The sequence below is a fragment of the Bidens hawaiensis genome, unplaced genomic scaffold (genome assembly GCF_021521415.1).
Source record: "Bidens hawaiensis isolate Kalapana, Puna unplaced genomic scaffold, B.hawaiensis_p1.1 tig00023813_1, whole genome shotgun sequence".
NCBI classification, from domain to species: domain Eukaryota; kingdom Viridiplantae; phylum Streptophyta; class Magnoliopsida; order Asterales; family Asteraceae; genus Bidens; species Bidens hawaiensis.
Genome location: NW_027493743.1, coordinates 3,265 through 75,353, shown reverse-complemented (window position 1 = coordinate 75,353; position 72,089 = coordinate 3,265). Strand labels below are relative to the sequence as shown.

The following is a 72,089-nucleotide window of genomic DNA, read 5'->3' as shown; positions in this document are numbered from 1 at the left end:
AAGTGAGAGAATAGATTGATGATGTAATACCAAAACAAAAGAGATTTATTTTTCTTATTTAACAAAAGTTAATTTGTTGTAATACAAATTTCAATCAAATCAATCAATCAATCAATCATGCCCAGTAAAATCCCACCGACAGCAAAGCTATAAGTAGGGTCTGGGGAGGGTGGGATGTAGGCACACCGTACCTCTATCCAAAGGAATAAAGAGGTGGCTTCCAGAGAGACCATCGGCTCTAAGAACATGCGTATGAAGCAAAATAAAGGAAAATAAAGCAAAATAAAGGAAATCAAATTTTAACAGTTATATAAAAACTACTACTAATTATAATAATATTAATATTAATATTAATATTATTATATAATATTAATAATAAGATCACAGTTTAACAGCTATATAAAAGCTAATAATAATAATAATAATAATATATGCAAGGGAAATACCATTATGGTTGTAATACAAATTTATATAAAAAAAATTAAAAAGAAAGAAAAATTAAATTAAATTAAAATATATAAAATTTAAAATTTTGCATTTTATATAAAAGTAGATAAAAAAATATTATAAGTGGTTTCCCTAATAGTGATCCATATTGATCAATCAACAACCATAAGTGAACATCAATATTTTTAATGGACTATCAACGACTCTAAGTGACCATGAACAACCTTTATTGGCCATCAACGCCCTTTGTTGACCATAAACAACCCTTGTTAACCATCAACAACCCTAATTGACCATCAACGACCCTTATTATCCATATTGGCATCAACGACCCTTATTGACTATTAATGACCCTAACTAAACAATGACCATAATTGACTCAATTTGACCATCAATATATGTTATTAACTGTAAAAAAACGCTAATGATCATCAAGTACTTTAATTGATTATCATTGACCTTAATAGGCCATCAGTGAATCTAACTTACCCTCATGGCCTTAATTGACCATTAGCAGCTAATTGATTATTAACGACCCTAATTAACCATAACAACTTTAGTTGACCATCAATAACCCTCATTACCAATTACTATCCCTGAAGAATCATCATTTACCCTAAAGATCTATCATGGACCAAAAATATGATTAAGTAGCCTAATTGACCATCATAATTGGTCATAACTGAATAATTCAAATGATAACACTCACCTTGACAAAGAGTGGCCTTAACTGAACATCGACAATGGTAATTAAATAACACTAACCCTAATTGACCATGTATGACCCTAATTGCCCATCGTTGACACTTATTGACTATCAGTTGCCATAACTGACTTTACTTGGCCATCGACCTCTTAAAATTATTTACCTTGACCAAAATCCTTTTTGACACAAAATATCGGTCCATGAACTTTTCATTCTTTTAGTTTTACTCATTTTAACTCATTATACGTTTGACCTAAACTCACAATAACCCTAATGGGTCACATTTACCAAATCTAGGTCTGCCAATAAGGTTTCTTTTTTCTAGTTTTACATATATTTCCTAAACATAGTAGAATATGTATCGGCTATTGGATACTAGTCTCTACTTAGATTATTAGCCAAAACTTTTAGAGATTGTCTCGTACAATGTTTTTGAGATTGGCATTCAGTCTCTAATACTTTCCTTAAAAGGCTAGAATTTGTGTTAAATATATTGGAGGCCGAAATTCAGTCCTTGATCCTTTCAAATACAAAAAAGTGTTCAAGACTAAATATTAGTCCCCCACTTGTGATTGAAATTTAGTCTCAAATAATGTTAGCAGCTGATTATCAGTCCCTAACATTATTTGCATGAAAGTAAGTTGTCAATATTTTTTGTAACTAACACATGAGTCCCAAATACTAAGTATTCAAGACTAATATTCAGTCCCTGAAAATGCAGTCTCTAATGGTGACTTTATTAAGAACGGATTGTCAGTCTCTAATATATGCCTTACATGTTGGAGACTGGATATTAGTCACTATGCGTTTGAGACATTTTTTTATCATCTATTTAGGACTGAAATTCAGTCGCCAATAAGTGTATCACCAAAACCTTATACTATTTGCACATATTTGTGACTAAAATTTAGTCTCAAATAATGTCAGTGACTGATTATCAGTCTCTAACATCAGTCGCATAAAAATCAGTCCTCAATATTAATAGTAACTGATATATCAATCTCTAATACTAGGTATTCGAGACTAATATATCAATCCCTAAATGTTTAGTCTCTAATGATGACTTTTTTTATAGTGACTTTTTTATTGAGTGGTATTTCTCATCTTCGGTATACACACAAAATCAAATAAGATCACAAGTTTGCGGTTCAATGAAAATAAATAAATTAACTTTTTAATGAAATCAAAGGGTTTAAATGGGTTACGGGCTAACTTGATACCTCTAATCTAAATATCACGTCAACGTCACGTTATAAGAGATTCATTAACTAACTAGTCATTTAACTGAACGTGAGACCAAAGATTAAATAAAAAGAAGAAAACAAAGAAAGAAAAGAAATTTTGATTGGTGCATTGACTCCACTTGATTTGGTATTGTTGGTAGGGCTATTCAAGAGTTAAGCCAGTTTGGTTTCAAGCTCGAGCTCAAGTTTAAATGAGCTAACTCAACTATGCGTGAACTCGATTTTGAAGTTAAACAGGCCGACGAGCCGAGCCATGGTTGATTTTTGGCTCGGTTACAAAGCCAACTCAGCTCAGGAGTTAGTTTTATTCGAGCGAGTCACGAGCCCGAGTTTCGAGACGCAAGATTTTTTAACAACCCTAATTGTCGGTCGTTAATGTGTTAACGGATTTGAAATAAAAACATCTCCCCCCCCCCCCCCCCTTCCCCCTCCTCTCTCCTCCCTATGTATGGACCCTTAACAAGCTCGGGGTGGTGTTTGGACCGGCATTAAAAGGCTTAGAAAGACAAAGGTTTAATGTCTCATGTGAGTCCACAACACAAAGTCTAAGTGTTAATTATAAGGCCGAAGATTAAATAAAACAAAGAAAACTAATAACAATTAAATATATATATATATATATATATATATATATATATATATATATATTTACACTAATTGTTATCATGAAAACACACAAATATGCGATTTTATGTAGCTATAGTGTTTATATATGCAAATATCATTTCCAATCACCCAATAACAATTAATTAAAAGTTTCTTAAATCCAAAAGCTTGGAAATGAGGGTGCTATAAACTAAATTTCTTTTCTCATTTTATTTTCCAAAAAAATGCACTAGCTAACAAATAAGTCGATGAATCAGAAGAAGCTACTGTTAAACAATTAGCTGTTCAGGATATTTTTCCAACATAGTTTAAAGTATGCAAGTGCCCGTGAAATGCTTCAACAAAGTAGCACGCACCGAACGAATCACAACACCCAATCCATAGCTATTTAAAAATAATAAAAATTACTTATTTAAAAACTAAAAGTAAAGATGCCTATGTACATTGCATCCCTCATAAAAGAAAATGAGATACATAGATCTTCGTGTATTTAAATGTATATATGCTACGTGTTCCACATATATTGAAGCTCATTCTCATGACGAGAAATCTGTTGGCTACCTATTGGTTATCATAGATGACTCATGCATATAAACATAATTGCACGTCAATAATGAATTAATTAATCCTCACACACCACCTTCACTTCCTATAAAAATATCACACCTTCACTCTTCTCTTCATTGCATCTAGCAAACACCACAACACTCCATAACTAACATAAACCATTACCAACATCAAATAAATCGTTACATCATGACTTCTATAAGCCGTGTCTGGATGCCTGCTGGTGTAGCCGTTATTAGTGGATATACAGATCAAGGTTACAAACTCAGATCACTCATCAACTCCATTCGCCATAGCGTTGATCTACGTCCATTTTCTAGCGTTTTACGATCCGAAAACAATGGAGTTGGAGACAGGAAGAGTACAACTACACATGTCCAGTCTGATGATTCTCTTAAGCAAGTCATGTATTTAAACTGCTGGGGTCAGAACTGAAGAGTACGTAGTTTGGTTTGGTTTTGTGGGAGGAAGTCGTGACTCGTGATATATATATGGGTTGGGAAGTAATATTATTAAGCTTCTTGAAAGAAGAGAGTTGCAAATTGTATATATGTTTCTCTTCGTGACAACGTACTTTAAATGTTTCTCCCAACAAATGTATGAATACCATTTATTTATAAAATGGGCGTGCTTCTAACCAGTTGAGTATACTTACATATATATATATATATGTTTTTGTTCTTCTCCATTTGACAAAGTAAATGTTATGTTTTGCAAAATATGGTCGTCTAAAGTTGTTGATGTTATTATCATTATCGTACTCAGTAAATTCCATTAATAACAAATCTATGGTAGAGTTTGAGGATCGTAGGAATAGAGAGACTGCTTCCAGTGAGACCCCTGGCTTGATAGTAGTTTTGCATCAAGCCTCGGACATAAGGCACATAACACTCAACCATTGGGACACCCACCGATTGGTGTATGTACGTATTTTTGTTTTTTGGCCATCAACGCCACCACATGATGCCTCATTAACTTTCCGCCACTTTTAACGTTATTTTTACAAATTAGTAAAATAACGTCAAAGTTATCAACGCCACCACATGATGCCTGATTAACTTTCCGCCACTTTTAACGTTATTTTCACAAATTAGTAAAATAACGTCAAAGTTAGTGCAATTTCACTTTTGCCGGTTAAAATGAAAGATGAAACAACATAGACTTAATTGAGTAATTCACTAACCTTTTAAAAACATACCTAAAATTTGTGTAAAACAAAAGGAGCATCCTAAGTGATAACTTTTTAAAAGAAGGAAACAAAGCTTAAATAATAAATTTGTAATTTACTTTTGACAAATGGAGTAAGTAGTAAGAATGAACTTGGTGTTTCATGTGATTCATGTCTTCTTTATTTATTTTTGGTGGCACCAGTTGATAATGTGAGACTAGGCGAATACTAGTTGGATCTTTAAATTAAATTGGGTTTATCTCACCGCATTGTCGTGCATTCGAGCAAGTATTCACGGACGTTGACCTTTGATGAGGGTGTTACCACGAATCGAAAAACAAACGTATTCCGATTTAATTAATTTAAATAGCCCATTTAAAGAATTTATTAGACCATCCTCTATGATGAGACACTTTGATGCCTCTCCACGGTGGCACGTCAGCCCCACGTGGGCACTGAGGGCATCAAATCGAAGCGCCTTTAAATTCTTTTTTATAAAATCAAAAACCAACAAATTTATTAAATACAATAATAATAAAAATCAAACTAAATTAAACTAAAAAACATAAAAATAAAAAACGAGTTTGGGTTGAGCTCGAGCTTATGTTCGGGTTTGGGTTTGAGCTCGAGCTTGTGTTCGGGTTTGGGTTCGGGTTCGGGTTTGAGCTCAAGCTTGTGTTCGGGTTTAGGTTTGAGAAAAGATCCATGGTAGAAACTTGAGAGAATTTTTAAAGTGAAATTTGAGAGTTATTTAAGTGAAATTTGATATTTGTTTGAGTAAAAATTGGAAATATGGTTTGTATTATATAGAAAATAATCATATATATATAATATATATATATAAACGAAAACATAAAAATCTTATGTGTCGCGATGTGGTCACTCCCCCTTTTTTTGGAGTCACCAAATTTGCTTGATTTTTAAATGGAGGATTCCCATGCATTTGACCCGAATTCATGGGTATGGGCCTTATCAAATCCAGATATTCCTTAAACGGGTTATAACATCTCATTAAATTAAAAAATATTCTTACCAAACTATTGATGTGAATAACCTATAAAATAGGATATACTAAGAATTATTATATTATTTTTTTATATAAAAATATTATTTATAATTAAGAAACAATCTTATAATAAAAAAACAATAAGCGGGTCTTGGGTCTTACCAAACACAGATAACTTTTAAACCGGGTTATCACATCTTAGTTATTTGTGAAATATTTTTATTATCAAACTTTAAGTATATTATAAATTTCATTACAATAAATAAAATTAAACCCAAAAAGGTATATAAATATTAAAAACGAGTAATGTAAAACAGCCCTCGTAATACGGGGGATAAAACTAATATATATATATATATATATATATATATATATAGGTTTAAGTTCAAGAAAAAAATTAAATTATTGCAAAAAATGAGAGAAATGAATATGAGCTACTAGTTTTATTTTATGTTTTAAATATTTAAAAAATAAATAAAAAATATGTAGATACAACAATAAATGCAATCTCTCCCTCCAATTATACAACTAATATAACCATAATAAATTTCTCTTTAATTAATATATATAACTAATTTAATATAATAATTAAAAAGATAAAAACACTACTTTAGTTTTATTTTTTATTTACATATTCTTCATTTTATTTAACATAAATACAATTTATTCATATAATACTATTCTTTATATTAAAAAAATAATTTCCACTCAATTTATTAGCATGCTTTTTAACACTAAATATCAAAACATAATATATATATATATTTCAGTTGGTATGCCTATAAAAATTATTGTCATAAATAATAATAAAAAAATATCATATAAATGTGTCCGTTAAATGTAAACAATGAATATACAACATACACAAAGTTATATAACCTACACTTGTTCTGAGCAATAAAAACGTACAACATACAAAAAGCATACAACTTACATATGTAATTCGACATCAACAATTATATAAACTACACAAAGATACCCATATCCTACACATGCATAGGTTATATGTTTTTCGTATGTAAGTTATATGTTTTTTTATTCTTAGAACAAGTGTAAGTTACATGTTTTTGTCTAGGTTGTATATTTTTTATTGACATTTAATGCAAACATGTATAAGATAATTTTTTGTATTATTCATCACAATGTAACTACGTATTGATGGATATTGATATGTTGAGTTTGAAAAATTGGTTTTGAATAAAAAGAAATTAATGTATGAATAAATTGCATTTGTTTAAGATAAAATTTTCATGTGTAGGCTATATGTTTTTCGTGTGTAGGTTATATGTTTTCGTGTGCGTGTGTATTTCATTGATGATAAATTTTGAGTGTAGGTTATATGTTTTTCGTGTGTAGGTTATATGTTGTCTTATTCTTAGAACAAGTGTAGATTATACGTTTTTGTGTAGGTTGTATGTTTTTTGTTGATTTTTAATGCAAACACATGTAAAATAGTTTTTTGGTATTATCATTATAATGTAAGTATGTTTTGATGAATATTAATATATTGAGTTGGAAGAAATTAGTTTTGGATAGAAATTTTTTTTAATGTATTAATAAATTATACTTGTGTAGGATAAAAATTCAAGACACAAAAAATAAGTTATAAAAATAAATGAGTTATTAATATTTTCCAATTATAATAATTTAATTAGTTGTATTAATTAAGTAGATAAGTATTATAGTTTATTAGTTATATTAATTGAAGAAAGAGATTGATTAATACCTTCTTTATTTAGCTTTAAGCATTTAAAACTTAAAACAAAACTATTGGTCCATATTCATTTCTTGCAACTCTTGCAATAATAGCATTTCTCTCTTGAACCATCCCCTATATATATATATGTGTGTGTGTGATTAGGTTCTTTTCAGAAGTGATTTTATAAAGAGAAGTGCGAGAAGTGATCTCAACCATTAGATTTTTAATCAATGGTTGAAACATTATTGTATTTATTGTAATTAATACAATTTGAAAGACATTAAAATAAATAAGAAAATGTTAGTTTAGGTAAACTAAAATAATTTATCATTTAATTTATTTCATCTATCCCTAAATAAAAGCTCAAAGCATAAATATCTAAAATTTATGATTTGTAAGTTACAATTTATTTATTTCTTACTTATTTAGTGTAAGATTTAATTTTGTTTTTATTTCACCAATAAAATGTTTATAGTTTATAACATTTAAGCAAAATATTATCTTCATCATCGATTGCTCTTTTGAAAAATAAATAAATAATTTGAAGATGTGTAAGACGGAAAAAAAATGTGTACGAAGAAATTGAAAATGTGTACAAAAAGATGTGTATGCGAAAATTAAAGATGTGTAGGTGAAAAAAATTAGATGTGTATGAAAAAGTTAAAGACGTGTGTGAGATATTTGAAGATGTGTTGGAAGAAATTAAATATGCGTATGAAAAAAATGAAGATGTGTAGGACGAAATAAAAGTGTACGGCGAAATTTTAGATGTGTACGAAAAAAATATGTTGTGTATAAGAAAACTAGAAGATGTGTAGGAAAATAAATTAAGATGTGTATGAAAAAACTAAAGATGTGTAACAAGAAATTGAATATGCGTAGGAAAGATTTGAATATGTGTAGGACGAAAAACATGCATACGAAGAAATTGAAAATGTGTAGGAAAAACAAATTAAAACATGTATGAAAAAATTAAACATATGTAGGAATTTTTGAAGAGATGTAGAAAAAAATTATAGTTGTGTAGGGTGAACTCAAGAGATAGGATAAAAATTTATAAAGATTTACTATTTTATAGATTTATTGATTTTTTTAAATATTTAGTTATTGTGATTAGATTAATTATATTAGTTGAAAATGTAACTTGTATGGTTTAATTATATATTAATTGGAGAGAAAATATAATTATATTGTTTTAATATTCTTTTCATTTACTTTTAATTATGTAAGATTAAAAATGAAATGAGTGATCCAGATTAACTTCTCGCACTTCTCGCATGAACCATCCTCTATATATATATTTTAAGTTAACGTTATAATGTAGCCGTTGAGGGGGGACCCACATTCACACACAAAGACGCCAATTGTTTGGACGCTCCTTGGCTCCGCGGAGTGGTCTTAGCCGTTAATAAAAACAATACATACAAAACGAGATTCATAAATAATTTGTAATTTAATTTTGAGAAACAAATGCCTATTTTAATGCAATTTACTCCCATTTATTTTTGTCATATATTGATTCTTGTCATGATGTCCAGGGGCATTATTGAGAATTTAACTACCTCAAAACCATCGGCACTTTCCCACAGTTTAGTTCCCAAAAAACCTGGTGTTATTATCTACTTTCTTTCTTTCTTTCTTTCTTTCATGTGCTGTTACATTCCATCTATTTATACCCCTTCCACTCATCTTATTTTTCATCAATCACTCACAACTCACAACACCTTTTAATCAAATTATCAAACCCACTTAGATTAAAAGTTTCAAGACAACATGAGTTCAACAAGCAGAGCTTGGATGGTGGCTGGAACCGTGGGGCTGGTGGAGGCACTTAAAGACCAAGGGTTTGCACGGTGGAACTACACCATCAGAACCATCCACCACCATGCCAAGGCCAATCTCCGCTCACTCTCTCAAACTAAGAAGCTGTCTTCTCAGGCAGCCATGGCTACAACCAGAAGCATAGAACAATCCGAGGAGTCTTTAAGAAAAGTTATGTACTTGAGCTGTTGGGGTCCCAACTGATCAACATGGTGTTATTAGGTAGATAGATATAGAGGAAACATGACATGGTTATGTGTACATGTGATTATGCATAAATGAAGAGAATTCAGATTTAAATGAAGACACTATTATCTATAGAGTTGTACATGTCTTTTAACCTGCACTTAAAACATGTTAAATCTAATATCAGTCCTAAAATTCTATGCTAAGTTGAAAAGAATTTTTAACAGCTCTGAAATTGAAATGATTATTATTTATGATTTGATTGATCTTTAGTTCCATGAGAAAATTAAGTGATCTGATATGAAATACAACTTAGAATAGGAATCTAGCTAATCAACACATAATTCTATTATCCAATTGAAAATTAGACAACACATAACTTTGTTGCGCTTTGACTAATGGGCTACTTGAGTGGATCATTGTGGTGTTTTAAATGATAGTTGGGCTTGAACTCATAATGCTCATAACAGGAAATTTTTATTCTATTTAGTTTACGAGTTGGACCAATATGCGAATCGAGCGAGCTCCCCTTGCATCTCGTTCCCTTTGCATGCAATGATGTAGTGGTGAAGCTCTCTTTCTAATTCATTGCTCTCCGAACCGTGCGGGAAGGTTTCCCATCACACGGCCATGATTTTACCGTCATGATTTGATAACTCAAAAGATCGATCGATCATCTCATGGTTATTGAGAATGAATCAAATCAGATGGTAGATAAATCAGTATTTTTCTCTCCTTGATGTAAGTGAAGCAAGACATTTTTGTCTGCTTGATATACAAACAAAGTGAAGCGACAATACTAAAGAAGATCAAAAGTTTCGTCGTTCAATAAAATGATCATTTTTTTTGGCGTGCCTCAGACCAAGCTTACTGGAGATTCGTGGGGCTACGTTTTGACCCAAAAAGCTGGGGAAATATCTTATTTCAAAACTTTATAATATCTTAATATTGAGTGTCATTTTTGATAAAGTAATTAAACAAATGTACAAATAATTTTTTAAAGTCACCAATTTAAATATTAAGGATATATGGATGTTAAGAATGAAAGTTGATTAGTAAAGGTTGGTATCTTTATAATTTCTTTGTAAATAAAACTCAACTAGCATTATTTTTCGCGCGTTGTGGCGGTGTTATTTTTGTGTAATTATTGTGCTACTTAGGTTTGTGTAATTGTTCTGTGTGGTGACAAATATCATTTTATTTTATGCTACTTAGGTTTACATCAAATTTATCATGCGTAATTATTGTTTTTAACACATTTATAACTGTATAATAAAATTAACATTTGAGTAGAAAATCTAATATTAAAGTATGTCTGGTTAATTTGTCTCCCTTTTGTTTGGTTTGCAAATTAATAAATGATTTAAATGATGTGTGATTGTTTTTTATATATATTTGTCCATGATACTATGCGTTATAAAAAATTTAGAATTAAATAAAAAGTTTATTGTTAACGTGGTAAATGATCAAAACTTTGTCATTATATATGTCTTCTGCCATATAATATAAATTGTAATAATAAATGTAATGCTCGAAAAAAATTCCTTTTATTGAAATGTTATTAACTTGGTGGCGTCATCATCCCTCTTCTTCCTTTATCTACCACACCGTCGGTCCTTGCAATATATGACATGGTTTCATGTAAAAATTAGATGAAAAATCTGAAAATGGGTTTCTTAAAAGGTTGCGACATTGAACAATTAGCGTCGCAACACCGCCATCTTGAAGAAGAAGAAGATTAGTGAATAACTTCAAACGATTCGTAGCCGATCACGCGAACGGCCGTTACAGGGTTTAAAATATTGATGGCATCGGCGGTTACGTCCGTAAACAAACATTGATGACGGGGTTTTGTGACGGTGGCGCGCGGAACTTCTACTAATCTATATCCGGTTGTCCAAGAAAACAAGAACATATTATGGTTTCCAATTATTTATTTTTCTGCGGATTGCTTGCAACGTGGTAGTGTTTAAAGGCCACAATCCTTATATTAAAAATTGTGGAAGACGTCAAAATTCAGTTACTATTATGGATTCGTAATAGATAAATTAAACCTTTATTAGCTAGAGCACATGGCTATTATTTTCTTCTCAATAACTACGGGTGTTGATTACTAGTTGTCAGACTGTTGTATATTGTTTTCATGTTGTATTCCTGTCTTTGTTTGGTTATAGATCCTATGACTTGTTATTGTAGTAATTCTGAGCTTCTTACTGACTATTTAATCTATTTATGCCTTAGTTAAAAAAATAATAACAATAATGTACAAAACTTCAAATAATGGTAATGAAGTTTATAAAATGTATTCTACTATGTCACCCATCATAGATGAATGCGTTAGAACTTCAACAAGAACACTCGACAACAACATTATGAAGGCTATGATCAAGAAAACTAATAAGATTTTCTTCAACATGTTCCGTAGCAAACATCATATTAAACTGTATACTCTTTTGTCGAAGATATTGTCTACTTTTTATGTTGCATCCGATCTGGGTTGGTCTTTGATGTTAAGCCAAGCTACACCTAAGGATCTCGAGCTTGGAACCAAGATGTAAAACATAAAGAACTTGTTAGAAGACAACGGGTCCAAAGCACCAAAAATATCCTCTGACACTTAAGTTAGTCGTCTATATCAATATCAAAAATACATATCTAGTTTTGTCATACGAGTTGTAGGATAACTTGCAAAGATTGATAGGATAGGAGAAAAGAAAATAAGAGGGACTATTTTGAAGAGAGAATCTTATTTATTCATTCATAGGAGTAAAGTTGATATTCTTTTATCAATTTGGCTTTATTGATTGTTAACTATTTAATTTAAAATTGATAAAAACAAATATAGAATTATCAAAAATTAAACGATAGATCGATAAATTCTTTGTAACCTTTTGTAGTCCCTTTTGTCCCTATAGATGGCCTTATAAGCACACGATAAATAGATAAATTCTATCTATTTATACCCCCCTCCAGTCTTCTTATTTTTCATCAATCACTCACAACACTTTTGTATTATATTATCAGGGCCGTCTCCAAGGATTTAAATACCTCGGCCGAGCCAAACTATAAAGGCCCGTAGGCCTTATGAACAACAGAATATATAAGCTAATTTTTATAAATGACAATTAATGTTATAACAACAAATAAAAATATAATATAATATGAATAATACCCCAACGATGTAAAATCAATATAGTTATTTAAATATATAACCCTAAAACTTAATGCTTATACGAGTTATTAATACAAAATCTATTAAAATTAATATAGTTATTTTAATATATACTAATTTTTAAAAATTGTTTAAAGGATTTTAAGTGGTATGTTGAAATAAAAACTAAGAGTGAAGTATAACTCAAACAATCCAACGATGTATAACTAAAACATGGTTATGTGTACATGTAATTACGAATTATGTACAAGTTCAATCTTCATAAATGAAGAGAATTCCGATTTAGATAAAAGATTATTTATTGTCTAAAGAAGTTATTGGTTTCATTTAACTTAGTAACATACTAAATCAGTCCTAAAATTCCATGCTTTGCAACTGACCCATGAATTTTATAGGCAGAAATAGAATTGTTATTGGCGATTTGATTCTTCTTTCATATGAGACCACTCCTTACATGGGCTTGCTAACAAGTAACAACGTCTTTTAAAACTCCTTAACACCGGCCGGGCGTGAAAGCAAAGCAACAAGCCACAAGGCTGGCAAGAGCTGGGGTGGTGGGTGGTTAAATCACAAGAAGTGTTTTAAAAGATAATAAGTTAGTTAAAGTTTTGCTATCAATATTACAGTGAGATAACATTTAACCTAAGACATGTTCGAGAAAATATTTCACTATTTTATTGGAGTGTGATAATTTTCATTTTCATCTTCGATATACATACAAAATCTAATAAGATCACAAGTTCACCGTTCAAGAAATAAATATATTTTTTTTGTCTGATCAAAGGGTGATATAAATCATTAAAAACAAACCAAATTTAAGTGTTGGTCTAACAAGAGATCTTTAATTAAAATGTCACGTCAAGAAAAAAAGTTTTGTTGGTGCATTGACCCCACTTAATTAGGTATTGGTGAGTGCTAATGTGTTAACGGACTTCAAAAAAAATCATCCTCCCCTTAACAAGCATGGCGTGGTGTTTTGAGACGTTAAGGCGTTTATGTGGATTTAGTCGATATTGGTGTTCTCATTAAGTACATATTTTGCTTTTACGAATTTTTACAACATGTCGTCTATGTTTTAAAAAATGGTACGGATAATTACTTTATATTTGAAGTTCAGAACCCAAAGGCAATCGTTGAATGAACTAGATCTTCTTTATGTTAGTTAACATAAACCACGCCCTTACTGCTGGGAAGTGGCTCGGCCCCCGAACCGTACATGGGACGAGTTTCTGCCTCATACAGCTCGGGCCGAAACCCGGGGAAAGTTTAGGAGAGATGGAGAGAGCTAACAACTGACAGTCGGGGCGGGGATAAGCTTCCTTCTTCACAAGCTTATCCCTCCCAAAAAAGAACTTTTAAAAACATAGCTAATAAAGTACTTATATGTTGTATTAGTTCTAATTCAAGTTTTGTTATTAATAGTTGAAACTACAAAAAGTATTAACTTATACAAATTAATAATAACCTTTAAACATAAAGAGTTATTTAAATTCTTAATTTATTATTTCTAAATATAAATTGTACCTTAAAATATAAACTCATTTAAAGAGGTTAATATAAGTTGTACCTAAATATAAACTCATATAGGTTTAAAAAATAAACTCATTTTAGAATTTAGAGGGTACTCACGTAACGCAGTAAGGAACACAACATTTAAAGATTGTTAACGAGCTATGCTAAGCTAGCACAAGCTCAAACGAAATTTTATACAGAGCAAGCTGGGGTCGGCTCGAAATTGAAATTGAGCTAAATCTTAAACTCGGACTTTAGAACTTATTTTATTATAAGTGTTAAATCTATATATATGTAGTCCATTTTTCTTTTATCGTATTGTTATTGTTGTCACACGGTATTAAAGTCTAGGGGCATTATTGAGAAACCAAATTGTTGTCACATGGTATTAAAGTCTAGGAGCATTATTGAGAAACCAAATAACATAAATGATAAAATAAAACCACCGGCATTTCCCACTGTTTTGTTTCCTAAAACCTGGTGTTGTTTAGTTGTTTACTTTCTTGTGCTGTTATATTGTACATCTATTTATATCCAATCCAGCCTTGTTATTATTCATCAATCACTCACAAGTCACAACACTTTTGATTAAAATCAAACCCCACTTATATTATAACACAAGTTTCAAGATACAATGAGTTCAACAAGCAGAGCTTGGATGGTGGCTGGAACCGTGGGGCTGGTGGAGGCACTTAAAGACCAAGGGTTTGCACGGTGGAACTACACCATCAGAACCATCCACCACCATGCCAAGGCCAATCTCCGCTCACTCTCTCAAACTAAGAAGCTGTCTTCTCAGGCAGCCATGGCTACAACCAGAAGCATAGAACAATCCGAGGAGTCTTTAAGAAAAGTTATGTACTTGAGCTGTTGGGGTCCCAACTGATAAGTTCAAAACATTGAAGATGCTAGTTTTAGTTAGATACAAAGAATCTGATTATATGTACATGTAATTATGTATGATTTACTTCTTCAACCTATTAGATCAAAACTAATACAAGTTGTTTGATGCCATTTTGAGTCTTTTGACATTTTGAGTCACCGTTGAAAGTGGTCTGGTTGTATCATCAAGCTTTGCAGGGTCATTGAGTGATTGACTCGCGGTTGAAAAAGAAAAGTATATGTTTTTTTTTATAAATATATCATTGTTAATTTACTAATTCAGGGTATTATGAGCATTTAGTGATTTAGTTAATCAAGCTTTAATTAAATAAGAACGCTCATACTCCAAAATGAACAACAACAAAAGACGAGACATGTTAACTGGGCATGGGTTTCATCTCAAAAAGTATGAGAAAATCCATCATGACTATGTATGGGCCGGGGAATATAACTTAAGGAATATTACAACTACTTTAGGTGAGCAACTTAACCACCGTAATCGTTAGGTCGAACCATAACCTACATAATCGAGCCGATTTTAACTGATAATCGACATAACCGGTGGGTCGGTTTAATGAATTTTTAAAAACCGTCAAATACGGGTCAGTTCTGTTTAAAGATAATTCCAAAATCACTATAATCAAACCGACCCATTTATTTAACCAACAATATGTTTTTGATTAACATCCACCAAACATGTTGGATTATATCATTTTTAATGTTATTGGTTCAACCTTTTTTATCAAATTAAGTTGAATTTTATTGTGTTAATGTTTTTTATATGAATATTTGGTATTAAATATTATAGATTATATACTTTGTTAGATTATGTCATGTCGCTTTTTGTAATGATTTGTACCAAACTTTTAGGCCTAATTACATTGTTTTGGTTAAGGTTCAACGACCCATAACCAACTCACTATAAGCTACAAAACCGATTAACCAAAACCGCCGTTAGGGGTGAGCAAAATAACCGCCATAGTCGTTAACCAAACAATATCCAACATAGCCGAACCGATTTTAATGGATAATCGATATTACTGTTGGGTTGGTTTAATGATTTTTCAAAAACCACTACATGCGGGTCGATTTTGGTTAAAGATAATTTAAAACCCATCATAACCGAACCGACCCATTTATTTAACTGACGGTATGTTTGGGACTAATTTCCACCAATTATATGGTCGGGTAATACCATTTTTAATGTTTATGATTCAACGATTGTTATTGAATTAGTTGTATTTCATTGTTGGATTATATAATACTTTTTTTATAATATAAGGTATTATACTATTGACCATATATCTTGTTAGACTATGTCATGTCTTTCTTTGTAATATTCGGTATCAAACTTTTAGGTGTAATTACATTGTTTTGGTTATGACTTGCCAACCCATAACCGTCTCGTACTCTCGTTATAACCTTTAAAACCGATTAACTAGAAACAACCATAACGGATTGTTTATGGTTTTGAATATTCATTAATCAATATATCGGTTATGGTTATGGGTTTAACTCAAAATCGCCCCAAACTGACCCATGCACACCCCTAACCGCTGTAATGTGTCGGTTTTAGTTATGGTTATTCTTTAACCCGCATATGGGTTATGATTATAGATTTGACTCAAAACCAACTTATACACACCCCCTAATTTAAAGTAACAACATTCAGTTAAGCCTAATGTAATTCGTTTACTCTTTACGCCCACTTTTTAAGTTAGAAAACACCTACATTACATTGTATAATTAATCCTTAAAACAGACTATTGGAGGTTAATATAAAAATATGGTGGAAAAACAAAACTCCCCAATCCCATCAACTACGTCCATGTGAATCCACGTGCGTATCAAAGTCTCGTCATTTTTTTTTACTCTATTACCATACCAGTAAAGGACAGATGCCCCTTATCAACTTGTAAAAAAAGTATTAGAAAAATAAAAAAATAATAATTAATAAATCTGTGTACGTGTATTCTAGCCTTCTAGGTGTCCTCTATGCATGAAACCTCATGTGCATGCTAAGAAACCTGTTGGTCACAAACAATGACTCAGCAATCTCATAAACCTTCACTTATGAATTATGACTTATGAGTTACATGTGACCACTTCATAAATATCCATTACTTACTTTCATCTACAAACACAACCCACAACTCCATAACACAACATAACATTAACCAAACCACCTAAACAATGACTTCTGCTAGCCGTGTTTGGATGGCCGCCGGTGTAGCCGTTGTTAACGAGCATACCGACCAAGGTTACAAACTTAGATCACTCATCAACTCTTTTAGACATGGTAAGAAGGTTTTTGGACCCTCTAATGGAGTTGATCCTAGTGATCTACGTCCACTTTGTTCCAATGCACGGGCTAATGTTAATGTTGGAGACAGGAAGAGTACTTCACAGTCCGATGATTCTATCCGACAAGTTATGTACATGAACTGTTGGGGGCTATGTTGAATTGAAGAGTGGTTTGGTTGGTGTGAAGTTGTGAAATGTAATGTAGGTTAGGAGTATCAATATGTGGAACAAGAGGGTTCGAATTGTAAATGTTTTTAACTCTTGTGAAACCGTTTGTTGTTATTTCCTAGCTGATGAATGAATACAAATCTTTCCTGACTATTTATGTTTGTTCTATTGCTTCTTTTGTTATAAGTTATAAACTTAATAGTCGAAGCAAATCATCAAATATTATTCAATCATGGATGTTGCCAACAGAACTTATACCTAGATGTTACTAAGTATATAGAATACTCTTTTGGGTGCTTTCAATTCACAAAATTAGTAGGAATTAAGGAATTATAAATTAAGTTCTTTAATATGGCATGCTTATGTTCGGTTGGATAAGAGATGAAATAGGAATGTAAAAATTAATAATCCGTTCACCTTTTATGAAGAGAGTAAAAAAAAATATTTTAACATTTTATATTTGTCACTTATTCAAATTAAAAATAAAAAAAATTAATAAATAAGTTATAAGTTTCTGTTTTATCATTGTAGATAAGACTGACAAATAGGTCAGATTGGATGGGTTCATGTCACGGTCACAAAGAGTTCGTCCAGGAAAGGGTTAGACTATGTGTAATGGACGGGCTACAAATTGGGTCGAATTGCGACACATGGCGTTCAGTTAACAAGAGGTGAGAATTTGTGTTAAAGGTGTAATGGTGTAGGGGGTTACAAATAGTAATATATATATATATATATATGACACATTAAATATTATATTATTTTTTTCTTCTTCTAGGCTACGAGAGCCTCTCGCCCCCGCCCCTTATCGCCTCAATATTACCCCGGGTGACGGTGTTCCCTCCCAAAGTCGCCCCATTTCGCCTCCAAATTCACCCATTACACTTGACCTTAAAAGGGTCCAAATTGTAAATGTTATTAGTATTGTAAAACCATTTGTTGTTGTTTCCAAGCCGATGAATGAATACACATGTTTTCTAACTATTTCTTGTAATGCACAAGTGTATATCAAGATATTTCACTCAATTTTCTGACGATCTTATTCAATAAACATAGTGGCTATATATAGCCTTACAGGAACACATAAAAAGGATATCACAACAGACTCAACAACTTGCAACGTTATCCTACAAACCAGGACAACATTGACCGACTCTAACCCTACCAAATACCAATTCAAATGTAAACACAAAACACGTGCATGAAAAACATGCAGACTCTAACTTGGGCTGTAGCACATTATTGAAATCAAATCCAAACAACTAACCCAAACTAAATGATCCATAACAAATCCTTCCCTTAAACTGAAGATGAGCTCACACTTCAGTTTACTTCTTCAAGTTCTTGAACTCCCAAAAGCTTCCTCATTCTTTCAAATACTTCAAGTTTCACCAGCTTGGTCATCACGTCTGCTACTTGATCACTTGAAGGCACAAAAACCAGTTTTATTTTCCCTTGATTCACCAACTTCCTGAGATAACGAAATCGTACCTCGATATGCTTCGTTCTTCGGTGCATGACTGGATTCTTTGAAAGCTTTATTGTTGAACTATTGTCACACTTTATTTCCACCAGCCCAACTGGTTCACCCATTAACTCCTCCATGAATCCCTTTAACCACACACTATGACAAGCACACATTGTGGCAGCTACATATTCTGCCTCGGTTGACGAGAGAGTGACTATGTCTTGTTTCTTTGAGCTCCAACATATTGTTGCATTACTAAGAATGCATGCATAGCCAGACGTGCACTTTCTATCTTCAGTATCTTGTGCATAGTCACTATCAGTAAACACTTGTAGTTCCTTTCCATTTCCTTTTTCATAAAACAGTCCAAAACCATAAGTCCCTTTTACGTACCTGAGTATTCTTTTAGCTAGTTGCATGTGTTCTTCTCTAGGATTTTTCATAAACCTTGAAATAAAGCAAACCCCATACATTAGGTCTGGTCTTGTCACTGTAAGATACATGAGGCTACCAACTAGCCTTCTGTATTCTGTACTATCAACTTTTCCACTTACTCCTGCTTTAGTCACTTTAACTCCTGGTACAATTGGATTCTTCACACTATTGGTTTCCAACATATTAAATCTTTCCAGTACCTCTTTTGCGTATTTCTTTTGACACATTCCAATCCCATTATTGCTTTGTGTTATCTCAACTCCTAGAAAGTATTTCATCTTTCCCAAGTCAGTCATCTCAAATTCTTTCATCATGGAACTTTTAAAACTTTCACACATCACTTCATCATTTCCTGTATAAATAAGATCATCCACATAGAGACTTACAATGACAACTTTATTACATACTTTCTTAATGAACAAAGTATGATCAAAGTCGCTTTTTCTAAACCTTCCCTCAAAAAATAGCCTTCTATTCTCTTGAACCACCCTCTTGGAGCTTGCTTCAAACCGTAAAGTGCTCTTTTCAACTTATACACCTTCCCTTCTTTACCCTTTCTGTCAAACCCTTGTGGCTGGCTCACGTATACATCTTCTTTTAATTCTCCGTGAAGAAATGCGCTCTTCACGTCAAGTTGGTAAACCACCCAACTCTTTTGTGTTGCAAGAGCCAATAGAGTACGTATGGTGTCCCAACGGGCTACCGGGGCATACACCTCACCGTAATCTAATCGATTCCTTTTCGTTGAGCGTACCCTTTAACCACCAATCTAGCTTTGTGTTTGTCAACTTTTCCTTTCTCATTCAACTTCGTCTTGTAAACCCATTTGACTCCAATTGCCTTTGTTCCCTTTGGTGCTTCAACTAATTGCCAAGTTTGATTTTTCTCAATGGATTCTATTTCAGATTCCATTGCCTTCCGCCACTTTTCTTCTTTGATTGCTTCTTCAAATGTAGTGGGATCTCCAAGGGAACTAAACATTAGAAAGTTTGTTTCATCATCTGATAACTCTTCTCCAGTTTGATAGTCTTGCATCCAAACTGGTATGGATCTTTTTCTTCTTGAGGTTTCACCAACCTCCTTTTGTGGTGGGGTATCTTTGCTAAGCATTTGCGGACTTGGGTTGTTGCTCGGGCCGGGTTCATTTGTGTTCTCTGGGAAATTTTGAGTGATAGCTTCTCCCTCATTTCCATCTAATTCTTGACTGTTAGTTTCATCTTGCATCTTTTCTACATCGGGAATCACCAATTCATTCTAACCAAATTTTGTCTTTTTCCACTCCCATTTATCACTTTCAAAGAACTCCACATCCTTACCAATCACTATCTTCCTTTGAATTGGATCATACATTCTATATGCTTTAGACTCGGTGCTAACGCCTAAGTAGATACACCTGTGACTTCTGTTATCTAACTTAGACCTTAGTTGTGCTGGAATGAGAACATATCCAATGCTGATGCGTACCCACGTTCACATGCAATCCAACTATGCATATACATGATAGAAAACGTGGGCTTGGCTCCTCTGCATGTTTTCATTTAGTTTTTATAACTTCCTTTTTATGCTATTATATTATTGTTCCTAATTATTAGAGTAGTGGGTTGGTTAAGTTATTTGTTTTTAGCCTATAAGTAGTCAAGCTTGTTTAATGTTTTATGATAATGAAAATATAGAAAATTGGCAGCAATGTCGTGTTCTCTCTCGTCTATGTTCTTTGGAGTCTAACCCGCTCAAAGGGTCACTATCTTGAGAAATTAGCCATCTCGAATCAACTTCTATCAAATGCATCCAAAGGTTTTGAAATAATCAACATTTGGTTTGCATTCTAACGAGACTTCTTCTGGAACTTTGTCTTCTAGTGTTGTTGTAGCACATCGATTTAGAATATGACATGCCCAGTTGGTTGCTTCCGACCAAAACCACTTAGGCATGTTTTTCTCAATCAAAAGGCATCTAACCATATTCATTAATGTTTTGCTACGCCTTTCTACCACTCCATTTTGTTGTGAAGTGTAGGCAGTGTGACATCTGCCCCGATCCGACCCGACCCAGGTACCCGTTTCTCTGACCCGATCTCTTTCTTTTATGATTTAGTATTTATTTATACTTATATTTTACTTTTAATAATAATAATATATTTTCCTTCCCGCCTCTTTCTCTCTCTTTCTTTCCGCCGTCCCGTCCCTCTCCGCCTTCTTTTCCCTCTTGTCGCCGTCCCGCCCTTACGCCTTGTTTCCCTCTTTTTCTTCTAACTCTTTGCTTGTCCTTTTTTCCTTCCCGCCTAAGGTTGTCTGCGCAGCTCCACGCGCCAGACCCCTTACAAGGAATCCTGCGTGAAGACCACCTGTTTCAGCGATACGCGAGACGAACTCTTCTCGCAGCGCGCTAAGAATTGTAATTCTTCTTGCAGCGCGCTAAGAACGGTAGTTCTTCCCGCGACGCGCTAAGGATTTGTAGTTCTTCTCGCAGCGCGCTAAGAATCGTAGTTCATCCCTCGACGCGCGAAGAATTATAGTTCTTCCCGCGGCGCGCTAGGAATTTTAGTTCCTCCCGCGGCGCGCTAAGAAATGTGATTCTTCCCGCGGCGCGCTTAGAAATGTAGTTCTTTCCGCGACGCGTTAAGGTTGGTTCCGTCTGCCTTCGCGCTCGCGCTCTCTTGACCTTCTGTGTCTGCCTTCGCGCTCGAGCTTTCTCGCGCTGAACCCTTTGAGTTTTCTTCTGTTTAATCTAGCCATTTGCTTTTGTGTTGTCTTATCTTTTGTGTTGTTGACCTAATCTGCTTTATGTCTGAAAAGTTACTTTCGGCGCAGCATGCGCACCAACCCCATTGGTTGGCAGAAAAAGTGACTGACATTATCTTTTGAGATCTGCTTTTTCCATGCTTGACCAGTACCTTTTTCTGAACTGCCCATGCCTTTTTACTGTTCCCTGTCAGCTTTTTCTCTTTTTCCCTGCTGCCATATCTTTTGATATCTTTTGCTTTTGGAATCTTTTGCTTTTTGAGATCTTTTCCCCTTTTTCTAGGGATTGTGTTCCCTAGGGTTTCTCTATAAATAATAGTATTATTTTTCCTAACACTACACACACAAAACACTTAATCTCTCTTATTCTCTCTTGCTCCTTGCTCTCTCTGCCGTCCTCCTCTCTGCCTCCGTCTTCCTCTCTGTTCTGCCCTGCTTTTTCGGTAATATATATATATAATAATTTACTTATGCAAACTTATAATCAAGACTTAAAACAAATCATTAAAACAATAATCTTATTTATAGGTTAACTTGTGCTTGTTTAAAGTTGGTTCTTGCTTTATCTTACACCGCATCGTTTATCAAGTGAGTAATCTCGTACCTAATCCCTTTTTGCTTTTAATGTTTTGGGATGTTCATGTGTTCATACAAACTTAGAGTCTTAAACTTGTTTATGAACTTTAGTCGCGCAGTATCCCATGTGTTGAGGACGTTTACTTGGCTGTTTATTTGTATGTGTGTATCATTAACCGCTTTGTTCGGCCTATTCCGCAGTTTTCATGGATCCATTAGATGAACACGGGAGACCTATCGTTTACGGTTTTCTTTGTTTACACTTGCACAGATGTTTTCTCGTTTTTGTGCTCAATTGGGAGCACGGATTGAACTATGAACTATGAGCTATGATCTATCTAGGCTTGATCACAATCTGATTGCACCCTTGTTAAACACCAGACATACACGTGTTGCGCGCAGATTTATTGTTATCTATTATTATCTATTAAACTTGATTTCTCACCAACACGCAAGTGTTTGACGTTTATTTTAACACATGTTCAGGTTTGCAGTAGCTGTTCTGGAGCTTGTGGACACATAGGAAGTTTTCTTTATTTTGGACCTAGATTAAAATGTATCAAGACAAGTTTTTGCTGTTCGAATATTATGATTTATAATATATTGATTTATGATGATTTATGTTATCTTGTGTTTTGCGCGTGCGCGAATAAATGTATTTATTAAATATTGACACCCAATGGTGTCACGAGTAATGAAACAATATGTGGCGCCCCGATGTATAATCCGCCTTTGGTCGGGGTGTTACAGGCAGCGGTTAACTGTCTTTTTATCCCATTCACTTCACAAAACTCGTTAAAAGCTTTTGAAGTACATTCCCCACCTCGGTCACTTCTTAATTCTTTTATGGTAACACCAGTTTCATTTTCTACCATACATTTAAAGCGCTTAAAAATCTCCAAGGCTTCATTTTTCTTTGTTAAAAAATACACCCAACCCTTTCTTGAATAATCATCTATGATAACCATTACCTTTTCCCGCTTGGGGATGGTGGATCAATGGGTCCGCAAAGATCCGTGTGCAACAACATTAGCCTGCTTGTTGCACTCCAGTTACTTTGTTTTGGATTAGCTTCACGTTGTTGTTTTCCAAGTTGACAAACTTCACATTCTTTACTTTGCTCAGCCACCAACGGAATTATTTTCACCATTTGTTTGTATTGCATAGACCTGATGGACTTGTTGCTAATATGCCCAAGCCTTTTGTGCCAAACTTGACCATTATTACCCTCTCCAACCTTCAAGCATCTGTTAGACACGAGCTTCATAATTGCATGCAACATAAACATTCTGTTGCGGGTCATTCTTGAGGAAACTATCAATCCTCGTTGTGGATGGAATATCTTACACGTACCTTGCTTAATTACTATAGTCAAGTCCTTTTCTTGAAGTTGACCTAAGCTTAATAAACTTGAAGTAAGCTCAGGAACATAGTATACCTTGGTTATGATCTGAGTTATTCCTTCTACTTCCAAACGTATATCTCCAACTCCGACAACATCAAGTCTTTGGTCATTCCTTAACTTCACGTTGTGTTTAAAACTTTCATCCAGGTTAATAAACCACTCCTTTGATCCCGTCATGTGATTCGAGCACGCGGAATCTAGGAACCAGATCCCATGCTTTGGTTCCTTTAAAGTCTCAACTTGGGTCATAAGTAGCAAATCTTCTCCTTCTTCAAATTCGGTGTAATTTGCTGACCTTTCTCCTCTTCCACATTCGTATGCAAAATGTCCCATTTGATGACATTTATAACATTCGATTGTGGATTTATCAAATTCACCACGGCCTCTTCCTCTTCCCCTCGACATTGACGACCTTCCTCGTCCTCTTCCACTTCGGCCAAACGCCTCATACTCCGTTTTTAAGACTTGATCTTCTTTGCCTTTCCTCATAACTTTTTGTTCGTGGACAAGCAACGAGCTTTGTAGTTAGTCTATAGAAAGCTCATCGATGTCCTTCGATTCTTCAATGGTGCACACCACAAAATTAAAGTCACTTGTGAGGGATCTGAGTATCTTTTCTACTACCTTCACTTCTCCCATATCTTCACCACAGCTTGTCATGTTGTTCAACGAAGAAGTTCAACTTAGCCCTGCGGTTCAAGCAGCCATTGTTCAAGCTGTAGTTACTGCTGTGAAGAACCTGAATCCCGAAGGATCTGCTGGAAGCCGTGAACGAACCGTTGAAGGGGCAGGTGGTAATAATAGAAAGGATGACGAGAGGGAAAGGGGTGACTCGAGTGAGGTAAAGTCTGTGAAAGATGATGATAGGAAGAGGGGCCGAGGCGGTTGCAACTATAAGTCCTTCAAAGGTTGTGACCCGCCTAAGCTGACTGGTTTAGGAGACGCAATCGCTACTCTTCAGTGGATAACCGCCATGGATAAGGATATCCGCATTAGCGAGTGCCGTCCTGACCAAGCTGTCGGTTATGCCACTCAATCTTTTGAAGATGAGGCTATGTATTGGTGGGAGAGTGTGGAGCAGAGGAAGACCCGTGAAGAGATCAAGGCGATGAGTTGGAATGACCTAAAAGACATGGTGATGAAGAGGTTCTGCGTTGATACAGAAGTTGAAAGAGTGGAGATGAAGTTTCTGAATTTGAAAGCGGGAGAGATGACACAACGGGAGTATACTACTGAATTCAACCGCATGTCTAGGTTGGTACCTGACATGGTGAACACCGAAGCTAAAAGGATCAAGTGTTACGTAAGGGGACTTCCGCGGAATGTTCGCACTTTGGTTAAGTCTAGTAAGCCCGCAACATTTGACTCGGCCGTGGAATTGGCCGAGATGATTTATGAGGACCTTGCCAACTGTGAAGGGGAGAAGATGGAACCGAATAAAAAGAACCCAACCCCAGAACCAGAGGAAGCCAATGAGGTGGATCCACGCAAAAAGAAGGCAAGGCAAGAGGGGTTCACTGCTTGTGAAAAATGTGGGAAGAGACACCCCGGAGAGTGTAGAAAGGGATTAGGTGTTTGCTACAGGTGTGGAAGAGCAGGACATTCCTCTTGGGAATGTAATGATTACCATAGGTGTCACAACTGTGGAGGACGTGGGCACCTAGCAAGGGATTGCAAGAAGCCAAAGGGAGGACATGAAGGAGAGAAGAGTGCTTGAGGTTTAACAGATTCCTCCGTATGCTTAGAGAAGACATTCAAGAAGGCTAGATGCTAGCCATAAGTATTAAATCTATGTGTAACTTATTGATGACTCGATGCGTGTTGTTTTATGTTGAAATTTAGACTGGTGTTTATTAATTATGGTACGAATTGTCTGAATGCATGTTAGTCATGACAAATTGACGTGTTGTGATAGAGTGTCGACTTAGGCTTTAGCATTAATATGATATAAGACAAAGCCTCTTAAAGATCGAAACGAGACTTGGTACATTAAGGGCCTCATGGACAAGCTACCTTAAATAGCTAATACACATGACCACCATTCGATGACTGCAAAGTCGGAAGTAAGAGGGGTAACTCAGAAAACGAAGGCGATTCAATAAAGCGTGTAAATATAAGAAGTTTTCCTTTTATAGGGAATAAGTTAGGTTTCGGGGACGAAACCTCTTTAAGGAGGGAAGACTTGTAACATCCCGAAATTTCAAGATAATATTAATTATATTACTTACTAATAGAGGGAAGTTTACTCGGGTTGTCAGGAAATAAATAAAAGAATAGAGGTTGGTATGGGTCGGGCTAGTGTCGGGTAATGGACGTGGGTTATGGACTTGGATTAATAGAGATGGGTTAAATGAGAATGGGCCTTAGGTCCATGGGATTTCAGGGGTATAAATATCCCCTAAACCCAAAATATCTTTCATATTTCACCAAACTCCCTAACACACACATACCCACTAACTTCGCCGGATCCGGCTGAGCCAAGGGAAGAATCGGGCAGGTCCGAGAGAGAGCGATTAGTTGTGTTAACAAGTTAAACGAGATCCAAACAAGCTCAAAAAGGTATGATTCTTGATCTTTGAGGTTTAAAGATCCAAGCTTTTTAGTGTATAAGCGACCAAAAATGGTCGGGAAGCGTAGTGGGTGATATTGAACCATAGCAAGGGTGTTAAAATCGCTCAAAATGCTGAAAGAAACCGAGCAGCGGCCGTCTGGGCAACTTCGCCTTCATCTGGGCAACTTCGCCTTCAACGCGATGAACTTCGCCTGCAAGCTAAGTTCGCCTGATGAACTTCGCCTGCAAGCTAAGTTCGCCTGATGGCAACTTCGCTGTAAAGTTAAGTTCGCCTAAGGTTCAACTTCGCCTGAAGCCAAGTTCGCCTGATGACAACTTCGCCTGAAGCCAAGTTCGCCTGATGGCAACTTCGCTGTAAAGCTAAGTTCGCCTAAGGTTAACTTCGCCTAGAGCTAAGTTCGCCCGAGGGTTAACTTCGCCTAAAGCTAAGTTTGATTAGAAAATAAATTAAAAAGCGATAAGTTAAGTAAGCTTCTACTAGGCCACCAGATTAGATCAGGCGAGTATTGATACGTGTAACTTGTACAGTCAGCCGAGCTTTGATAGAGAAGGGATTTACAGCTATCAGAAAAAGAAGCAGAATTCAGGTGAGTTTCTAGCCCCATTTATGTGTTACGTTTTCGGGGCTGTGTGCATACTCAATATGTTTGTTAATACACTTATCTTAAGAGATAAGTGTATGCCTTATATGGATAATGTGAAATATATGAATGATTGCTTGATGGTACGTGAACGATCTTCGGATTTTGCACGTACTGTCAGGTTGCAGCGCTAAGAATAAGGTAAGTATGTTATGTATGTTCATGTGTATGAACATGATAGAGATAATAGAAGAAAGAAATGATAACGTATGGTTGTATGGTTACGAAGAGGGTACCGAGCCCTAGTAATACTCGAGGAATGTAGGGCGTAATGCTCTTTATAACGTAAGATATGAAAGTAAGATAATACAAAAGAAAGTAAGAAAGTATGAACGAAAGGATATAATTTTAAGTGTATGCCGTGTATGGTATATGTGATCGATACGATTGATTGCTTGACGGTACGTGAACGATCTTCGGATATTGCACGTATCGTCAAGGGAAGTGACTAGCTCCTTACATGGATATTAAATAATAAAGTATAGTGTTCCTTTTATGGAAGGTATAGTGTTCCTTTTATGGATAGTAAAGTGTTCCTTCTATGGAAAGTATAGTGTTCCTCCTATGGAAATTATATATGGTAGGGTAATGGTAATGGTTCTTTTAATAAATATTACGTGACGATCCTCCTATGGATATTTATACAAGGTTAAGGTAGTAATATGTGTCTTCGGATACGGGAAGTAATATATGGGAATAGATTGTATGTTGCCTGATTAACTAGAACTCACTCAGCGTAGCTGACTTTTAGTATGCACGCAGGTGAGCCGATTACAGAGCTAGCAAGAGGATGACGCATGGCATGGATTGAACGGCTGGCATCTGAAGAAAGAAGTAAAGATGTTTTGAATATAAAGTTTTGTGTTATGGTATCAAAGAAAAGATTTAATGTTTTGTAACAAATGATTGATGTTTTATATTCCGCGAAAAGTTTTAATAAACTCTGAATTGAATGACTGTGTTTATGAGTAAATCCGACGCTAAAGTAGGGCTACCGGGTTCGGGGCCTTACAGTAAATTAGTATTTCCGATCCAAACTCATTTTTATTGAAATTTAAGAATCCTTTCACTTCTAAAAAAGGAAAGACATAAAAAAACCTTACAAGGAAAAAAAAAATTAATGTTCATTTTTTTGAAAAAATTACTTTCAATAAATAAAAAGTATACATTGTTAAAACTTGAAGATATTGTTTAATCTTTCTAGATAAAGACGGGCAAACGGGTTGGTTGGACATGTTCATGTCACGAGTCACAAGTCACAACAAGTCGATTTAGAAACGGGTTAAATAAATCTCTCCTCCCATTCTTTGCCAGCAACCATCCAACTACCACTTACGTTAATCGTGTAACTTGGAATAATACTATTTATCTTAACAAGTCAAATTGCTTTGAAACTTTGAATTCACAACCTGTAAACGCCTTTTAGATGAGAAAAGATCTATTAAACATTATGGTTGATCACATGATATGATTGTAATATGGGAGGTTAAAGTGATAATATATTTAGTTAAAGTTCACTTTAAATAAATCAACCAAAATAAAGTGTCACCACTTTATATATTAAAAAAAATAGAATAATAAATACTAAATAATAATAATAAATGTAATTAAAAGAGAGAGAGAGAGAGAGCTCGAAGGGCATTTTTGACATTTACTTTATTAAAGCTCATTTTCTATATCAGCTTGGCCCGAAACTCTAGTTGATACAAGTTTGTGACAATGAATAAGCACAATGAATTTCACATTATCAGTTAACATGTGACAAAAAATGCACATAATTATTAGATCTGAAAGAAAAGTACTGATATGCACCATCATCAATATACTATTCTCCGTAAGTGCTAAATTATGTCATTTTAGCAAAAGTTACCGATACATATAAAAAATTTTATTATATAGAATTAATAGTAAAAAATAATCAAATGAGATGAACTATTTTTGTATTGTTTGGAGTAAAGACGAATCATTACACCTGCTGAATTGGTCACTAATAAACTAAAAGCATACAACACAAATATACACACACTAAAATGAATTTAAGAAATTCTACCTACATTCTTTTATTTCTATTTTTTTTGTACTTTATTTACTACTAAAAAATATAGATATATCATTAACATGGATGTTTAAAATATTTATTAATTGGTTCACTTCTACACCTTTACTTCTATTTATACTCATCCCGCTTCTTCACCAAACACAAACATTTTACAAATATTTGACTAAAACAAAATCCACTTCATTTTAAGATATAGCATGAGTTCAACAAGCAGAGCTTGGATGGTGGCTGGAACCGTGGGACTGGTGGAAGCACTCAAAGACCAAGGCTTTGCACGGTGGAACTACACCATCATGCCAAGGCCAATCTCCGGTCAATCTCTCAAACTAAGAAGCTGTCTTCTCAGGCAACCATGGTTTCAAGCAGAAGCATAGAGGAATCTGAGGATTCATTGAGAAAAGTTATGTACTTAAGCTGTTGGGGTCCCAACTGATCACCAGTTTTGTTCCAACTGTTTTAAGTTTAGACATATATGATGTACATGTAATTAGTTATGCGGGGTAGTAATATTAATATACACCCTTCTTATTAATCACAATTTCTCAAGTTTGTTTTTCGAAATGTATTCCAATATTAAACTAGACGTATTGTTAATATTAATACTAATACTAATAACAAGACCTATAGGCAGGTGGTGAGGGGATATATAATGGCCGGGGTACTTGGTTGAAGTAGTTTATATTTCTTTTAAATTAGTCATATTAATTTTTTATTGTGTAAATTATTAAAAAACTGGATTAAAATAAGGTATATTGGTTAAGCAATGCGATTACAATAAAGTGGCAGGTAAACGGGCAACAAGCTGCGCCGCAACCCCCTTTTGAATAGCAAAGTCAATGCTACTAAAAACGAAGCTTTAGGACCTAGAAGCTGAAGAGGTTCCGTGTACGACACGCTGAACCCTACTTAAAACATTCACAGCCTCTGGGGCCAGAAAACCAAATGTATCAAAAACAAATGGGGGAAAGACATGTTGATCTCTATACAAGCTTTTTCATGTTTAACAACTTTGCCCGATTCAGCCTTCAGCGCAGCCTGACCCACAACAAACTCACGGTCATTTGTTATGTGTTTATTTGTTCTATAAGTAAATCTTACCAAATAATATTTTTCTTATTATAACGTGAAATAAATTAAATCATAAATTGTTTATTCTTTTATCCAAATAATTCAAATTAAAACCAACTACCAGGAAGAAAGTGGAGAACATAGTTACAATCGTATTTCTCTGTAACGGGACAAACTATAGAAGACGAAATACATTCCACTATGTAGACAGCTTATCCTAAACATTTTTTCTCCTATTTAGTCTTTTAACTTCATGTGGCTATATGAGTGACTTGACAATCATTATAGTGTGACTATGAGTGATTTGACACGCACGATATCATCAAATCATCACATATACCTAACTTCCAAAACTACATTGCATAATAATACGGGAAATATAAATGAGTTCTTGAAACACAACTTCACTTTTTAATAATAACGGACCCTATCTGTACTGTAATCCCTTTAATTATCATCTCATATAATAATAATTGTAACATAATTGTAACTTTTTACAAACTAAAATTATATAGTTGCTAACATATTTTATATCAATTCTTCGTTTATATAAAAGATTAAATACCCTTTGTGCTGTTTTAAAACAAACCAAAACTTTAGGTATGAAATTGTTACACAACTGGTTTAATTGAAAATAACTTATACCACAAAACACAGTTTCATATTTCTAATACTAGACTATATATATTCGTATAGTTGTTAATTTGCTGACAGTTATACTAATATCTAGTGCTTATACATTAGTAAGCTGTAAGCTATTAAAGATTAATTTATGCTAAATAATATTAATAACTAGCGCTTAAATATTAGTAAGCTATTAAAGATTTATTTGTGTTCAACACTAGAGGTGGACAAATAAACCGGTTAATCGAATCGGTTTGAAACCGATTATATATAAACCCGTTTGGAACCGATTGAAACCAAGCGAGCCGAAACCAGTAAAAACCTGAACCGCAACCGATCAAAACCCGAACCAAACCAATCGTAACATGATAAAAAACTGGTTTCAACGCGAACCAAAACCGATCATAAACCGCTTTTGATTTTATTAACCAAACCAAACCGATTTTGAGTTTTAAATCTATTTGTGCACCTCAATTCAAAACAATAGGAGAAATATAAATATTAAGTTAAATTGATTGAAACATAGTTAAAAGGAATTTTATATACATCACCTTTAAGTAACAAATTTTTATATTTTTAAGTAGTTAAATACTTTGTCTAAATTCATTGTTCTGGAAAATATTTACATTCACAGTCCCACAACTAACCCAACTATTACAACTACACCCCTCATCTTTCAACATTACATCATCACTGAGTCAACTCACGTCATCGATTACTCAAACTCCGATCACCGTCGTATACCTCGATCAAAATATTATTCAACTCGGACCCCAGCAGTTCATATACATCACTTGCCGGAAAGAATCATCCGACTGCTTTCTCCTCTCATCTCCACCTCCGGCATCGGAGCCCAGTACGCCAGAAAGTGGCCGGAGGTCAGCCGGATCGGCGCCGGAGACAGAGGACGTGAAGGCCTTTTTGCCTTGTTGGATGGACTTGAGGCCGGTCTTGAGTTTGTGGCCTTGGTCCGTGTGGCCGTTGGCCACGGCTACACCGGCTGTCATGAATACTCGGCTTATGTAACTCATGTTAATGTTTAGTAGATTGGATGATATAAGTGAAGGTTGAAGGGGTATTTATAGACCGGATGGATATTATTGGTTTGGCGTACGTGGCTAGACTTCTAGATATATTCTTGTAAAATATAATATTATTAAGAAAGTATCATGAAATGAAAATTGAAAGTGATTAAAGTTAGAACACAAAAGGCATGTTGGATTGTTGGGTTCCAATCCCGAAATTAAGTGTCACAAGTTTAATATGATTCGTTTGATTAAAAGGTTAATTCAAGTACTTATACGATCATTTACACAATTTACGGATAAATATAAATCATTTTGACAGTAATTTTGTATCACTGACAAGTTATTAGCTCATATGATCTTCCCTGAATACAGAAATTGGGATGGTAGACACTAGACACGTCACTTACAGTCCCGGCTTGGATACCACTCTTTTGAGGAAATTCACACCATATATGAGAAAGCCCCGTATGTCTAACTTGGAACCCTTATTATATCACATGTGAGACTTGTCTTCCCATTTTAATGAATTCTTAAGGTGTCTCATCTTAACCATTCGGGTCGGTATCATTGATATATAAATAGTTGAATAACATGTACGACATGACATGTTTATTTTGATCATCAACATTAACTTAATACATTTAACAATTAATAACAAATAATTAACAAAACATAAAAACATTATAAAATTTGCATTCCATGTAGTTTCTAATGAACAATCCGTAAGGACCGTAACAAACTAAGATAGAAAATTACATAAAACTATAGTGTTATGTTATAAACATGTTAATATATTTAACATGATTGCTAAAACATGATGGACGAGTGTAAGTGTATAGCCTGTCTAGACACATTTTAACCATGAAATTATCGTTTCAAGTTTTAACCCCGTAGTAAACTACACTCGTCTTATCCAAACCCAAATAAATGTAAATGTGTGCGATTTAGGAACGTCACATCATAAAATGACACATCTATTATAATTTATACATAAGCAATCTAAATTCTAAAATGGTTAAAAGTGTGTGCGGTTTAGGTATGACTATTTATAAAACATTATTGCGTTATGGGAATATCTGTTTTACTTTTTTTTTTCTTCAAGTCACAAAATAAACACCAAAGTGATAATAAAAAAAAAGGTCGTGATATTGGTGTTGGATTTTACGGACGTTTCAGGTCAAGTCAACGTGACCGACCGAACGTGATCCGGATAGAGTTACACCGGGGGTAACGAGATAAAAGCCTACTTAAAGGTTAATTAGGCCCGACACATAAAATAATTATATGGACTGGACTTGTTTGATTGGCTCAAGCCCAAGATGGTTAATTATTAAACCCTAAGTAAATTACCTATAAATACATAATATTTATCTATTTATGAAAACCAATTGAAAATATCAAAACCCTAGCTGCCCACTTAAGTTCCGGCGCCGAAATCCGGCCACCCGTTTTTCCGGCGAGCTATTTCGGCCGCCGTGGACATCATCCAGCCAACCCCACATCTCCTATCCGTAATTACATACACCACCACAGCCTCTCACGAGCTCCAGTGTTGTTTAAACCGCAAATTCGTTTTTCCGGCGAACTGGGTCACCTTCTCCGGCGAGCTTTACTTTCCGGCGAACAAGGTTAAGGATTGTTGCTGGGGTTGCGCTGCTAAGGGAGTCATTTGGTTATTGATTGACGTCCATTGTTGCTGTCCTCATACCCATTGGAGACCGCCGCCGCCGTACGCTGTGCAGCTGCCACTGCTGCCGCTGTTCAGCCGCCGCCGCCGCCATTAGGGTTGCCGGAGCAGCTGGTTGTTCTTGTGTCATCATCTAGCATTCTCGTTTACTCCTCGGTGTGTCTTCCCGGTTCTAGTTATCCGAGGTATATCGAATAACACCCTATGCTTGGTTATTTACTCGTTTATTCGTACCGTATTGTTGTAATCGGATCCGGGTTCGGGTTTCCGTTTATGGTTCGTATTATTTAGTTTAATATCCGCTGCGTTTTTGAGTTCGGTTTCTTATTAACTTGATTAATAACTATCGAAACGAAATATTATATAAAACGGGTTTGAAATAGTTTATCCGTTTTGTCTCAACCCAACAATTGGCACACCCCCACATCTATTTAGACACCTCTAATATGATCCATATTGCCTAATATAGCTAGCATTTTATCTGTTGGATGGGCTGATATGCCTCATATTGATCAATATGGTGTGTAAATAGAAAAATGGGGTGTCTCAATAGACGGAGTCTAAAAAAATAACTAAAAAAACTTACACACACTTTCTTTTACATATTCACGTGACACTAGTCGGACTAAGCTATGTCAGCCACACATTCATCTGTTGAACAAGTCGTCAGGATAAGATGTCAATACATGTTGGATGTTATGAGTCCGGTACTAACCTAGTATAAAACAAGAGCACAACCGAAAGATCTTCTTACAACCATAACTTATACCCTTTTGACCAAGTCTCATCCTATATATACTATTTCTAAGTGTTCATATTTAGTCTTTCTAACTACTCTCTCTCATTTGTGTTCTCTATAAAAATAACATTGAAGTTTGATTATGAGGCCAGGATACTAGTCATGAAACTTAATCCTCATGATGACTAATGCGGATAATAACATATATTTTCAATTCGGACAATTTGTGCCGAAAACATAGGTCAATCATCGTAATCGGTTATACATCTCCCCGCTTGTTACATGATCGCAATTCCAGACTCTATTCACAAGTTGAGGAATACCGAATATGCGATGACTTAAGTTGACAATTCAGTCAAGTAGGTATAGTTTCCTAATTGTAATATCATTATTATTATTATATTGTCTTTGTCATCAAGTTACGATTATATATGGCTTGGGTAAAGGCTTCGAATGAGTAATCAACAGAGAATATCATAATGATCTTTTGAATTAGTTTTCTTTATAATAATTAAATGATTCTCAATTTTGTGCATTAATTGCAAAATTACTAGAGTTCAGTAGTAGGATTTACCCATTCTTTAAAAATAATCAAATATAGATGAATACGTGGTTTATTTGTTTGTTTCACTTGAAGCTCATAACATCATTATTTCGTTTTGTTTTCAACCATAACGTTATTGTAAAGTAGTGTACCGGTATCAAATTTGTATCATCGGTACTAATTTGATACTCACATTTTGAGGTTTTGAGATCGGTAAAGTACGGATATAGTCATACAAAGTATTTTAAATACTAATAACTATTATTTAGGATTTTGATACCATTATAAAGCTCAAACCTAAGTGTCACAAATAGAATTAAAAAACGGACCCATGGGCATGGGGTGCACGTGAGTGACAGAGACACCTTATTTACCATCTTTTGTATAGGGATTAGAGATGGGAACAATGACACTTCACGTGCTATATGTTAACGTGTCAATATGTGTTAAGGCTGAGGGTAGTGGGGGTGAGCGGGGGGCGCGGCCGCCTACGTGGCTCGCGAACACCGCTACACCCCTCAGGTGGTTGGGGGCGCGGTGGTCCGGCGTGGCTGTGGCCGCGGGGCGCAAAAGAGAGAGAGAGGAGTGTGTGTATGTTGGCTTTTTGAGAGAGAGGAGTGTGTGTATGTTTTGGGAGGAAGAAGCCCCGAATCATGGTGGTGGTGTGATCTGTGGTGGTGGTGGTGATCCGGTGATCAGTGGTGGTGGTGGTGGTCCGGTGATCGGTGGTGGTGTGATCTGTGGTGGTGGTCCGGTGATCGATGGTGGTGGTGTGATCTGTTTGTATGTTTCAGTGAAGGTGAAGAAAGAAGAATATTAAAATTAATATTTAAAATAAATAAATAAATGGATCAAGCCCCTGATCACCTGGACCACTACACCCTCTGGGGATTGGTTAAGGGGCTTGATCATGTGCCACATACGTGTCAGATTTTGCTTGGCTCATTTGGAACTCAACAATACTCCATTACCTTAGTCTAAGAGGAGTGAAATAAAGTTGGTAATACCGTCAAGTTTGAAAAAGTTTTGAATTTTTGTTTTTATTTAACTTTTTAGCAAGACATTATATTAAATGCATACTGATTGTGACAAACTTCTTAATTACTTTTGTTTTGATGTTGAAATGAGAAGGATAGATTATTATAACTTATAAAATAATACAAACGTCAATTACCATATAATACCTCCCCCTAATCGTGCTTCCACATGGAGAAAAAAATATTGACTTAGTCGGATTTGGCTGCTTAAATAATTGATTATTATCCTTAATAAAAAAATCACTTTTTAACAACATATAATTGAGTTAAGTGCATTAGTATATTGCAAGTGCCTGCCATCTTTATTAAAGTAAAATCTTGTATCACATAAATAAATAGATAAAGATTTGATCTTTTGTGGATAATATGATTCTACTGTTCCATCCACTAACTATATTGGACAACAGATTTGATTATGTATAGAAGATTGGAAAAAACCAAAATTAACGAATAAATTGAGACAAATAGTGACAGACTAACTAATGTAGCTAGACTGAAACTTATATCATGTTGTTACAAAGGATTCAATTTTTAATGATATAGTGAGAAGATAATCCATAATCAGATTAACTGACAAAATCTCGATTTGTTCCTACCTTTCGTTAAAATGTATACCAATGCCGTATGTACATTTTTACAAACAAATTAAATGTCGTATATACATATGCATGCATATATCGAAAATATATACGCATTGCAGAAAGGCATATACAAATGCGTATTGTTCCCTATACTATATATACCTATACATATGCACATAATATGGTTATATAACATACGTATTATACCTTATACCATGTATTGATGTATATATCATTTTATAATATTATATATGCACCCAATACTATATATGCTACTCCATATATCCTTTACATATCATATAAGTTACAAATTTGAAGATTCAAGAACAAACATTCATATATCAAAAATCTAGTAATCTAATAGAAAATAATAAGTGATAATAATGCAAATATGGTAAAAAGATATGTATATGAGAAACATTTGAAGACTGAATAGTTTATACGTTATATTAATGAAAACTATTTATCAGAATGAGAAAAGACAAATATATTTACCCTCATTTGTCGCCAAGGAAAAGTCCAAAAGGTTTGCATATCGGGTTCAACACGTATGCAAAATCCACGTGAGACCTCGGCCATTGTTCCATTGTCCATACACAAGGAAACTCCAGTATGGGATAATATAAAATTGCGACCTTTAAAAAATATAATTAATCATTATCTTATTATGTATGTTAGTAGTAATTATTGACTAATAAGCCGATATACATGAAAAATATGTAAATAGTTATAAGCAAGAAATAATAGAGAGGAAAAAAGGACACTTTATTCATATCAATCGAATTAATTTATATGTACATTGTATAAAGTGATAAATGAGAGTGAAACTCTCTTTACATTGAATGTGATACTAAAAAAAGTATGATGTCTCTATTAAATTAATGTGATTAGTTTAGAGTTTCAAAACCAAAACATATTAAACATAAAAAGTTTTTTTGGGTTTATAATAAAAAAGCGATTAAACCGACTACATTCAAGCAAATCGATTGATCAAGCGTTTTGAAATTTACACGATTCGGTTCACATTTAAAATTGATGGTTTTGAACTTGGAACTTGGAAGATGTTGTACATTACGGTCAAGTTTGGTCGGTTTTAGTAAAAATCTTGGGGGTTCAACGCTACTTTTAGTTCTGGAAACTAACCAAACTACGGTGGGTGTGGCCGGTCTTTATGGTTTGAAGTTAGAAAATATATTTTCTTTGTATGTGTGATTAACTATTTGTATAATACTACAATGTTATAAGCCGTATAAACCAAACTAGTAGCCATCTCTTAATAGTTTAAGTTATACTTATCTAATTTTTCGTTAATTACTTCAAGTTATGCATGTTATAAAGCAATGAAAAGTTCTCTGTTAATCCGTTATAATGTTACAACCATATTATAAAATTATTAATCTCTTCACCGTATACATATAGATTGTGAGATTTTGTTACGCCTTGTGTTTATTCTATATATATATATGTATATATATATATATATATCGTGTATTTGTGGTGATACACATAACTTCTTGTCTTTATCTCATGATAAATTAATTACATTTACAACCTGCCTTTTAGCAAAAAGTCAATAAAATAGGGAAAATTATCAAAATAGACATGTTTGACCAAAATTTTACCAAAATAGACATGTCTATTTTAGCATACATCTCTTCAATTATTGGCTTTAAGACCAATAAATAACTGACACGTCACCGAAGCCGGCTAAGCCTTAGCCGCCACTTTATGCGCACTGAATTTTATGAAAAGTAAACGGGTCCCACCTTTAGCCAATAAAAATTTGACATGTGTCAAAGGCGGCTAAACTTAGCCTACATCTATGGTTATTTAGCTGGCATCTTTGACGGCTTCGGGATACGTGTCTATTTACTTAGCCGGCTCCAACTCGGCTTGTAGGCTAAGGCTTTACTTAGCCGCCTTCTTTTTTCATTTAGCCGTCTAATTTTAGCATCCAAAATTAAATATTTACCAACCATACCAACTCTATTAAATATTTAGTCGGCTTCACTTAGCTGGTGTAAATTTAGCCTCCAAAATTAAATATTTTTACCAATTCAATTAAATATTTAGCCGGTTTTGTCTAGCCGTCAAATTTTTTTCTCTTAGCCGGCATGTTTTAGCTATTATAAATAAATAAATATATTTACCTACCCAAAATTAATTTTTCAGCAACCATTTTTATAAAACTATACAACCATCTTCACTCTATCTTATAAAACCATCTTCACCCTATCAAACTTTTTTACTTTCTTATCGCAAGATCTTCATTTTTTTAAAAAAATATGTTTGTTAACGTCGTCATTTATAGTGGTGGGAATTGGCATGTTGTTGATCGGGTTGTTAAATAACTTCCGGTTGATTGCATGAAATGTGTTTTACAGATAAGTACAGATATTACTTACGATTATTTAATTTCTTTAATTTCAAAAGTGTGTGATCTTCAAAATATTACAAGATTATCCTATAAGATGTCTACATTTACAGATCCAATCAATTTAGTGAAAGATTGAGATGTAAAGTTTTTTTTAGAAACGTCTAAAAATATCTTTGAAATGTTTAAGTTGTTTGTTGTTCAAGAAATCGGTGTTGTTTCATCTAACCAAAACCAAAAACGTGTTGCTGTTGGTTTGTCAAAGATACCTGTTTCAAGTGGTTCGTCTAGCCAACATATTTTTTTAAAAAAAATAAGGATCTTGTGAAAAGAAAGTAAAAAAGTTTGATAGGGTGAAGATGGTTTTATAAGATGGAGTGAAGATGGTTTTATAAGAGGGAGTGAAGATGGTTATATAGTTTTATAAAAATTGTTGCTAAAAATTAAATTTGGGTAGGTAAATATATTTATTTATAATGGCTAAAACATGCTAGCTAAGAGAAAAAAATTTGACGGCTAGACGAAACCGGCTAAATAGATAATTGGATTAGTAAAATACTTTATTTTGGAGGCTAAATTTACACCGGCTAAGTGAAGTCGGCTAAATATTTAATAGAGTTGGTAAGGTTGGTAAAATATTCAATTTTTGCGGCTAAAATTAGACGGCTAAATGAAAAAAAGAGGCGGCTAAGTGAAGCCTTAGCCTACAAGCTGAGTTGGCGCCGGCTAAAAATGAATATTTTGAGCCGGCTAAATAAATAGACACGTATCCCGAAGCCGGCTAAGAGTCAAAGATGCGGGTTAAATAACCATAGATGTATGCTAAGTTTAGCCGCATTTGACACGTGTTGAATTTTTATTAGCTAAAGGTGGGACCCGTTTACTTTTCATAAAATTTTGTGCACATAAAGTGGCGGCTAAGGCTTAGCCGGCTTCAGTGACGTGCCAGTTATTTATTGGTCTAAAAACAAATTATTAGAGAGATATAGGCTAAAATAGACATGTAAATTTTGGTCAAACATATCTATTTTGGTAATTTTTCCCAATATAATATATAGCTCGTGGTCAGATTCTCCTTAGTAAGTACAGATCAAAATATCACGATATATAACAGGTCATGTCAATTGTCATGTGTCGAACTTATCCTGACACAAAACCATGAGTCACCGGATGGTAACTACTAGGCAGCCAACAGGTTTCTTACCAATAGTTGGTCCCACCTTTTATGGTCCCAAACGTAGGACCAGATCACACTTTTTTCATAAATTGACGGTAGGTACAATCCTCATACCCGTCTAGATACTCCCCATTTGTACTTGCATGGTATGGGCCGCTTTGATACAAATATAACAATAATTAGATGCATTGGCCACGGGACTTCTCGTTTGTCAAATTTTGTATACATTTTAACTCCGGCTCTATCGGTGTCTCAGTCCAAGCTTTGTCACTTTTTAGAGGGATTTGATACAAGTTAAGGTGGTTTAATCGTAATTATTGGATAATAACACGGGTTTCCGGTATTATCACTTAATCACAAATTCTCTAACTTTATAAATTGTTTAAAGTTTATAATATAAGAAAAGTTGACTAGAAACTAGAACTTGTTAAATTAGTTATATTTTGTTACATTTTGTTTACAATAACAATGTTTGGGCTGTTTAATAGTTGGAGAAGTTGGAATATGGTTGTCTTTGATGGCTGAAGAAACACTAAGTGAATCCTGGACAGATTATAGATAATCTGGGGGTTAAGTAATGTTTCCCACGGGGATGAGGTCCAGCTGAGAAGGTTGTTCTTCTAGAGACCTGCAAAACAGACACCGTAAGCTCGTCACTGAGAAGGGGGGGTTCCTCCTTGTGACCACCCTCCGGCGTGAGAATCAGACTAGATTGCTCTGAATATAAGTGTATATTAAGAGATTGCTAGATAGGATTAAGATATCAGATGATGTCCTTACCATTCCAAGGTGTTGGAGTATTTATAGCCGAAGGTAGGTTTCCAAGCAGGTACAGCCGGCTGAATAGTATTCCTGTTCTACCAACAGTGGACTATGCACAGGCCATGCTGGTTGGTGGATAGGTTACGGCCAACAGTAATAAGGTCGGCTGTATACTGTTCCTTTACTGCCGGCTACGCACTGTTCCACCAACTGTAGGCTGCGCACGTTCCATCGTAAGGGTTGGTGAGTAGGCAGCGGCTAATAGTGACAAACAGTACTAGAGGGTGCTCCTCCTCGTATTGTTGTCGGTGAGCTGTCACCCTGTGATTAGTTCATGGGCTGCTCTGGTCAAACTGTCTATTCCGCCCATACCTTAGTAGGTATAGTACGAAAGACCTTCCAGAAGCATACGGACTGGCTCATTTAGGCGGGAGTGTTCCCGCCTTGCTCATTCCTTCATGTGACTACTGAAGTAACGAATACCTTGTGCGTGTAGCCTTGCTGTTAGTGCGGGTAACCTTCCCTGATGGCTTGTATCCGCAGCTGCGGGAACAGGTGGGGTACTTCACCATTGGGAGGCTTTCCCTGCGGGTACAGCTGGCGTACTGCGCGTAAGGTTCTTTGAGCATGGTGGGTCCTGCTGGAGCAGTTGGTCATTGCGCAGACGTCCCTGTTCAAGGTTAGTCTTGCGGGTCCAACTGGGCTCTGCTGGGACCTACCTCTTCAATGGCAGCATGGACGGATATGACGATATTGTAAGGTTGACGACGATTGTAACGATGGTGTGAAAGTGAGAGATTTTAACTTCACACAAAGAGACTAAAGACTAAGACCTGTTATCGGAAGGCAAACCACTCATTTGTTAGGAATTCGGGTACTACAAAACACACACAAACACAAATAATCTGCAAGAGATATAATAAACGAAGATGAACACGCGATATTTACGTGTTCGGCCGGCTGGTCTACGTCCACGGATTGCAACCAGTATACTTTTATTATTGTTTTCTGCCTCATCCGTAATGTGGATATTACAAGTATAACGAATATAAATAGAGAACATACTAGGGTTTACAACTTAATCACCAAGAAAACTATCAACGGCCCATAATTAAATAAAATGGGTCATACCTGCTATTAGTATTTAATTTAATTGATATGCTACTAAAGATAATTTAACTAAAAAACGCATAATAATTTAACTAAAAACATAATTATTATTTATTTTTTTGTTTACAAAAACGTTGTAACAAAACATAAAAACACATGTGATCATATGAACAATAATATTAAGAATGGAAGCGGAAAAGGGATCTGATAGTTCAAACGGTAATAAGTTTATAATGATCACAAAATGCCGTATAAGCTTTCTAGCAAAACGTATAAGGATCCTCTCATTCTTGTTTGTGTTGTTTTCATTCGGTAGAAGTTTGTGTATGAGTGTGTGGGAAATTAGGGAGTTTATTAGAGTTTAGACCATGTCATTTAAGAGTTTACACATGCATACTGGTTTAACTAAAAAGTGAAGAAATGACTTTCACGGATTGCCATGAAGGCATGAGCGCTCTAACTAACTTTTACCAAAATAATTTTTTAATCTTTTTTACCTTTTATTTTAGAAAAATGCCGTAATCAAACATAAAAACACATTTGATCATATAAACAATAGTAATAAGAATGGAGGCGGAAAAGAGACCTGATAGTGCAAACGGCAAGAAGTTTATGATGATCACGAAAGGCGGTATAGGCTTTCTGGTAAAACGTATAGTAAGATCCTCTCATTCTTGTTCGTGTTGTTTTCGTTCGATAGAGAAGTTTGTTTATGCGTGTTGGGGTAATTAAGGAGTATATTATATGGTATTGGAGTGGTTTTCTGCCTTTTTTTAGAGAATGTAAGTGTGTTTAAACATAACAAGCGGTGTGGAGTTATGACCAAATAATAACCTGAATTTACTATTTTTCACTTGCATCACCTACACTTACGGCCTTGTCCAATTGGTCTCCACATTGCTGACTATTTAAGGAAAGAGAAGAAATGTATTCTCTTTAAAAAAATATATTGGAGCATTGAATGTTAACATGTTTTATTTATAGATCAATTAAGCTGGTAAACATAAAAAAAGAGTCCAGTATGCTATATTGGGCTCATCCCACTAACACTACATTTCCATCCACACCTCTACATGTCTACACGTTAGTGAGTGTGAAAAGTGAAACCACTCGTGTCTATGTGTTCTTGATGTGACAACTCTTTTCACTTTTATTTTTAAGAGTCAAGCTGGTTGAATTGTCACTTAAATGTATTACAGAGGTAGGGTACCAAAAAAACCCAAATACCTTTAAGTACCACCCGCGGGTTACAGAGGAACCTCCAATAGGTCACCCGCGGGACATATGGATCACCCGCACATCACGGTAGAAGAGGAACGTCCTCATACCACACACGAAAGCATCCCGGCACCCTCAAAAGTCATCCGCAGGACATGACACCTGTCCGCCTAAACAACCGGAAGACAATGCCAGCGGGACAGCTGTCACCAATTAATTACCTTCTAAAAGAAGGTTCACGATTCTTGCTTGGGGAATACGTGACACATCAACCAATGAACAAAGGACATCTTGCCAGGTTATTATAACCGTGCACATGGCCAGAGTGCGATACGTCCTATCATTGGGCGACATGTGTCCAGGTTGTTATACCCATGCACATGGAACGTATAGCTCAACCTATCATAATAGGACACGCGTCCAAGCAGTTATCGAAGATCTTCTAGAAGAGGACAGCTGGCCCAATCACCTTCCTATATCCTTCGGCTATAAATACCTTGTCAAATGGTATGAGGTATTCATTCACTCACGTACATTCTGACTACACTTAGTCTATTTACTTCAGTACTTTCTCCGTTTACGAACATTACTGATTCTCACGCCGGAGGGTGGTTACAGGAAGACCCCCCCTCTTGTCCTTCCTGTAACGAGACTCACGGTGTCTGTTTTGCAGGTTCTAGTCATTGGACTTTGGGAAGTTATACTCATATCTTGGTTGTAGTTATCGTATTTTACCCTGTGGACTCATTGGATCCAGGACCCATACCCGGGGATCGGATCTGTGTTTTTTCATTGGCACCATCCGTGGGACTCGAACCCACGACCACGTGTTTCTTCATGTATCAAAATGTTTGATTAATTATCCATACCAATCATAAACGATTTTGCCTACGTCAACGTCATTCACCGACTTATTCTGATGCATCTTCAAAAGTATTTCCTATTAATCAGCTCGTAGATTGTAAATATTATTTTATAAGACCATGCGTACTCATTCAAAGTTATGGTGTTTTCACTCCAAACCGCCGGGGGCACCCCCCCGACGTTTTGGCTTGGCGTTTTCGAGTGAGCGTTTCCTACAAAACGCGAGTTCGGCTCGATTTTTTATGGAAATTATGTGTGGGGAGGGGAGAGAGAGGGGAATATACGTAATTATTGTAAGAGAATTGTGACGTTTTGGCCACCACGCCACTTTTTGCAGAACTCTCCATTAATGACGGAGATGCCACGTGGCGCAAAAAGCCCAAAGACGTTTTGACTACACATGGTCTAAGTATAGGAAACCAAGGAGGCGGACAAATCCTAGATGAAAGAATATGTTGGCTCTTGTTTTAAATTCGTGGTTATATTTTTGGGAAGATATTGTAAATATTAATCTATAATCGATACAAGGTATTTAAATCTCGTTTTAAAGAATTGAACTTTATCAAAAGTTGTTTTTTTGTTCATACGTCCAATCTTTCAAGGTCGGGCGTGACAGGTATGCATCAGAGCCATATATATTAGCAAATTAGGTAGTAGATGAGTATCTAGTTTTAAGTTATAAATTTTGATAAGATGGGATAATTCGATTTTATATTAAATAAAACAAATCTTTAATATTGTCTATAGTTTGTCGAAAAGAGGAGCATCTAACTTAGAAGTATCAGTCCTTAACATACGAATTGGAGTAGAAAGAAAAGCGTTCGAAGACTAGAAGCAAGCTTGCTTTGTGAAGAGGTATGTACCCGCCTCAACACCGAGCGAGGCGGGTCAACCCACAAGATATGGACAAGAGGCTTGAAATCAAGACATTATGAAGGCACAAAGCCAAAACCTATGCGCATGGCGCATATCACATATATGCTCATGCATCACATGCTCAGGCATCATATGCCCAGGCACCACAGATGCTCACGCATCACATATGCTCACGCATCACATATGCTCACGCATATCACATATGCGCGTGGTGCATATCACATGCTCGTGCATATCACATCTGCGCATGAAACATCTGCGCGTGAGAATAAAGAGAAGACCTCGCGCATCCTCAGGATTGGCGCATATCACACATGCACATAATCAACCTCGTCCTTATCCAAATCAGGATTAGGGCAACCTTGATTGTGCACGTCAGACAACCTTCCAGAAGGTATCTTTTTAAGGAATAAGAATATGCTGATGTTGACAGCTGCCAATGAAAGGTGGACAACTCAGCAAAACCCATGTGCTACCACGTGATTATAACCAATGAAAAAGCACCAGGTGTCCCAAAGGACACGTGGCGCAAAGCAACTGGAAGAGGCCAACAAAACCCTAATTGGGTCTGAGCCCAATCAGTGGAAACCCTAGCACTATAAATACCACATCAACTCCACAAGAAAAGATCATCCAATATCATCCAACTACACAGTATTCAGCTATATCAAGCAATACTCTCCAAATTTCCTTACTATCATATTATTATCTTCTCCTACAAACACTTATTCTCACACCAGAGGGTTACCCCAAAGAGGACCCCTCTGTCCCTTTCTGAGGGGTATGTTTACGGTGCTGTTCATTTTGTAGGTGGAAGAACCCAGATCCCAGTGAACCATCGGTGGAATAGCATAATCACACCCGAGGAAAGTAGATCGTCTACCAGTGAGTCGATCCACGTTTCTTCACTTTGTAATGAAGCTGAGCAAGAAACACATATCAATAATTTAGCAACTAAAGAAATAGCTAAAGTGCTTCTTGCTATACTTGAAACCATGAAGAAGAATATTGGGTACATTTTGGTAAGCTGGAATAACTAGTGGAATGGAATGGTCCTTGTGTGTGAGAATGGAAAAAAGAGGGTATTCGGTGAGTAAATGAAAATGAATCTTTGTTTACATAAGGAATCTCGTTTCCCTCTAAACACCTCGAAACTATTCGTCTACACCCTATGTTATTACCAACCATTAGTTTGGTCTAGTAAGAAATAGAGGTGAACAAAACTGGTTTTTTTACAAACCGGCCCAGTTTTAAAACTGAATTGTTTTGGTTTTTGCATATTCCAAACCGGTTTAAGGTAAATCGGTTCGGTTTAAAAATCAGTTTAAGCAAAGAAGTAGCCAAACTGATCCAGATCAATTTGGGTTGGTTTTGGAAGCCCAAACGAACAAATGAAAACCAGAGCAAAAGAAGGCTAAAATGAGGGACTCCTCTCCTTAATCATCCCACGACTCCCTTATAACTTCTTTAAGTGAAAACAAAAATCTAGCAGTCGTTGCTAGCTCTTTCAGTAAAAGTAAAAACAGAAGCGACACTTTTCAAACGAACAAATAGAATCTCAAACGAACAAATGAAAACCACAAGTAAAAGAAGAATATAATTCGAGTCTCGGCTTCTTAAACGTCCCATGAATCCCTGATAGCCCCCGATTGTTGCTAGTCCCGCTTAGTGAAAATTGAAGACCAGAATAAGGAACTCCAGCAAATGAAATGGAAACAAATGAAATGAAATGGAGAGGAGTTCCTTATTCTGGTCTTCAATTTTTCAAATGAACAAATGAAATCTCCAGCAAACAAATGGAAACCACAAAGAGTTAAAGAAGACCAGAATAAGGAACTCCTCTCCTTGATTATCTCATGAGTCCCATATAGCCCCGTTCAGTCAAAACAAAAGTCAACCAGTCATTGCTAGTCCCGTTAAATGAAAACATAAGCATAATTTTTCAAACAAACAAATGGAAACCAAAACGTTTAAAGCAAACTAGAATGTGGGACTCAACTCTTTTATCATCCCACCAGTCGCTACTAGCCCGGCTTAGTGAAAACAGACCAATACTTTTTAAACGAACAAATGAAAACCCCAACAAACTAATGGAACCCACGAGAAAACAAAAATAAATTGTGAAACTCATCTTATTAATCATCCCATGAATGCGTAATTCGGTTCGATTTCCGGTTTACCAGGATTTTAATAGTAAAGGTGTATGGCATTCAACCAAATAACTACAGGCTTTAGTTCAAACCAACAATGGACCTACACTATCAACACCTGAGCACCACCACGGTAATCATATTACCAAATTTTTATAACGGTTAGTTAAAGTCTTTACTTTTGAGTCGGTCCTAAATCCTTTAATTACCTTATGTCAACCAAACTAGATAATGTATTGGCCAGAAATGATCTTCCATTCTATGTTCAAAACAATGCATTGCCAATTCCAATCAAACCTTAAATGGGTCTTTGGGATACCTTGTTTTTACTTACCTAAGGATTGTAAATCTTCTAAAAAAACTTCATACAAATCAAAGCAAGAGTAGAAAAAGAAAATTACAGCTCGGACATCATATCATCTGAATGGTTACACCTTTTATGAGTATGTAAGACAAACATAGTTTTGTTAGCAAGTATGTTTGTTCTGGATTATTAATAGTAGTTGTGACAAGATCAATGTCCTGACTGGATCAAAAATCGTAGAAGAAATCAATATATGCCAATAGCAAACCAGCATTTGCAAACACATTACAGATATCAAACAAAATAATGTTAATGATGTTCATTAACATTTTCCGATCCGCAATCAACAAATTCAAAAACCGAAAAAAAGATACTGTTTTGACAAATTAGTAGATAAACTTACACAAAATCATAAAACTAGACATTACAAGTTTACATCTACTTGAACCATAGCTGAAAAAGTCCAATAAATACAGTCAATGTACTTGCACCGTAACTGATAATTCCAAATGAACACAGACAATGTTATCTGAAAAAATCGGACAATGACATGCTAATAATCGACCACAATCATGTACTCTGCAAAAAGTTAAACAAAATAAGAAGATCCTTTCCAAAAAAAGATAGCTTAAACAGGTAAATATCTTCCCAATTGTTTAAATTTACAATAATAATAATAATAATAAAAAGCTCAGGTTAATAACAGCTCTATCAACCAAGAATTCTCTGAAGCAGAACTGGCTTAAAGCTGTAAATTAAATCATCATAGCAATATATATCAACACCATCCTCAAATAAATAATATAAAAAAATCGGCTCATATTAAGAAATTCAACCATTTTAATCCTTTACTTCACAGACTACTCTCAGAAGCGCGGATAAATCATTCTAATCATTGCCAATTCACATTATCATTTAAACCAAAACAAAACAATAATAAAATATAGCGGATGTTTTTAGAGGAATAATAAAAATAAAAACTTAAACCTCCACGTTAACACCGCCTGGATTTAACTATACGCCTCCATGACTAGACCTCTTTCCAGTTAATTCATTTCAGAAAAAGGCTAAAGGTGTGTTAAGGCAAAAACATAACATATTATAATATAAGATGATATAAAACTTATAAACAAAGTTTGTTAATGTTGCCGTCAATTTGACACAGAAACGGCCATGAAGATAAAGGTACATAAGGCTGAACTGCAACACTTAACGGCGTTAGATTTGATATAGCACGAGCATTGGGGCTTTTTCCTTCATTTAATTTGGTGTTTCAGGCAAGCCCGGGGTGCTACGTGCAAATTAAAAGAGTATATGATTGAATGTAAACTGTGAACATAAAACATATGTATAAACGAACATTTTGTGATGAATTTGGGATATGGATGTTGATGTTGGAGCCGATGATATGATATGATATGATATGATATGATATGATTATATAGGCAGTTTTGATGGATATTGAAACCCTAGAACTAGAATTATAGTGTTGTTGTATCTTGGGCCGGCCCATTTGCTAAGCATTTGAGTAACTTTGGTCTTAAAGGCCGAAATAAGGTGATATCAAATATGCTTAAGAAGTATAGGTGTACAAAACCATTTTTTTTCTTTTCTTTTTCGAACCGAAACGATATTTTAAACAGAATCGGTTTGGTCAAACCGGTCCGGTTTAGGAGCATGAAAGGTTGAACTGGTCCAAATCAATGACGAAAATAAATAAAAAACACAATTATCTTTTTTCCTCAACATTGTCTTTTTCAAGTTTTTTATTTTTTTTGAACGAGAAAGAGGGTGAAAACATTTTTTGTGCTTTTAATTTTTTCATTTTTTTATTAAAATTTGAGTTATGATTTTTTATTAATTTTTCATTAACTTTTTTAGGGGTTTTTTTTATGGCTGCATATCATTCTCATTTTTGTTCTTCTTTATAGAACAACTTGACCCTAATATGTTTTATGTTACAATATCATGTAATGTTATATATATATTATGTTATATGTTAAGAGCAACACATTATAGTAAATTGTAATATGTATTATATTATTATACATGTATACTATATTATCATGATATCATGCATGTTAAGGCTATTTGGGTTTGGTGAGACTCGTACCTGTGAATTTGAGTCAAATGCATGATAAGCCTACATTTACAAATAAAGCAATATGTTAGCTTGTGAGAACATAAGAATGTTTGGTTTATATATATTTAAGATAAGATGAGATATGTTTTTGTTTAAGAACATAATTTGTTTACCTTCTTATGATATTTTTTTTATTTCTTTTATACAAAGTAATTGTTTTTTTCATAATAGCTTATATGAATTTTTTAAAGTTTTTAATTTGGTATAAAAACAATTTGTAGATGGAAAACAAATGTAAAAGGAGGTGTTAAGTGGAAACGTAAAGATTTGTATGGTTGGTTGTAAGTTGTAACGTTAGAAAGGAAATATTGTGTTTTTGAAGAATTTGTGAAAATTTGATCTGGTGCATTTATGAATGTTTTAAACATTTATACTCTCTGCTGGCATCCTTTATTTCTTAATAACTAAAATAAATGGTCCATTTAATGTCGAGATTGAGTTTTGTGACTATGTGGTAACAGCAATTATATATACTTTCTTTTGCTCTTAATTTGGCTTTTTAATTTCAAAGCCTTTATAAAACCTCCAAACCCTTATTCTAAACCATCCAATTCACCAACAAATGGCTAATTTTATCAATGGAGTCTCGTTTAAACACAACATATTTTTGTTAATCTCTGGTGTACTCTTCTTATCAGTCGGTGGTATGTGTCAATCAGTTCCGGCGGTTTACATTTTTGGAGACTCATTGGTGGACGTCGGCAACAACAATTACCTCAGTCTTTCCATTTTTAAAGCTAATTTTCCTCATAACGGTGTAGATTTTCCTACTGGGGAAGCTACGGGCCGGTTCAGTAACGGCAAAAACACTGCTGACTTTCTTGGTATGTTTTGTGATTATTAATTAAGCGTTGAAATTAATCAGAAAAGTTAATTAGAAGGATAAAATGATTAATGAATTTTAGGTGGAAAAATTGTTTATAAGAAGAAAAGAGTAAAAAAGACAAAAACGTGTTTATGGAATAAGATAACTTGTGTGATTTGACAGCTGAAAGGTAGGATTACCTACGGCGCAACCATATCTATCATTGGTGTCAGAAAACTAATTTCCAATAACCGAAGTCAACTTTGCATCAGGAGGCGCCGGACTCTTTGACAGGACCGGTGACATTTTTGTAAGATCACATCTCAAAACCAGTGTGGTTTAGAATCATTCTATATATATATATATATATATATATATATATATATATATAACGGTCATACATGCGTAGCTAGATTTTTTTGTAGTTACTGGTCGTTGAGAAAACATACCCGCATTTGATGATTTATAAAACTATCTGTAAAATTATTTTTAAGTCAAAGGATAGGAAGCAATTCAGATTGACACATATGTAAAACTTAACTTCTCTTTTATGTTCTTCTTTTCCAATATGTCATCGAACATATAACTTGTTTTTTTCTATAATAACTAGTTTATATTATATTACTTTCAAAAATTATAGTTCTATATGATTTTATGTCTATATTTCAATATAATTTTTATTAAAAATGAGTTGTATTAATTAAAAACAAATTTACGTTTTGTTTTGTAAATAAGAAACTACTGTATAGTGTATACTTATTTTTTAATATGACTCTGTTTTCAATAAATTTATTTTGGAAGGTAGAAAAATAAATGTGTATATAAATTTTTATATTATATAAAAACAAGTTTATATTTTTAGTGAAGTATTGAAAAAGAAAAAGAAATTTAATTTTAACTTTGTAAATTCGCTCCCCAACTTTGCTTCAATTCTCTTTCCACTCTTGTGATTATTTTACAGAATTAGTTTTTAGGAATCACTTACAAATACGGGTGTTTTTTATGAACATATAAAAATAAATAAAAAAATTAACATATCACGTGACAATCAGTCAATATGAGGCTAGCATTCACTTGATAACACATGTCTTTTAGAAAGGAAGTTTTACGTTCAAACCTAAGTAAGATGAGTATTTTAGGATTGTTGGCGAAAATAATAATAGGGGTGCCATTTTTTCATTAAAAAAAATCACGTTGCGATCAAATCCAAGATATGGTTCTTAGTTATGCTATGATTTAAAAATGCAGAAACAAGTAATTCCAATGTCACAACAAATGGAGTACTACGCTTTGGTGCATGAGCAGCTGGTTCAACAGTTGGGCGTAGATGGTGCCCAAACCCACTTAGCAAAATCACTATTTGTGATTGTAATAGGGAGCAATGATCTCTTTCATTACTTCCGCAATAATTCGAAAGTATCCAAGGAGTACACCCCACAACAATATGTTGATCTCATGGCCTCCACCCTTAAACAATTTATGCAGATAAACCACTTGTGTTTTCAAAGACATTGCAATAATGTGGTCTAGATTAATGTTTCATATTACAAATAAGGACCGGCTTTGAGAAGGCGAAAAAAAATTTGAGCCAACGGTAAAAGTTGTTTTTGGCCTCAAGTAAAATGAACATTTTGTTAGGTTTAAACAATTTAATTTTAAATGAGCTTACTTGATCATGATTTGAGTTATGTAAAAAAAATTGTATAAAAATAAGATTAAAAATGTCTCAAAAAAAGACAAGAACTCACAACCTTTTGGTTAGATGTCATACGCTTTTGTCATTAGACCAAGCTAGTGGTTACATATATTTTTTTCATAAAAATGCATACATATAATTTTTTTAAAAAAAAATTTGGGCTAGCGAGGTGTCAGGCCTATGGCCATCGACTACCCTACCATACTCTAAGGCTGGCCCTAACAAGTACTATTTAAGGAACTGGAAATGTTTTTTTTGCTAAAACAATGTCAAAAGGGTTTGAAGATTTAGTTTTTGGAATTATGTAATTCACTAACTGATTAGGCTTAATTTACAGAGGTTGTATGGTATGGACGCACGTAAATTTGTGGTGACTAGAGTTGCAACGATTGGTTGTTGTCCGGCACAGAGAAAACAAACCATCACCAACGAATGCAATGTGGAAGCAAATTATTGGAGTACAAAGTACAACGATGGTCTAAAAGCGTTATTGCAAGATTTGAAATCAGAATTATCAGATATCAACTATTCTCAATTTGATACTTACGGTGCCATGGATAACATCATCTAAGATCCTCAAGCTTATGGCACTTACAACCTTATAGTTTTTATTGATCTACCTAAGTGATTTAAAATTTTCTTAAACTAACATATAGTATTGTTATGTTGTAGGAATTGCGGAGATAAAAGACGCCTGTTGTGGAATTAGTAACATGAAAGCCGACTTGCCTTGCATCCCAATTGCGACCTATTGCTCCAATAGAAGGGACCATCTTTTCTGGGATCGTGTTCATCCCACCGAAGCTGTGTCAAGCTTATTTGCCGATCTTTTATATAATGGATCACAAAAGTATACGTTTCCAATAAATGTAGAACAACTTGTAAAGTTGTAGACGGTGAACATGAAGATTTATGCATTTACATATTCATTTATTTTATGTTCATTCTATGGAAATAATTACTTTTAGGTAACATGAAGTCATGAACTATTATTCAAGTAAGAGTAAAGTGTCATTTTCGTTCTTTTGGTTTGACAAATAATGCGAATTTAATCTAAAAAGTTTATTTTTGCATATGGACCATCCACGTTTCTCAGTTCTTGCCCTACATCCAAATCACTAACCCCGTTAAATTTAATTGTTAAGTCAGGTTTTAACGACCAGACTTAACGATGTTAATAAATTCGGGTTTAATTGCAAGTGAAATGAAACTATAAGAACGAAAATTGCAAATTTGAAACTACTTGACTAAAATCGTAGATTTGGGCAAACCACATAGGCGAAAACCGCAGTTCGCTGAAATAAGTGTTATAATAAAGAAAGAGTGAAAAGAGATATATACCCCTGACTTAACGGTTAAATTTAACGGGTTAATAATTTGGATGTAATTGGCAAAAAATGAGAACGTCGATGGTCCATATGAAAAGAATAAACTTTTTGAACAAATTTCGCATTATTATGACACTTTACTCATTTATTTAATTGGAAACCTTCTATCACACAAAACTCCGGTGACTATTCTCTACCTACATATCTCCCCATCCATTAGAACAAACAATCCTAAGTACTTAAACTTGGTCGCGGGACCACTTGACCCTCAATGATGACATGAGTGTCTTCGTTGTTTCCTACTCCACTAGAGTCACAGTACAAGTACTCGGTCTTAGATATACTAATCCTTTAACCTTTACCATCTAAAGTTACTCGCCATTCCTCTTACTTAACATTTAGACTTTGTTTACTTTCTGAAACTAACACAACATCGTCTGCGAAAAGCAAGCACTACAAAACCGTTTCCTGAGTTAACTTTGACAACTCGTTTAGGACAAGAATTCGTCTTTGGCAAAAAAATATTTATATATATGTGTGTGTGCGCGCGCGTGTTTAAACATTTTTTATCTCTTTTATACAATATTTGTATAAAAAAATAAATAATTTTCTATAAATAGTTTGATTGGGAATAAAAAAAATTAATATGAAAAATAAATATAAAAGAAAGTGATTGCGTGTAAATGTAATTGATAATTTGTGTGAATGGAAAACAATGGATATTTTTAAATAATTTTTGCACTTGATGACAGTGACGGATTCATAAATTCTTTTTAGGTGGTGCACTACTTTTAGATGATTCAACTTTATAGAGTCGGGTATAAAAAATTTCGGGTCGGTTCGATGGTTTAGGCAAAGTTCATTACATAATAAAAATAAGATAAAATAATAAAAGAGACACAATCTTAGAAATTAAAAACTAACAAACTAACAAATTAAAACTAAAATTTAAACAAATAACTTAACAATTAACAACATCAGAAACAATGATCATTAACAAATGAATGTAAGCATGCCTTCAATGTGGGAGGATTCGAGCTTCGAGGAAGAGTAGAAGGCAGGAGGATTGTCAAGAAGGAAGGAGGTGTGTGGTCAGCCGAAAAAGCAGCAGGCAGCGGCGGTGGTCGGAGAACAACGGTGGTCGGCGAATGGCGGTGGTATTGTAGCCGTGTCTGAAACATTTAGTTTTTTTTTTTACCTTTTTCGTTTTTTATTTATATTTTGAGTTATGATAATTTTTTTTAGATGAGTTAATTTTAAGGTCACATGTTTTTCTCACACTTCTCACTTTTGTCTCTATTTGTATTTTAACATTTTCCTCTTTTTCAATAAATCATGTTTACATAAAAGTAAAAAAAAAAATGATTTAGTTTGTAAGAGCATTCCCAACCCACTCCCTATATTAGTGTGAGGAGAGTTTGTAAATTATAGGGTGAGGTTTTGAGTGATTATGAGTGTAAATTATAGGGTGGAGAGGGAAAAGGTAGTGATTTTTTTGTAAATTTGGGGAAACTTTGTTTGTCCCTATTTATTTTTTAATATTTGTTGAATTGTTGTGAGTAGAGGATAAAGAAAACTGTAATGATAAAGGTATAAAGTAATATTATTTAATTGACAGGAAAGAGAAATATAGTGTTTTGTAGTGTAATTATAAAGATGGGGATGGAAATCCGGTTGAGAATGCTCTAATAATGTTTTCTTTCTAGGTAAATATGAAAACTATGATTTTTTTTTTATTTTTTTAATAATTTTATAAAGTGAAAAGGATTGAAAGTAGAGTTTTTGTATTGTACAAAAAGGCAGTCAATATAGTAATCAAATGACAATAATCACATTGTAATCGAATACCATCAATCAATGTAATCAAAAGTTTGACCTTTTTCACTTTAAGTCTGAATTTGGTTATTTATTTTCAAAGCCTATATAAACCCTCATCACCCGTTTATTATAGACCATTCACCAACAAATGGCTAATTCCAACAAAGAGGTTCCGCTTAATCTCATCACATCTTTGTTTTTCTATAGTTTTCTCCTCTTGTTGCCTAGTCTTCTTTCTCAATCTGTCCCGGCAGCCAACATATTCGGAGACTCGTTGGTGGACGTCGGCAACAATAATTTCCTTAGTAATTCACTTATAAAAGCTAATTTCCCTCACAATGGTATAGATTTTCCTAACGGTGAAGCTACTGGTCGATTCAGTAATGGAAAAAACCCTGCTGACTTTCTAGGTATGTTATGTGATTTGTGGTTAAGCTTTTAAATAAATCAAGAAAAGTGAAGTAATAATTAAAATATCAAATATGTTTTCGAATCATGATAACTTGTTATTTGACAGCTGAAAAGGTGGGATTACCTTCGGCGCAACCATATCTAGTATTGATGTCAAAAAATGAAATTCCAACCAATGGAGTCAATTTTGCATCAGGAGGTGCCGGAATCTTTAACGAGACTGGTGACGTTTTTGTAAGATCACATCTCAAAACCAATGTGGTTTTAGGGCCTTTCTGAAAAAGCATAACATATATTTTTTTAACTACCTTGTAATATTGACCATAAAACTAGTTAAGTCGAAAGAGTGAGAAGCTAATTCAAGCAAAGTTAGGAGAGCAAATTCTAGTATTTAAATATTATTATTTTTTCAATATTCTATTAAATATATAATTAGATTATTCTATAATAATTCCTTGTACTTACGTTTTTCAAAAATTTTAATATAGTGTTGTTAATTAGTTTTCTCTGTAAATATAATGATATAAATTTTATTGAAAACCAAATTGTATTTGAAATAAGGATCTTTTTTTGGTCTTGTATATAAGAAGAAAAAGAAACTAAAATTTAAGTTTGTGAATTCGCTCCCCCGCTTTGCTTGTACTCGCATCGGCCCTTACAACTTTGCTTGAATTCGCTTCTCACCCTTGCGACTTACATAGTTTACATTTTGTTTAACAAATCACTTACAAACGAGGACAACTTTTAAATCACTGTAAATACAAAAGGTCGACATATGCCTTGGCATTCGATCCAATTGTTAATCTGATTACAAAATAATATTGTTGATTTATAAACACAGAAACAAGTAGTACCATTGTCAAAACAAGTCAAGTACTTCACCTTGGTGCATGAGCCGCTGGTTCATCAACTGGGCACAGATGGTGTCCGAAACCATTTGGCAAAATCACTATTTATGATTGTGATTGGGAGCAATGATCTCTTAGCCTACTTCAACAACGACTCAAAAGCCTCAAAGAAGTACACCCCACAACAGTATGTTGATCTCATGGGCTCCACCCTCATACAATATATGAAGGTAAACCTCTTGTTTTCTAAGATATTGTAGTTTATGATGCACATAAACTCTTAAATTTCTCTATGTTAGTAATCATGAGTGTCCTAAAAATGTTTCTTTCTTTCTTTGTTTTTTTTTAAAAAAAATTTCTAGTTCAGTTAACTAGTTACTTAGAACTTTTTCCATCGCTACAAGCTATAGAATTTGCTTAAACAAGGGCCAACTTTCAAATAAAACGTAAACGGATTTGGAGGAAAGAGTGGAAACTTTGAATTATGTAATTTAGTAACTAACTTGATTTGGTTTGCAGAGGTTGTATAGTATGGGAGCACGCAAATTTATGGTGACTGGAGTTGGAATGATTGGTTGTAGTCCCGAACAGAGAAAGCATAGTGCCACCGGTGAATGCAAGGATGAAGCAAATTATTGGTCGAAAAAGTACAACAATGGTCTAACAGTGTTACTACAGAACTTGAAATCCGAATTATCAGATATTAACTATTCTTACTTTGATACTTACGGTGCCATGAATAACGTCATCCAAAATCCTCAAGCTCACGGTACTTACTGTCTAGTAGTTTTATTGATCTAGCTTAAGTGATATAAAATTACATAATATGACATAGCATTGATGATATTGTAGGAATTAACAACATAAAAGACGCTTGTTGTGGAGGTGGTAAAATGAAAGCCGACTTGCCTTGCATCCCAAGTGCGACCTATTGCTCCAATAGAAGTGACCATCTTTTTTGGGATCGCTTTCACCCCACAGAAGCCATATCAAGTTTAATTTCTGATCTTTTCTATAAAGGGCCGAAAAAGTTTGCGTTTCCAATTAATGTAGAACAACTTATCAAGTTGTAAACAAGGAATATAAAGAAATAAATAAACATATGGATTTTCGTCCAATTGTGAGATTCTCAAGTATCATGAACCCTTTTATATTATTATTATTTGAATTAAACTTTAACCTTTTTTTAACAACCATCACTCCTAATCTTGTAAAGAGTACCAACAATATCCTCTATTTCAAGACTGGAATCCATGACCTTCCCCGGAGGAAACACTTTAAGAAAAACATCCGTACCCACTCCGTGACTCCACCAAAGTGGTGATGGATTAAACTTGATTTTTAATTCTTAATTTCAAGTTTTATTAAGATGGTTCTTCATTTTCTTATTACTTAAGGAAATAACATAATTATAGAGTTACATGAAAACGACAACATGGATCAGATATAAATCCTTTTAAGCTTTAAGTACTTGATTTCTTTTCTTATATGATGTTTCTAACAAGATAATTACCGGATTGCAAAATACACACATTACAAATGCATTAAATTTTAGGTCATTGTGGCCCTTGTGGCCTTGTGGGTTTTCTTTATATTATGTTGGGCTATATCTAATATTATATGGGCTGAAAAAGTGAATATATTAACAGGCTAGAATGAGCCGAAAATTAAAGAAAGATCACTCAGAATAACCCGTTAAAAGACAACAGGTTTCTTAAGAGGTTGATTACATCTACATGTAACCTTATATCATAACCTTGTTTTATAAGATGCTTCATAAATCATACTTAGTATGTTCTTATCCAAACTATGAGCATAATAGACACCTTTAATAGGTGTGTTTATTCCATTAAGGTTTGCATTCACTCCTCTCGTTTCTTTGATAAACTTAACTCTTTTATTCACATTTTGTTTCAACCCCAAAACTAAACTTAAACAACATTGTTAATAATATGCCAAACTACCAGCCATGTGACTTTGGTTTTAGGCATTCACAACCCACACCTTATCCTTGGTTTCAAAACTAAAAATGCTTTGGTTTGGTTTGTATGAGTTGTTAAAAATGTTTGGTTGGGTTTTAAGAAAAAATGTCCTATTCCACTACAAATGTAACAAGATATAACATACGTATGTTTTGTCCCTATTCGTGTTGCGACACGCAGAGGCGGACCTATTTGATGGGTTGGGGAGAAGGGGGGGCGCCCACCTTAAATTTTTTTGTAGTGTTATTTGTATGTGAAAATCACGATCGCCCCCCTTTAAAATTAGTGTTAAGTTCCGATGTCGCCCCCCCCCCCTCAAGAAAATAATTTTGGGTCCGCCACTGGCGACACACACAACCTCTGCGTGAATTTCTTGGTCTACATCATTGCCACAATATCTTGGTTTTCTGGTTGGTCGTCTGGACATGCCATTGTCCATAATCTTAATTCCTAGCATCATTATCGATCCTAATTCCAGTCGCGACACAACGTGTTTCATTGCCAGTTCTTCGATTTATACATGGACTAGCCTGCCGTACCAAATTAAGGCGTCTGAGATCATCCATGATCTCTCTTTCAACTTCAATGTTCATCATTGTTTCTTCGGTTTTGAAGTTTGCTTATTGAGGGATCGAATTCCACAAATGGAGCTTATACCACTTGTTGGTTATCAAGAAGCCGTATTGGTGATTGGTTGAATGAACGTAAACAAGCCGAGCTGCTCATGAGCTACTCGACGGATTGATAAAAACTCGAAACAAGCCGAGCTTTTCCCGTTTGAGCCTATCCCGAGCTTCAAAAAAGGCTCGGTTAGTTATCGAGCCCGAGCCTTGTGTATTTTTATTTTTGTCTCGTTTGAACTTCTATGTATTAATTTCACGCTATACAACAGACCTCGAGCCGAGCTTACGCTCATTTAACATTTTTCCCAAAATACATAGAAAAAAAAAGCGTATATAAATAAGTTATTAAATAATAAATGAACCGAACCCAAGCTTGAAAAAGCGACTCACGAGCCAAATTCAAGCTTTAGAAAAATAGCTTGAAACGAGCCAAGTTTGAGCTCTGGTAAATCAAAACGAGCTGCACTCGAGCTCAGGCTCAACTCGACTTGTTTACACCCTATTTTTGAATAAGATAAGAGATAAACACATATAAAACTACAAGATATACGATAAACCACAAGTTCGAAAATCGAAAATGATTGAAAATGAAGGGTGCCTCCCCTCAAATCGTAATTACTGTTCCCATTGCTTTGCTACATTATATATAAATAATTAATCATTATCACTATTATGATCATCAACGTATACCAACAATGCTTAGTTTCATTACTCTTTCACTTGCCACTTTGTTTTTAAGTGCTTTAGTGTTCGGATGCAATGAGTCAATTCCAGCGATTTACACATTTGGGGACTCATTGGCTGACGTTGGAAACAACAATTTTCTTTCGAATTCAATCCTAAAGGCCAATTTCCCTCACAACGGTGTCGATTTTCCTACCGGAAGACCGACCGGCCGCTTTAGTAACGGCAAAAATACTGTTGACTGTCTTTGTATGTGTATATTACTACTGATCACTATACAACATGCATTTTATTATTAGAGTATTGGTTATGTAACTTATGATAACTTGCATGTTATGTTACTTATTATTTCCATTGGTTTTGAAACTAAAATGTTTTGTGTTTTTGATAGCTGAAAAGGTGGGATTACCATCTGCGCCGACGTATCTATCATTGGTGTCAACGGACACGAAGGCCATGGTTAACGGAGTCAATTTTGCGTCCGGGAGTGCCGGCATCTTGAATGGAACCAATAAACCCTTTGTACTTACCATAACATTAGACTATTTGTAGTGGGCTGCCAAACCAAGACTATTCCCACACATATAGGCGCCAAAATAGAAAGAGTGTCTTGGGCACCAACCGGTTAACCAGTGTGGGCTAGCTACAAATCCGACCAATCATATTCCGTTCCTTTCCTTTTTATATAAAAAATAACATTAAATAATAATTGTATTTTAGTTAAATATCACATTTTTTTTATTGAAAAGTTAGTGAAAGCTCTCATGACTACGTGAGAGTGATGGGGGCTATTTTCACTTTTTAGTTAAAGCACTACACATGGTTTTATGGTCCAGTAAGACTTTTAATGCATGTAAGATTAATACAGTTTCTAAATTGGTTTTAAACATAAATGAACTTGTATCGAATATCTTTTAATGCATATAAGATTAATACAATTAGAAACGTTTTTTAAATTGGTTTTAAACATAAATGAACTTGGATCGAATGTGCCACGTTTAGATTTCGTTCTAGCTAGTTAATGTTTGTGCATTTATATATGCTTTAGACCTAAACCCGTGTTATGAATCCAGGGACCAATTCCTTTGACACAACAAGTAGAGTACTACTCTTTAGTGCATAATCATTTGGTTCAAGAAATGGGTTCAACTCGTGCCAAAATCCACTTGGCTAAATCGCTATTTGTGATTGTGATCGGAAGCAATGATCTCTTATTTTACTTCAGAGATTCCCAAGTTTCAAAGCAATACGCCCCGCAACAATATGTTGATCTTGTAGTCTCCACCCTCAAACAAATTATCAAGGTAAACCTTAAACCATTAATTCTTGTTTGTTGAGTTATATATAGGATGGAAAACAAAACACATAGAATGGTTGAAATATGATTCTAAAACCGTCGACTTGATGTTATTGCAGAGGTTGTATGGGTTGGGAGCGCGTAAATTTGTGGTAAATGGAGTTGGAATGATTGGTTGTTGTCCGGCACAAAGGCTGCTGATGAACACAACTTATGGATGCAACGCGGCAGAAAACTATTGGTCGAAAAAGTACAACATACGCCTAAAGATTTTGCTAAAGAAGTTGAAGATGCAATCACCGGACATCAACTATTCATACTTTGACACATACCTTGCCACAAATAACCTCATTAAATATCCTCAAAATTATGGTACTTAATTGCTACTATCAAATGACCTTATTTGATCAAGTATTAATATTGTTTTCGTTTCAGGAATTTCTGAAACAAAAGAAGCTTGTTGTGGAATTGGCAAGTTAAATGCAGAAGGGTCTTGCCTCCCAAATTCCACATATTGCTCCAATAGAAGCGATCATCTTTTCTGGGATCTGTATCATCCGACTGAAATGGTGTCTCGTATACTTGCTGAACTAATATATAATGGATCGAGGAAATTTACGTTTCCAGTGAACGTAGGAGACCTTGTTCGTATATAAATCCAGGATATATCTATGGACATGCATTTTCCTTTTGAGTTACATTTTAGTTGGATGTTTTATTCGATTCGTTTAAGTTTTCATGTATTTCTTCATATCATTTTTTTTCCTGGGAAAGGTGAAGAAAGAGAGATTTGGAAGGTAATGGAGATGTAATTTTCCAATTGCCATGTTATTAACACCTACTCTAATTAAATTTTGAGAATCTATAGTAACTTCAATAAAAAAAACAAAAAAAACCTGTGTCATGTTTATGATGACACTTTCTTAAGTAGTATTTCAGTCCAGTGATGCCTGGAGTTACATATCTTCCATTTGATAGTCCAAAAAGACATCTCTAGTTTTAGGAAGAACATTAAGCAAAACACAAGAAAAGTGTAAGTGTAACCAAATTTACATGTGTACATATAACAAGTAGGTTTGTTCCTACTCTTACGTAGGCCTAAAACGAAACAAAAATTCGGGGGTCTTTCTTGAATTTTATTGTTACAACACAAATAACTTAATGGTTATTTTCATTATTTAGTATATTTTTTGTTTAAATTGGAGGCATATCCAAGTGAGGACCTAAAGTCCTAGCTTAAGTTTACTCCCCCTAGCGCATGATACCAACTAATTACCTCGTTCATAAAAAATTACCAAGCACCAATGCATTCATCCCTTTTAACGAAATATTGTTACCCCTCTTGTTTTTACGGGAAAATTAGTTAGGTAATACATATCTCGTCATGCATATCCGTTTAGTTTTCAAGGCTAAAAGTCATAGGCTTACCATCAATGTTTGATCTTTTAGCATCATCTTTTGTATATTAGCGTGGACTGTCATTAACATCCTAACTCTGATATCTTATATAAAAACTCCTTTATATACATCTGCGAGCGACAATTTCGGAAACTCTACATACCTGAGATAAGAAATTAAAGTGTGTACATAAAGAAAATAGATAAACTTAGTGACTGAGAAATAAATCACAACTTGATGCTCAACTTAAGTCCTAAGTTAAGAGGTGAAGGTTATTTATCTATCTTCAAACAAAGAAGTGCATGGGTAAGCCATTCTAAACCTAAACTCATGCTTTGTGATTAGTTATGGAGTCTGGATGAATAAAAATAACATCTAGTAAATTTTTGCTTAATTAGGTTAGTAATGTCTCACCTAATTGCTTGTTCAAGTTAGATTCCATGAAAACTCCATAGTGGATGAACAACTTTAAGGGTATGTTTGGATAATTAGTAGTAAAATGCTATATGCTCGAATTAGTGGGGAAACCTTGGTGTAAATTGGGTGCAGAAGGCTAATTTGCAATATTTGATGATAAAATATCAAATGATGCAAATGAAGGAAGAAGAAACGATAGGCGCATTCACTGAGAGGATTTATATTTACGTCACTAAGACGAGTGAGCTAGGAAAATATTTGGATCTACAATTTCTTGTATAAAAACATCTAGAATTTGCACCATATCGGTTTATCTAAGTTGTTGCATCCATAGAACAGAACACCGACTAGATGATGTATCAATGTACGAGATCATCGGAAAACTGAAGACATTTGAAGAGAGAATAAAACTAAAGACCGGATTCCCTGAAGAAAGTCAAGATAGATTGTTGTACTCACGCCACGACAACAACTTAGGGTGCGACAAATGATTTGGAAATCCTAGAAAAGGAAGATTCAATTGGTAACGTGAAAACTGACAGGACAAGCATAATCCTAATGAAGAAGGCTCGTCTTACAAACCAAGAACAATTAAAAATAGGAGAAAGATTGCAAGAGATACTAGAAATAATCAATGTATACATGTTGCGTTTGAAAAAATAATAGAAAGCAAAAAAGAATACATATGCATGTATATGTGTGTGTATACATGTATGTGCGTATATCGAACTCGATTAACTACTTCAAGGTAGTATTTCTAAATGGTTTCATGATCATGATTACTTCAAAACCTCATTGTAACTCCTAATTTTACTTGATATCCAATAAAGCGACCACTATAGAAAAAAACATGGGTTTGCCACTTGTTGGCGGGTTGAATCGTTAAATCTGAACATGACCCATATATGCATTTGTGTATAAACCAACAACGTTGACCCACTAACATTTATAATAGTGTTAACTAAACAAGACCCATTTTACATATTTATTTAAATGAGTCAAATAGGTTGATAGATCGTATGCAATTTAACACGGAGTTCATAGTTTTATTAAAAATAAATTTAAACGTAAATGAACTTTTTACGATTTTAAATTAATATATTTACTTCTATTAAGTTTTACTAAGCTTGTATGTTTATAAATTTACAAACATTTTACAAGTTTTAATATAAATATAATTCTCATAATAAATGGATTTGTTTATAAGAAAATGTGATTTGGACCACACGTGGTGTTATGACTATGATAATACATGGTCATGCATGTCATGGCCAAAAGGCCTAGGACCGCATTGTGAATCGATCTGTTGTTGGTTTTTGGGTGGCAATTCTTGCTACAGTTCTATTTTTCCTTATATCCCTTTCTTGTATCTCTTATCACATTTTTATTTTATAAACAAATCCATTTATTATGAAAAATATATTTGTATATAGATTTGTAAATTTATAAACATACAAGCTTAGTAAAATTTAACAAAAGTAAATATATTAACTTAAAACCGTAAAAAGTTCATTTATGTTTAAATTTATTTTTAATAAAACTAAGAACTCCGTGTAAAAAGTTGATATATTAAGAGTCTGTTTGATATGAAGGAATGAATAAGGTAATGAAATGGCTCATTACCAATTGATTGACATGTTTGGTTATCATGTGAGAATGATATAAATTATTAGTTTTTATTTTTTGATAAGCTAGAAAAAGCTTGAATAAAATATAAAAATGGTGGTGAATGGTGGTGGTGGGCGGCGAACAGTATTGATAGTGGTTGGTGGTGGCGGGTGACAATGGCGATGGGCGGGAGCGATTGTTGGTGGTGGCAGGTGGTGGGGATATTGGGTGGTGGTGGCGGTGGTAAGTGGCGGGTGGTGGTGCTGGTTGGTGGTGGCTGTGGTGGATGGCGATCAGTAATAGTGGTGGTGGGTGGTGGTGGGGATATTGGGTGGTGGTGGCGGTGGTAAGTGGCGGGTGCTGGTGCTGGTTGGTGGTGGCTGTGGTGGATGGCGATCAGTAATAGTGGTGGTGGGTGGTGGTGGTGGTGGTGGTGGGCGGTAGTGGCAATGGCAGGAGCGATTGTTGGTGGTGGTGGCGGTGGCGGTGGTAAGCGATGGGTGGAGAGCGGTGGTGGTGATGGTCGAGAGCGATGGGTGGTGGTGTGGTGGGTGGTAACAATAGAAGTTGGTGGTGGCGGAGGCGGTGGTGGTGTGAGAGGGAAATGAACAGTAGTGATGGGAGGGTGGTGGAGGTGATATAGTGTGAAAGATATATGGAATGAAAAAAAAACATAGGGTGGGAATGAAATGAATTTGGGGTGTTTTACAGGGAATGAAATGGAAATGGTAACGAGTGATTTTATTCCATTGACCAACCAAACACATTTTTTTCATTCCATTATAATGGTTCATTCAATTCCACCTCTCAATCATGCTTACCAAACGTTACCTTAATATAATTTTTATAATAAATGGATTTGTTTATAAAAATAAAAATGTGATAAAATATACATGAAACTATGAAAGGGATACAAGGGAAAATGAGAAATAATGCCCAACTCACCTCTCACAAACCGGACCTTATAGAACTGTAGCAAGAATTGCCACCCAAAAACCACCATGTACCGTGGATTGTCATACCATAGTCATAACACCACGTGTGGTCCAAATTACGACCAACCTTTTTCTATTTTTATTTTTTAGATTTTTTTAATGGTCAACGAATCATTCAAACAGGTTGCCGGTTAAATTCATCACATCAGAATACACTCGTCTTTTGATCCGGTGAAAACCCTCACCTAAACACTAGCCCGAAGGCACGACCGTGCGATGAGATAAAACACATTCAGTTAAAAGATTCAACTAGTGAACGCTACATACTCACCTAGTTGCCCACCAACATCCGGTGCCACTGAAACTATATGTTTGGGGCATGAATCGTTAGGGTCACATGGAACACCAATATCTTCTTTACCACTCTACCACTAGTTCATTGGTAAAATAAAAAATAGGGTGCCCGGTTTAATGAATATAAATTTGACAATCATTATGTAAATAGAAATAGTTTTTTTAGATCGATCTACATCTTCTCTTCTACTTTTCCGTTTTAATGAATATAAATTTGACAATCATTTAAAATTTAATATGTAAATACAAAGGTTTTTTTTTCCGTAAAAGTTGAATAGAGTGATATTATTAATGATGGTTCGTGTGACAAAAAGTTTCTTACTTAAGTCTGAATTCTTTTACGGTAGTATTCTTCGCACTAAGTGACATCTACTTGAGAGAATTAAATAAACCTAGGACCTCTCAGGAGGAAATCTTACGAAAACCTCCTAACCATTCAAGGTAACTCGTCATGGTGTATCCTAGTATCAACTTACTTATGTCGTTGGGTAAATAAGACTTTCTTTTGGTTCATAAATCATAACGAGATATTTGATATATTCACTTGAGAAATAAGATTTTGTCCTATGCTAATAAAAATATTAAGACAAGAATATTATTTTATTTTATCCTTATTCTACATATGGTCCAATGGTCCAACCGTTTGATTCACTCGTTTCGTACTTCCTTAACTTTGTACTCTTTTTTCCCCCTACTAGTTACTTAACTTAAATAAAAATATATATATTCGTATATTTTGTACTTTATATTCCACCAAAAATACATATTAGTTACAATTTCAAGCACACATAAAGTATATAATTTATAGTAGATAGTTTGTGTCGTTGTAACTTGTAAGCCCATCAAACGACATTAGCATAGTGATATTTTGTTGAAAAGCCGGAGGGAGGGACAGTGTGATGCGTGGTTGTAGTGGTGCGGCTTTTTACGACAACGATGATCAAAAATGATAGTGTGGACGGTTGGTTAACAATTACAATTTATTTAATTTAGAATAAATATTGTGGTTTGGCATGTGAAGTGAAGGTTAGGTGCACGTCTAAGTGGATTGTAACATACTACAACTTACTAATAGACACTCGTTTGTATGATTTGAACTTATAATGTAACATAATATACAAACATCAACTTAATGAGCATAATTGATCTAACAATATGTGTGACTAATAAATGAGAGCTTGTCATAGATTCCTATTTTGTGCCGAAGAAGTTGACATCCCCTCGGCCTGTATAGTCGTGATCACGGTGACATGATACGTTTTCATACATTCAATGAGACAATGATCATTCAACTACAGTACATCTTTCACATATTGAAAAGCGAACGAAACGTACATCTAATGGTCTAATACAAATTAGAGTGTTAATCAATTCAGGGACCAATAACTTCTTATATTTCACTCATCAAACAATATATTTGTTCCATCTAGTTAATGTCAATTTTCCTTTACAAAATAAAATATATATATACTCTTACCAATAAAGCTTCTACCCCTTGGTTCAAACGATATACTCTTTCCAGTGAGATTCCTTTTTTTACCGATTCTTGATTAACTCCCATCATCATAAAAGAAACAGTATATTTGAGAGGTAATTTGTACACTACTAAATGCATTGGATATGTATGCACACTGGTAGAAGACATTTCACAATGTGTTATTCAGTTATTATATTTACGTTCGGTGACATATTTAATAAAATTTAAAAGTGTTCCTAAAATGCTAAGCTTACCTAACTCCTCTTTCTTATAAGTATAAGGAAGAAGAAATGTAAAAGTAGAATAATCTAACGAAGTCATTTTTATTTAGGTTCTATATTTAAATGAATTGCCTATGAAGTAGATTTTGATTTATATCGTTATGTTTGTGAATTGTATGGCAGTTTTTATGATATCATATATACTTAATACGTACCACTCAAGTTTTTATGATAGCATATATATTATTTCTAACATCAAGTTTTTACACACAGATACCTTTCAATCTTCAATTATTTGAACCCACACTATTTTTATAAATGACAAACACTATACTACTACTAGATCATCATTTTATGATATATAACACACACATATATGTTAATTATATCTTCTATAGTTCTATTTCTTTTAAAGCTTAGGCCATTTCTAATGGAGGGGCGCCTCTATTCCAAATTAGCCAAAAACGCTCCGCACATCTAAACGCATGCGTTTCCAAGCATGAGGCAAAAACATGAACCAAAACACAAGCATGGGTGAAGATATTTGTTTAATTAAATTTACAGGACAATCAAATTCATACACACCGCATGTATTTAATTTTTCATATGAAATCATTACGTCATTTCCTTCAGGGCCGGCCCTGGGGTGGCAAGGTGGTCGACGGCCACATGCCCGACACCTCGCTAAGCCTGATTTTTTTTAAATTATATGTATTTTTATTAAATACAATATATATATTTAATGTTAAAACTCAATTACATAACCACTAGCTTGGTCTAGTGACAAATGAGCATTACTCTCAACCAAAAGGTTATTAGTTTTAGTCTCATTTGAAACATTTTTAATCTTATATTAATACAAAAGTTTTTTACACAACCCAAATTATAACTAAGTAAACTCATATAAAAATTTAATTGTTTAAATCCAAAAAATACTCCTTTTACTTAAGACCAAAAAAAGTTTCGCCTTCGGCCTATTTTTTTTTTTTTTATTTCTCCGAGTTGGCCCTAATTTTCCAAGGAACGTTTTTTAGGTATGTCACATGTGGTAGTGAAGTTATATAACATATTTCACTATTTTGTGAAATAATTAGTGATGACTTTAAAAAAAATATTTTAAAATTTAGAACCTTGTCAATTTTTTTATTCTTATTTACACAATTGTAACACCATATTATGATAAATTTAATATTGTTGATATATTGCATTTATTTTTATTTTATTTATTAATATTATGTATTTATTGGTATTCAATATTATTAATATCATGTATATATTGTTGTTTTATTCATTAATACCATGTATTTATTGGTATTCAATATAATTAATATCATGTAATATACTATGTTAGATCCCGTGTTACACACAGATGGATATATATATATATATATATATGTATATATATATATATATAAGTTCAAGAGAGAAATGAAATTATTGTGAGAAATAAATATGAGCCACTAGTTTTATTTTAGATTTTAAAAACTTGAATATAAATGAAAAAGACATAAATGCAAAAAATAAATGCACGTTCTCTCTCCAATTAATATAACTAATATAACCATAATAAAGCTCTCTTTAATTAATATATCTATATAATTTAACTATAAGAATTAAAAAATTAAAACATAATTTAGTTTTATAATTTATTTACATCCTCTTCATTTTATCTAACAAAAATATAATTATTCATATAATACTAGTTCTTTATATTAAAAAAAATTCTTTTCACTCAATTTATTAGCATATATCAATGCGTAATTTTTAACAATAAATATCAAAACATAATATACTTTTTTTTTCAATTGATATATCTAGAAAAACTATTGTCATAAATAATATAAAAATATCATACAAATGTGTTAATTAAATATAAACAATAAATATACAACCTAGACAAAATTATATAACTTACACTTGTTTTGAGCAATCAAAACGTATAACGTACAAAAAAACATACAACTTACATATTTAATTCGACATCAACAATTATATAAATTACACAAATATACACATATTCTACATGTGTGTAGGTTATATGTTTTTCGTGTGTAGGTTATGTTTTCTTATTCTTAGAATAAGTGTGAGTTATATGTTATTGTGTAGGCTGTATATTTCACATTTAATGCAAACATATATAAGATAGGTTTTTGTATTATTCATCACAATGTAACTACGTGTTGATGGATATTGAAAAGTTGAGTTGAAAGAATTGGTTTTAAATATAATTTTTTTAATGTATGAATAAATTGTATTTGTGTAGGATGAAATTTTCGTGTGTAGGTTATATGTTTTCGTGTGCTTATGTATTTTATTGATGATGAATTTTGTGTGTAGGTTATATGTTTTCTTATTCTCAAAACAAGTGTAAGCTATATATTTTTGTGTAGGTTGTATTTTTTTTGTTGATATTTAATGCTAACACATGCAAAATAGTTTTTTGTATTATATATCACAATGTAACTACGTGTTGATGAGTATTTATATATTGAGTTGGAAGAAATTTGGATAGAAAGAAATTTTAGCGTATGAATAAATTGTACTTGTGTAAGATAAATTGTACTTGTGTAGGATAAAAATTTGGATAAAAAATAAATGAATTCTTAATATTTTTCATTTATAGTAATTTGATTAATTATATTAATTGAATAGATATAATAATTGAAGAGAGAGATGCATTTATAGTTTCTTAATTAATTTTGAAGCTTCTAAAACCTAAAATAAAACTAGTGGCTCATATTAATTTATCGCATTTTCTCGCTGTTAATTCATTTCTCTCTTGAACGATCCTATATATATATATATATATATATATATATATATATTACATGTTAATGAATTGTAAATATAAGATAATCTGACATTGTTAATATAAGGTATCATACTGTTGTTCTAATTAAAAAATCCAACATACAAAGACAAACTGAAAAATATAACAATTTAAAACATATTTCTAACTTATAACATGAAATAAAAAAGACATATTATTAAAACTCCATATACTGAAATCATATGTTGTAAACTATGAAGCGTAAATATGTAGATGTTTTAACATAAATTGTGTGTTATAAAAACTATTTTTATTGAAATTATAAAACATTTAAGTACACAACATAAAGATTGCTACAAATATGAATATAACAATGAGAGATAACAATTGTAATTTTGATTAAAACGTTTATTAAAGAAACAATTAAAATCCAAACTTCGTGACTTAAACCAGCATTTCAATCCAAACATCTATACATCATAAAAAATTTCCCAAAATCCAAAAAAAATCTTAAAATTTTAAAAAATAACAATGAAGACAATTAATTGTCTTTATTACTCAATAAGTGATTATAACCATTTATTTTGAAACATTCTCCAACTTATGAGTTATTGTTAAAAATTAAATTGTTTATTAGGTGGAAAATTTATTTATAGAAATTTATACTTGGCATCTTATGTGGATAACCTAATTATATAACATGTGAAAAAGATGTATTACTTTAATAGTATAGTAAGATTGTTATTATTTGGTATCATGTATTTATTGTTATTTAATATCAAAACATAAATTTTTTACATTGAGATCAACTAATTTCTTCAAGTATAAAAGTAACACTTCTTGCATAATTCTTTTATTTCAATACACCACATAATAATAAGCATGTCTCCCATAAAGTTTTGTTATGCAGTTTTACTAATAGTCTCAATTTTCGGTAAACTATACATTACATATTGTTTATTGCCCGTTCGTGTTTTTACTTCTAACACTCTAATATGAATAACACATTTGCACTGACATATTACTTATTTTTATTTCTTTGTATATGTCTAAACAGAAGAAAAGCGTGTGAAGAAAAATGGCAGCTTAATCCATGTGATTCGCAAACTTGTTACACTCAATGCCTAGACAGAAGAAACTCGAAGTTGGGACAGTGCGTGTCTGGTGATTACTGTTGGTGTGTTTGGATTTGTTAAGAGCCATGAATTTTAATAATAATAATATTAATAATAATAATAACGATTACTTGTCATCTTATTTAATTATTTAATTAAAGTCTAGCGTTTGAAAGTTTTGTTTTTTTTTTGGCATCTATACAATTATCATGTGTCGACTTTTTTTCAAGCATAGTAACTAGCAAGTGAATATTTAATTAAAGTCTACCGATTCTTGATTATGGTATCCTCTTTGTGTCAATATCCTACCTCTTTTTAGTAATGCTCACAGACCACCACATATAAAATTTAATAAATTATTATTAAAAACGACAAACAAAAGAAAAGACGAAAGCACAATTAAAAATAATTGGTGTCTTTTGCATCAGATATTGAACGGCCATCCTTGTTCCGATTTCTTGTCATCACGTGACTCTCCTTCAAAGATCCTGCTACATCGTACGACATATCAACTGTTGGACCATCTTACTTTACTCCATGACACGCATTCCCACTGCCTTCAACTATGTCAGATGACTTTCATCCAAACTATTTGGACAGGAAATTACCAAATTCATTGTACATTTTACCG

At 34.0% G+C, this 72,089-nt stretch overlaps 4 protein-coding genes, 3 non-coding genes and 2 pseudogenes across 7 annotated transcripts; 6 read left to right on the top strand and 3 right to left on the bottom strand.

Moving 5' to 3' along the window:
* Positions 1-9,098: 9,098 nt before the first annotated feature.
* On the top strand, positions 9,099-9,499 carry LOC143568131 (uncharacterized). Its single transcript, XM_077054362.1, has one exon. It carries the CDS (start codon positions 9,217-9,219, stop codon positions 9,466-9,468), a length of 252 nt encoding a protein of 83 aa, XP_076910477.1. The 5' UTR covers positions 9,099-9,216; the 3' UTR covers positions 9,469-9,499.
* Positions 9,500-14,561: 5,062 nt separating this feature from the next.
* Positions 14,562-15,054, top strand: LOC143568130 (uncharacterized). Its single transcript, XM_077054360.1, has one exon. The coding sequence runs from the start codon at positions 14,769-14,771 to the stop codon at positions 15,018-15,020; it is 252 nt and encodes an 83-aa protein (XP_076910475.1). The 5' UTR covers positions 14,562-14,768; the 3' UTR covers positions 15,021-15,054.
* Positions 15,055-29,528: 14,474 nt separating this feature from the next.
* LOC143568129 (uncharacterized) lies at positions 29,529-29,853 on the top strand (annotated as a pseudogene).
* Positions 29,854-48,212: 18,359 nt separating this feature from the next.
* Positions 48,213-48,303, bottom strand: LOC143568146 (small nucleolar RNA Z223). The gene has a single exon (XR_013141528.1). It is a non-coding gene; the product is annotated as a small nucleolar RNA Z223 (small nucleolar RNA).
* A 38-nt stretch (positions 48,304-48,341) lies between these two features.
* Positions 48,342-48,429, bottom strand: LOC143568147 (small nucleolar RNA U36a). The gene has a single exon (XR_013141529.1). It is a non-coding gene; the product is annotated as a small nucleolar RNA U36a (small nucleolar RNA).
* Positions 48,430-48,668: 239 nt separating this feature from the next.
* LOC143568149 (small nucleolar RNA snoR134) lies at positions 48,669-48,829 on the bottom strand. The gene has a single exon (XR_013141530.1). It is a non-coding gene; the product is annotated as a small nucleolar RNA snoR134 (small nucleolar RNA).
* Positions 48,830-50,227: 1,398 nt separating this feature from the next.
* Positions 50,228-53,065, top strand: LOC143568128 (GDSL esterase/lipase At5g55050-like; annotated as a pseudogene).
* Positions 53,066-55,466: 2,401 nt separating this feature from the next.
* On the top strand, positions 55,467-57,794 carry LOC143568141 (GDSL esterase/lipase At5g55050-like). The gene is made up of 5 exons (XM_077054371.1): positions 55,467-55,728; positions 55,836-55,963; positions 56,571-56,807; positions 57,097-57,346; positions 57,430-57,794. Exons 1-5 carry the CDS (start codon positions 55,467-55,469, stop codon positions 57,648-57,650), a joined length of 1,098 nt encoding a protein of 365 aa, XP_076910486.1. The 3' UTR covers positions 57,651-57,794.
* A 2,083-nt stretch (positions 57,795-59,877) lies between these two features.
* On the top strand, positions 59,878-61,819 carry LOC143568140 (GDSL esterase/lipase At5g55050-like). Its single transcript, XM_077054370.1, has 5 exons — positions 59,878-60,115; positions 60,258-60,388; positions 60,940-61,170; positions 61,283-61,535; positions 61,599-61,819. Exons 1-5 carry the CDS (start codon positions 59,878-59,880, stop codon positions 61,817-61,819), a joined length of 1,074 nt encoding a protein of 357 aa, XP_076910485.1.
* Positions 61,820-72,089: the final 10,270 nt, after the last annotated feature.

What these genes read in the sequence shown, in the direction of transcription:
- LOC143568131 (XM_077054362.1), top strand. Translation starts at nt 9,217, where the DNA reads ATGAGTTCAACAAGCAGAGCTTGGATGGTGGCTGGAACCGTGGGGCTG.
- LOC143568130 (XM_077054360.1), top strand. Translation starts at nt 14,769, where the DNA reads ATGAGTTCAACAAGCAGAGCTTGGATGGTGGCTGGAACCGTGGGGCTG.
- LOC143568141 (XM_077054371.1), top strand. Translation starts at nt 55,467, where the DNA reads ATGGCTAATTCCAACAAAGAGGTTCCGCTTAATCTCATCACATCTTTG. An exon ending in AAACCCTGCTGACTTTCTAG is followed by an intron (nt 55,729 to 55,835) that starts GTATGTTATGTG and finishes GTTATTTGACAG; the next exon opens with CTGAAAAGGTGGGATTACCT. An exon ending in CCAAAATCCTCAAGCTCACG is followed by an intron (nt 57,347 to 57,429) that starts GTACTTACTGTC and finishes ATGATATTGTAG; the next exon opens with GAATTAACAACATAAAAGAC.
- LOC143568140 (XM_077054370.1), top strand. Translation starts at nt 59,878, where the DNA reads ATGCTTAGTTTCATTACTCTTTCACTTGCCACTTTGTTTTTAAGTGCT. An exon ending in AAATACTGTTGACTGTCTTT is followed by an intron (nt 60,116 to 60,257) that starts GTATGTGTATAT and finishes TGTTTTTGATAG; the next exon opens with CTGAAAAGGTGGGATTACCA. An exon ending in CCCTCAAACAAATTATCAAG is followed by an intron (nt 61,171 to 61,282) that starts GTAAACCTTAAA and finishes ATGTTATTGCAG; the next exon opens with AGGTTGTATGGGTTGGGAGC.